The 72,089-nt window shown below is 36.8% G+C and overlaps 1 protein-coding gene across 5 annotated transcripts; it reads left to right on the top strand.

Moving 5' to 3' along the window:
* Positions 1–39,882: 39,882 nt before the first annotated feature.
* LOC149265043 (chromatin-remodeling ATPase INO80-like) lies at positions 39,883–54,955 on the top strand. 5 transcript variants are annotated; one of them, XM_089429110.1, is made up of 26 exons: positions 39,884–40,266; positions 40,763–40,791; positions 43,484–43,523; positions 43,625–43,738; positions 43,840–43,953; positions 44,054–44,129; positions 44,433–45,028; positions 45,245–45,421; positions 45,783–45,893; positions 47,281–47,693; positions 47,809–47,917; positions 48,011–48,091; positions 48,240–48,412; positions 48,539–48,664; positions 48,853–49,014; positions 49,128–49,185; positions 49,538–49,729; positions 50,196–50,342; positions 50,473–51,039; positions 51,230–51,487; positions 51,731–51,838; positions 52,178–52,272; positions 52,885–53,041; positions 53,434–53,634; positions 54,361–54,480; positions 54,680–54,955. In XM_089429110.1, exons 1-25 carry the CDS (start codon positions 40,264–40,266, stop codon positions 54,475–54,477), a joined length of 4,224 nt encoding a protein of 1,407 aa, XP_089285236.1. In that variant the 5' UTR covers positions 39,884–40,263; the 3' UTR covers positions 54,478–54,480; positions 54,680–54,955. The 5 variants fall into 5 exon arrangements, 4 of the variants coding, with proteins under 4 accessions (XP_089285244.1, XP_089285236.1, XP_089285233.1 ...); XM_089429107.1 differs by having other exon boundaries at positions 49,499–49,729; positions 54,680–54,954; XR_016260039.1 differs by lacking the exon at positions 54,680–54,955 and having other exon boundaries at positions 39,883–40,266; positions 49,499–49,729; positions 53,531–53,634.
* Positions 54,956–72,089: the final 17,134 nt, after the last annotated feature.

Raw genomic sequence — 72,089 nt, 5'->3', positions numbered from 1 at the left:
TCTCAGTCTATTGAAGGCCATTCCTTTGAGGAAATCGTGATACACTGAAGCTACAAATTTGAAATTATTGAGATACTCAGGGCCCTGATACCATGTAGAAATTTTATAGAATTACAATTTCTCGGGAAAATTAATCTAAAATCAAGAGACACTATTCTACTCTACTGATACGTTGAATGTAATTCACAATTTAGAACAACATGCATGGATATGCAATAAGAAAAACCACAATACATAGTGATTTCTAGGGGAACCCAATTGGGAAAACCCCCTCAAGCATGTTTGCATTAATCAATGAATTGCTTGACCTGTAAACGAATAACTGTTCTCCTGCTCAATGAACAAGATTTGGCCAACACTTAGCCAAATATTTTCTCACCAAGCCCCTATTTCCTTGCACAAATCCTAAGGAAATTAGCCCCTATTCTTTAGGAATTTCCTCTAAATTGATTTCACAATTTCCAAGGATTGGTCACTAATTGCATGCAACACCTTCACACTCAAGACTAGTCTACAACTAATGTTACATTGCCTTGGAATCTCCACCACAACTAAGAAATTAGAATTCCCTACATGCATGAGCTATTTTTGGTTGATTGATCAGTTAACTAGATGATATCTAAGTTAAACTATTGTCCCACTACACAATAGACCTCCAACTAGTTCTATTAACTGTTATAACTAGTTCAACTTAGTACAACTGGAAATAACTGAACTGGATTACTAAAATTTAGCAATCACACATGCATAACTGAACTCCAACCCCTCTAACTCAAGTTTACTAAGCTAACTGAGTGACAAGAGCCATGTCACTTCAGTTATCTGCCTCCAAGTTGCCTATTGATGTGGAAATTTTGAATTTTCTCAATTTGACCAAGGCTAAGTCAAATTGAGCCTTTCTTGCTACACTTCTCAACACTGATAGGCCATCGACATCAAGAGTACAAAAATATTATCCCTTTAATTAGGGAACTAATTTAACACAAGCTTTGTCACCAAATGTCATCGTCTCTTGAAAAAGGATTATGTCAAGATTTAGATGTTGAAGGAGGCATTTAAGGGTGAGTTTTTTAGGGGTGCCCCCAAGGCCCCAGATTTTCATAGAGAATATGATCATTTAGAAACCCTCTGGGGGGTTTTTATTATCCCCAAGGACCCCTAAAATTATGTTTTTTTTACCTAGCTTGATGTCGTCTTTAGCTATCTACTAAGATTTTAATAAAAGGGTTTTTTTTCCTTGCATGCCCTATCGTAGGGGGATGTTTTACTATACCTCCTTTAGAGGCATCCTCCAGGAAATATCTTAATCGTGATCTAAGTTTGTAATTCTTACTAAAAGTCTCTCTTTAAGGCCGACTTGAGCCTTTTCTAGCCTCGATAGTATTAATGAGAGAGCACGAAGTATCATAAGAGTTCAAAAGAGAATCCAAATAGAGAACAATAGGGCCTGAATACTTTTAGGGGGGAGGATAAAAAGAAGACACTTCAAGGATAGGCTATAAAGGAGTCGATTCTAAAATAAGAACAGGGGAGGAGTTGAAACAATAGGAGAAATAACAAGTTATGGAGTTGGCATCGAAATGGAAGTTTGTTCAATCCTAGAATGTTGAACCTTAATGCAATGGATGCAAGCAAAAACTGTATCCATGGGGTTGTAATGCACATTTTTTTACTGGGGGTTAAGCTAGGTATTCTAATGAAATTGGAGGAGAGGTATTTTTTGTGCTTTCCATCTGCTGGGACAAAGTTCTTCAAAAAATACTTTCTTTGATGACTTCATTACACAAGAATTCCAGTCACATTGGTCTATGAGGTGGCCAACCTTTCTACCTGCATAACACCAAAAAGGAATCCTCTAGTAGTCTGTTAACTGAAGCCACTTCTTCCCTTGAAAAATCAATTCCACCTCTTCGACCATGCCCTCACAAAAATCTACTTTGATTTGGAGCTAAGAAAATCAACGATCTTATTTGGTCAAGCAGTCACCATCCAAACCAGTAAATTGATTGAGTTTGTTACTAATGGCTTTAAGTAACTCATATGAATAGATAATCAAAGGAAGACTAGTTAGAATTGCCAACAATTTTTGCTATGCCATTGATTCTTTGGTAGGATTGAAATCAATGTGCCACTACTACACTACTAAACTAGACTTCCCACAATGCTAATTTCTGTTGAGAATCTCTTGGACTTCAATTTCAACTCAAAAAATTGCACAAAACCATCCCCTGCCAAGGACATGGAAATATGGGATATAGTCGGACTCCCAATTTGCTTTTATCTAATCCAAAATAGATGGTGGACTCACAAAATTTCTATTGAATTTGTCACCAATGGTTCACTCGAGCAAGATTGGCACCTCTTTCAATCCTACATCCAAAAAATCATCATTGAGGATTTATGGGACTTGAGCGGCCACCCATGAGTAGATTTGGACTATGAGGCAGAAGGATTAGGTGGAGGATTCAAACCTGGATCATCACTAATTGTTGGCACTGACAACACAATATTATGAATAGAATGATATAGAGACATTACTGTAACAACCTCCGGCGTAAATGTGCATAAAAAAAACATAATAGGAACAGAAATACAATAAACATATCAGCCATCAAAATCCATATACACATCAGTACATTTGCACATGAAAATCAAGGGAATGGTTTTTTTATTAATAAATGCAATGAACCAACCGGAGATGGGACTACCATGTTCCACCCAACCGCAGATTGGCTAAGCCAAGTCTCTCTTCAGCCAATCACCCTCGTGCCACATTCCAAGCATGAATGTGGGATCTCATAGAACACATCAATAAAAACTCATTCAGGGCTTCCAGAGGCCACCCACCTCAACCCATCAAACAGTGATTCCACCTCACGGTCGGACATCACCAAAAACCATCATCAGATTGGTCCCTATCCAAGCCTTCCAAGGCTTCCAGAGCGTTCGTCCAACCAAGGCTTCCAAAACTAGTAACTCAACCCACAACTTATACAGGGCTTCCAGAGCGTTTGTCCAGCCAAGGCTTCCAGGACTAGTAACTCAACCTTCCAAGGGCTTCCAGAGTGTTTGTCCAACCAAGGCTTTTAGGACTAGTAACTCAACCCAAGTTGTTACAGGGCTTCGAGAGTGTTTGTTCAACCAGGGCTTCCAGGACTAGTAACTCAACCCAAGCTATGGAAAAATGAGAACCAACCAAAAAAAAGCAATGAAAGTAAACCCACAATCACCATGGCTATCGAGGAAATGGCAAGGCTAGGCAAATCCACTATCAATCCATCCAATCCTCCATGCCAATGATAGATCACAACCAAGAAACCACATGCATGTGCCATGCATGCCAAAACTAGTGAATAAATAATACATGCAACTTGATACCTGCAAGAAAATCTAATGTAGTTGTTGATGTCGATGCCTTCTTGATCCAAGAATCCAAGTATGCCACACCCTCCAAGAGTGCTCCAAGAAAACTCTCAGTCTCCAAGAGTATGAGAGAGAGAGAGAGAGAGAACAATGAGAGAGATCCAAAGCTAAACTAACCAAGTCTTGCCCATTGATCCTTGTAAGCCTTTTTATTAATGAGGCCTCTATTTTCTTGATTTTCCATTATTTTCCTTCATTTTCCTCCTCACATGCAACATGTGACCTTTCACTTTCCTTTTCTCCTAATTTCCATTATTTTCATAAATAAATGTGCAAAAACACATTTTTGCCTCTTTAATGCCTTAGCCATTTCCTTTGCCAATTTCCTTAACCATAAACAACCAAATGAACACCCCCTAGGATGTCCTGCCCACCATTCAACTTGGAATACGTGTCCCAGTCATCCGTGGTTATTTCTTTTGACATTTATTACATGGAATTTTCACTAGGGCTATTACAGAACCCTCCCCCTTGGGGGAACACCGTCCTCGGTGTTCAATGACACCTATAGCCACATGACTGCTAAAAACAAAACATACTACCCATGGAGATTTATAACACAACTCAGTGCAGTATCTACAATGAAAGATCTTCTCAAAATCAAAACATCATGACAACTGTCACACGGAATCAGTCAAGGGTGCGGACACAGCTGACCTTCCTAGAAGTCTAAGACATTCTAATGACAAACAAAACAAACTGGAGCTATCCTTCTCTAAACATACATTATGATATGAGAAATCAAGTGTTTCGTTCTTACCTCTGTCCAAACGTTGTTGTAGAAGTCCAAGCTTTGTTGATCCGGATGAGCTCCTCCCGTTCTCCAAAACCTGCAATCACCAATAGTCAAACAATTAAATAGCACCTGATTATAACATAAAACAAAGCATATTCAACATATAGACCAAGGAGTACATGAAATAACCCATTAACAACAAGCTATTGAGAAGAATGGACCAATTTGCATTAAAGGTAATCAAAAGGAACCATTACAACCTGAGCCTTGGTGTTGTGCAAGCTCCTTCCAGGGTCCACAAGAGTCTTCCTCTACTTTGACAAAGCTCACCCACTTCCAAATAGAACAAGTAAAGATGACAATCTCTCCTCACAAGCTTCTAAATGGAAGTCCTAATTCCTGCAGCATTTACCCTTAGAAATCTATGGCTTTCAACCTTCTTCCTTCTGGCTCAATGCCTCTTTTTATAGTGCTCAAGAGGAAGTTAATCAGGTCCACCATCAATGGGATAGTCCCCTCTTTGGGTGGGATCACTCCCTTATTGATGGGATAAGTTCCTCTTTGATAGGAGTGCATGAACCATCTGGAGGCGCTCAATACTCATCCAAGAATCTTCTAGAATGCTCTAGAAATGACCACAAGTAAGTTTTTGAAGATAAAACTTGCGCATTTTAACCTTTTCAGAGGGACGCACCTGCCCCTTTAGATACAGAGCGTCCTTGGACGCAGACCTTATGAACAAAAGGTGCGTACCCGCAGGCAAGGCTTGAGAGAACCTGCGTACCCAGAGATAAACATGTTTTATAAAGACTTTCTCTCTTTCTTGGAGTTTGATATGAATAGTAGAGGCATAAGACTTGCTCAAAAGGGTAGTATGACTGTTGATTGAGCCATACCGACTGTAAATAGCCATGGTGACATTTTTTAGTGTAACAACAACACGACAACATACCGCATAGTGGAGCTTTATAACACAACTCATTACGGTATTTACAATGATCACTCTGCTTAAGAAAACTCATATGACATCATAACATCATGATAGCATAATAACATTACACCCATACCACATAGTGGAGCTTTATAACATAGCTCATTATAGTATTTACATCCATACACGGGTGTACATATAACAACATCATCAAAATATATATACCAAAACATATGCCAAATCATATACCAAACATATATCAATCATACACTAATCATCATATAGCATATATCAAAACATCATATATCATGTATCAACCAACATAAAGCACATATCAAATCATCATAAAGCATATATCAACCATCATAAAGCATATATCAATCACCATAAAGCATATACTAAACCAACATAAATCAAATACTAAACCATCATAAAGAAACTACCAAACCACCATAAGCAACCACCAAACCACCATATCAAGCTGCTAATTCTTGTAGTTGATTTCAACTACCCAACCAGGCATGTTCATGATTCATGTACCATGCACATAGCTTCCATCAGTTTTAAAATAAATTAAAATAAATTCACATCATACCTCATTGGTAGCTCGTCAATATGGTACATTTGCAATCATGTTCACTTCCTGTCACAACAAGTCAAACTAGCATATTTAACCAAGTCAACATGTGTAAAAATATCACATCAGGTTAGCTCAAACATAACCATCAAAATCATAAATGACATGTAACCATCATAAATAAAAATCATAGATCACATGTAATCATCATAGACCACAATCATAAATCACATGCATACTAAAACCAAAATACAATACCGATACTTATCCTTTCATCAATCCTTAGCTTCTACCTTTGTCTTTATTCCTTATGCACTTCGGATCAGTTGCTACACCCGAAAAACACCCAGTGCCTTCTCCTCAACCATGTGCATAGACACATACTGTGCAACACACAAATACAACCACACAATGCAATACATGCATCTACACCTGACATACAACACACACACCTACACCCAGTATATACAATACAATGCATCCATCTATACCGATGTGCAATACCACCCAATACATGTACCTACACAAAGTACAACACAATGAGTACACACGTTGCAATGGCACGACTACATGATGCATATACATAATACCGCATGCCCATAACACAACATCGACGACATGCACACAATACCACACGTACACCAATACCATATGTACAACATGTACACAGTACCACCTATACACTGCACCACCTACACAACATGTTCACATCATCACATGTACACGACGCCACCCGCACAACGTGTACACAATGCCACATGTACACTACACCATTGTACAATGTGTACACTACCACACACACGATGTGTACATGACACCATATGTACATAGCATCACATGCACGACATGTACACAACACCAGATGCTCATAGCACCCTATGTACACCATGTACACGACATCTGTTATGAAACCGGCTCAAGAAAAAGATAGAAAAGATAGATCAACGCCTTAAAATTCAGCCTCTTCGAGGGGGCAACCTCATTTACATTACATAAATGAACAATTCTTCGATGATTCAAATGACAAAACCTCCTTTCTATATATAGGAGTCTAAGGAGTCACAATATAACCCATTCAACCTAACAATAATAGTATAAAGCCACAAAAATAACAATAGAGGGACTTTATGGGGCACAGTAATAACAATATGGGGACAATAGGGGCACAACAATATTAATAAGGGGTATAACTACAATAGTAATGGGGTAATCACTAGTATTATAGGGGCCCAACATGGCCCTCTCCTTAAAAAAAGTGTTGTCCTCAACGCTTGAGTAGTTATAGATGCTTCTATATAAAATTCTCATCCTCCCATGTGGAATCTTCAGCAAATAAGTTCTTCCACTTGGTAAGATACTCCGAAATTGATCGATTTCGTAGTTGTCGAGTTCTAGTTTCTATGGACTGCTTCCGGTTCCAATATAATTTTTTCTTCCTTGTCAAGTTCTGGCAATATTGTTTGAACTGGGAGCTTGTTGCCTATAACCTTCTTTAAACATGAAACATGGAAAATTGGGTGCAATCGAAAAGTTGCACGAAGATCCAATTTGTACTCCATAGTACCAATCTTTTGCAACACCTTGTACGGACCATAATACTTTGGTGATAATTTATTATCCTTCTTAGCTTGCTTGAGGGACATTTGTTTATATGGTTGTAGCCATAGGAATACCCAATCACCTACATCAAAACTTCTTTCACTATGATGTTGATCTACCTGTTGTTTCATTCTATTTTGTGCCAACACGAGGTTATCCTTTAAGAGTTGGAGGAGTTTTTGTTGATGTTCGATGTGATGTTCCACTGCTTGAACCTTAGAATTTTCTCTTAAATATGATGTGATTGTGTTAGGCCCCTATACTACTAGTGTAACCCCCTATTGTTGTTAGTATAACCCACTTATTATATTGATGTACCCATGTAGTGCCCATATTGTTACTATTGTGCCACATAGAAGCCCACTATTGTTATTATTGTGCCCTTACATTATTATTGTTATGTCGGTTCTGATTATGTTATAACCCCTTAGACTCCTATATATAGAAAGGAGGTCTTTTCATTTGTATCATCGAAGAATTGTTCATTCATGTAATGTAAAGGAGGTTGCCCCCTCGAGAGCTGAATTCTAAGGCGTTGATTATCTTTTCTATCTTTTCTTGAGCTGGTTTCATAACATTTGGTATCAGAGCTTTGGATTCTAGGGTTTCGCTGCTCCAAACAGGTCATCATGGCATTTTCGCTATAACGTTTTTTCTGTGATGTTTCAGAAGTTGCAAAAAAAACCCATTTGAGAAGAAATCGCACTGAACCTTGGGTCCGAATTTCAGATCATTTCGCGCGACATTTGCGGAGATATGCTCTGAGGAAGTTGGTCTTTTTGCAAACTCCTGAATTACATTCAAAACAGGTGACTTGGGGAAAATCGTCATAACTTTCTCTCTGGGGATCGGATTGAAGTTTCATAAGAAGGTACAGAAAGAGGACGGATTGTAGTTTCTTTTGGGTGTTTTTCAGATCCAAAGGTCGAAACAGTGACTTGTGGCACGTCGTACAAGTTCGCTCTACTGAACTAGTCTATAATCAAGTCACTGTGGGAGATTTTGCATAACTCTTCCTTGGAGAATCCAATTTGGGTCAGAATTGTGGCATTGGAAAGAGGACACAGAGGCCTACGGAAGGTCACAAATTCAGAACTAGCTGATTGAAAAGTACAGAGTTACAGTCGTTTCAAGGTCGAGCTCCTAAAATCAAGAAAAAGCAAGATGAGGAAGTTTGATGGTAAGGATCCGGTAAATTGGATACTTCAAATGGAGCAATATTTTGATCTACATGGTGTACAACTGTTAAAAAGGTATGTATTGCATCTCATATTTAGAACCAAATCAATTTTTATGGTATCAAGGGTTTTGTTCTCGTAAAAAACTTGTTACGTGGTCAATTTTCACAGAGGAAATGATAGCACATTATGAGGATACAAAGAGCAACACCTTCTTTAGAGCAACCCACAACAATTGAAAGAGTAAAAGGGCTCTGTGACATAATGGAAAGAAAAATTATGGAAACCAGGAAGCATACCCCTCACAACTATAAAGATGGAAGTGTTGTTTCTCCCGCCTTCCAAAACCTACAAGGGTTACACCACAACAATTGGAAGAAAAAGAGAAAAAGGGCTTTGTTACAATTGTGATAGCAAATACACTAAAGGTCATAGGTGTGCTGAGAAGAAATTATTTTACATAGGATATGAAGAGGAGGAAGAAAAAGGATCAAGAAACATCAAAAGAAGAGGATATACGCCAGGACACCACCGCAGAGAAAGAAGAAATGAATCAGACCATATCTTGTAAAGCATTGGAAAGAATTACCACTCCTCAAACTCTCAAGATAGAGGACATATCAAGAAGAAAAAGGTGCAAGTAGTGAAAGATCACATCGAGAAAGAAGAAATGAATCCAACCATATCTTGTAATTCAATGGACGAAAATTACCACTCCTCAAACTATTAAGATAGAAGGACACATCAAGAAGAAAAATGTTCAAGAAGTGAAAGATCACATTGAGCATCAAGAAATGAATCCGACCATATCTTGTAAAGGACGGGAAGAAATTACCACTCCTCAAAAGATAGAAGGACATATCAAGAAGAAAAGGTTCAAGCAGAGAAAGATCACATCGAGCATCAACAGCAAGTTCTCTAACTTTTAAAGGATAACGCCACTTCGGTGCAAAATCAAACGAAACAACAGTAGATCAACATCGTAGTTGAAAAATGTTTTGAAGTAGGTGATTGGCTATTTTTATGTTACATCTCAAGCAAGCTATTTATGAGAAGGAAATGTTGGCAATACTACATGCACTTAAAAAATGGCGACCTTACCGAATGAGAATACTCTTCAAGGATGAGGATGTGGAAGCATTGTTTTTTGCTATTTATATTATCCAACCAAATTGGATAAACGAAGCAAGGGATGAATGGAAGAAGGACGAAGAAGTATGGCCACTTATTCAAAAGTTACAAAAGATCCCAATTCAAGCAATATTGTCAGAAATTGAAGAGGAAGGAAAAATCATATTGGAACCTGGAGCAGTCACAGAAACAAGAACCCAACAGCTACGAAATCGATCAATTTCAAAGTATTTCATCAAGTGGAAGAACTTACCCGCTAAATATTCCACATGGGAGGACAAGAATTTTATACAGAAGCATCAAGAACTACTCAAGCGTTGAGGACAACACTTTTTGAAGGAGAGGGGCATGTTAGGCCCCTATACTACTAGTGTAACCCCCTATTGTTGTTAGTATAACCCACTTATTATATTGATGTACCCATGTAGTGCCCATATTGTTACTATTGTGCCACATAGAAGCCCACTATTGTTATTATTGTGCCCTTACATTATTATTGTTATGTCGGTTCTCATTATGTTATAACCCCTTATACTCCTATATATAGAAGGGAGGTCTTTTCATTTGTATCATCCAAGAATTGTTCATTCATGTAATGTAAAGGAGGTTGCCCCCTCGAAGAGGCTGAATTCTAAGGCGTTGATCTATCTTTTCTATCTTTTCTTGAGCTGGTTTCATAACAGATTGATGGTGGCTGATACCCATAAAGTGCCATAAATGGGGTCATTTTTGTTGTTGTATGGAAGGAAGTGTTATACCACCATTCAGCCAGAGGCAACCATTTGATCCATTGTGTCTATTTATCAAATACAAAGCAACGAAGATATCCTTCCAAACATTTGTTTACTATCTCAGTTTGCCCATTAGATTGAGGATGATAAGATGAGCTATGAGCTAACTAAGTACCAAGACAAGAAAATAATTCTGTCCAAAAATTTCCAATGAAAATGGGATCTTTGTCGCTTACAATAATATTTGGGTTTCCATGTAGCTTTTGAATTGTTTCCATAAATGCAGTAGAAACTGTACTGGCTTTAAATGGATGTGATAATGCACAAATGTGTGCATACTTTGTAAGTCTGTCAACTACCACCATGATGACACTCTTTTCCTCAGACTTGGGTAAACCTGTGATAAAATCCATTGAAGCCTCCTCCCAACGTTGGCTTGGAATGGATAAAGGTTGTAATAGACTCTGTATCTTAATTGTTTCAACTTTATTTTGTTGGCAAACCAAACATTCCGCCACAAACTTTTGAATATCTGATTTAAGGCCATCCAAAAAAAATTCCTTCTTAACCCTGTGGTAAGTTTTTAAAAATCCTGAGTGCCCTCCTAAGGGAGAAGTGTGCAATTCCATAAGAATCTTTTGTTTTAGCTGGGAATTCTTACAGAGGTATCAGCGATCTTTGTACCATAACGAATCATTTTGCCAGCTAAATGTATCAGACATACTGGAATCTTGTTGTAACTTTCGAATAAGTGCCCTCACTTCTTCATCATTCTTCCATTCCTCCCTTGCTTCTTTTATCCAATCTAGTTGGATAATGGAAATGGCGCACAACAATGCTTCCACATCCTCATCCTTTCTTGAGAGTGCATCTGCCATCACATTTTGCTTCCCTTTTTTGTAGATGATTTCAAAGTCATAACCCAACATATTTGTGACCCACTTTTGTTGCTCTTCAGAGGATAATCTTTGTTCTAAAAAGTATTTAAGGCTATCATGATCCATTTTTACCTTGAAGTGTCTTCCCATTAGGTAGGGTCGCCATTTCTTAAGTGCATGGAGTATTGCCAACATTTCCTTCTCATAAATAGCTTTGTGTAAAAACTTTCCCTTGATTGGACAACTTTCAAAAGCAATGGATCTTTCATCTTGCATTAAAACAACACCAATTCCATTTCCTGAAGCATCACATTCCACAATAAATGTTTTTGTGAAGTCCGGTGTAGCTAATACCGGTGCTTGGCACATTGCCTCTTTAAGATGTTCGAAGGCCCTTGTTGCTTCTGGATTCCATGAAAATGCATCTTTCTTCAATAATGTTGTTAGAGGTGTTGCTATTCTCCCATAATTCTTAGCAAACTTGCGATAATACCCTGTCAACCCGAGAAATCCTCGCAGATGCTTTATGGATGTGGGGATTTTCCATTCCTTAATGGCTTTAATTTTGCTAGGGTCTACCATAACTCCTTCATGAGATACAATATGACCCAGATATTCCACCTCTTGTACTCCAAAGAAACATTTGGATCTTTTTGCATATAATTGTTTCTCCTCCAATAGTTGTAGCACCCTGTCAACATGTTCAACATGATCCTTCCAAGACTTGTTGTAGATTAGTATATCATCAAAAAATACTAACACAAATTTTCTAAAGAATGGTTTGAAAATTGAATTCATCAAACCTTGAAATGTTGAAGGTGCATTGGTAAGGCCAAAAGGCATGACCAAAAATTCATAATGACCCTCATTAGTTCTAAATGTTGTTTTCAGAATGGCTTCAGTCTTCATTCTGATTTGATGATATCCTGAACAAAGATCCAACTTGGTGAAGTAAATTGATCCATGCAATTCATCCAGTAATTTATCAATGACAGGAATGGGAAACTTATCTTTAATAGTGAGCTTGTTGAGCTCCCTATAATCTGAACACATGCGCCATGATCCATCCTTCTTGTGCACCAATACTACTGGAGCAGAGAAAGAACTTTGACTCGGTTGAATTATACCAACCTCTAGCATTTCTGCAACGATACGTTCAATTTCACTCTTTTGGGCATAGGGATATCTGTATGGCCTGATGTTTGGAGGAACACTTCCTGGAATCAGATGAATAGCATGATCATGATCACGAATAGGTGAGAGACCTTTGGGAGTCTCAAATACCTTAGAATGATTGTCCAAGACTTTTTGGAGATCTGGAGAAATAGATGATTCCAATGTGGAAACATCTAGTGAACATAATTGTGCAATTACACCTCTTTGTTCCTTTTTTAGAAGCTTTGTCATACTGTTGGGTCCCTATAATACTAGTGATTACCCCATTACTATTGTAGTTATACCCCTTATTTATATTGTTGTGCCCCTATTGCCCCATATTGTTATTTCTGTGCCCATAGAATCCCTCTATTGTTATTTTTGTGGCTTTATATTATTATTGTTAGGTCAGCTGGATTATATTGTGACTTCTTAGACTGCTATATATAGAAAGGAGGTTTTTTCATTTGAATCATCCAAGGATTGTTCATTTATGTAATGTAAAGGAGGTTTCTCCCTCGAAGAGGCTGAATTCTAAGGCGTTGAACTATCTTTTCTATCTTTTCTTGAGCTGGTTTCATAACATTTGGTATCAGAGCTTTGGATTCTAGGGTTTCGCTGCTCCAAACAAGTCATCGTGGATTTTTCGCTATAACTTTTTTTTTCTGTGACGTTTCAGAAATCACAAAAAAAACCCATTTGAGAAGAAATCGCGTTGAACCTTGGGTCCAAATTTCAGAGCTTTTCGCATGATATTTGCGGAGATATGAGATGAGGAAGTTGGTCTTTTTGCAGACTCCTGAATTACATTCAAAACAGGTGACCTGGGGAAAATCGTCATAACTTTCTCTCTGGGGATCAGATTGAAATTTCGTAAGAAGGTACAAAAAGAGGACGGATTGTAGTTTCTTGTATGCATTTTCCATATCCAAAGATCGAAACAGTGACTCGTGGCAAGTCGTACAAGTTCGCTCTACTGAACTAGTCTATAATCAAGTACTCTTCCTTGGAGAATCCAATTTGGGTCAAACTTGTGGCATTGGAAAGAGGACACAGAGAGCTACTACAGGTCACAAACTCAGAACTAGATGATCGAAAAGTACAAGATACATCAGAGGCAATATTGAGCTCCTACAAAGTGAAAAAAGGTGTGTAGATTTTCTTAAATTTTTGCTTAAGCTTGGTTTGAAAATTTATTTTGAAGGAATTCAAAGGGCATAATAGAGCATTATTATCGGTAACTGATGCCCCGAGGAAAGAAAATGCAAACACCTAGTAAGGAACCTGAAATATCTAGCATGACTCATGAAGAAGAAGAAGAAATGCTATATGATATATCAAAATTACAAGAACAAGTGCAACGAGTGTCACTTGCACAAAAAGCAACAGAATCTAAAATGCATGGTTTAAGGAAAGATGTAGAAGCTGAGATGGATGGTTTAAAGAAAGGTGTAGAAGCTAAGATGGATGGCATGGAAGCTAAGGTGAATGGCATGGACGCTAAAATTGATGGCATGGATGATAAGATGGAAGAATTGAAGATAAATATGAATAAGTTGCTACAAGAAATGGTCACTAAGGGTGAAAGGGTACAAAAGGAAACTCATGATGAGAACAAAAGAAATGTTAATCATGATTCCATAGACTCTAATGTTGGATCAAAGACTCACCATGTTCCAAAAATCGATATGCGGAAGTTTGATGGCAAGGATCCCGCCACATGGATGTTACAGATGGAGCAATTCTTCGATCTCAATAATGTGCAAAACGCACAAAAGGTACGTATGGCAACTATATATTTGGAACCAAATCAGTTTGTATGGTATCAATGGCTTTGTTCTCGTAAACAATTTATCACTTGGGCAATTTTTACGGAAGAATTGATAGCACATTATGAGGATACAAAAAGCAACACTTTTTTTAGCCAATTGATAAGTCTCAAACAAAAGGGTTCAATAATGGAGCACATTAAGGAGTTCCAAAAATTGAACATAAGGGTAAAAGATATTCCAGAGGAGCATAGGATTGATGTGTTCATAGGATCTTTAAAGGATAATATCCAACATGATGTTCGTCTTTGGGAACCTGATTCATTAGAGAAGGCATTCAGGTTAGCAAGAAAAATGGAAAGCAAAATTATGGCAACTAGGAAGCATACCACTCACAACTATAAAGACGGAAGTGTTGTTGCCCCTAGTCTTCCACAACCTACAAGGTTGACACCACAACAATTGGAAGAAAAAAGAGCAAAAGGGCTTTGTTACAGTTGTGATAGCAAATACAAAAAAGGTCATAAGTGTGCTGAGAAGAAATTATTCTACATATATTGTGAAGAGGAAGAAGAAAAGGAGCAAGAAAGGTCAAAAGAAGAGGATATACTCCAGGAACAAAGCCTAGATGAAGAACAAATAAATCCGACCATATCTTGTAATGCATTGGCGGGAATTACCACTCCTCAAACAATCAAGATAGAAGGACAAATCAAGAAGAAAAAGGTAATAGTATTGATTGATTCAGGAAGCACCCACAATTTTATTCATTGTAGGGTAGCAAAAGAATTGAATTGCTTCTTATATCCAGCACCAGAGTGTCAAGTGATGATTGTAAATGGAGGAACAATAAATTGCTCTGGAAAGTGCCATAATATCAAGCTATCCATGGGAGAATATGTATTGACTAGCCCAATGCTTTCCATTCCAATAGGAGGTGTTGATGTTGAACTAGGAGTCCAATGGCTACAATCCTTGGGTACAATAGCTTTTAATTTTCAAGAACTTTTCATCAAATTTTCTACGGAAGGAAAGGAAGTTGAATTAAGGGGTATTGCAGGGAAACCAGGAAAGATAATCAGCTCTAATGGCATGACTAAGCTTCTAAAAAGGAGAAAATAGGTGTAATTGCACAATTATGTTCGCTAGATGTTTCCACATTGGAATCATCTATTTCTCCAGATCTCCAAAAAGTCTTGGACAATCATTCCAAGGTATTTGAGACTCCCAAAGGTCTCCCACCTATGCGTGATCATGATCATGCTATTCATTTGATTCCAGGAAGTGTTCCTCCAAACATCAGGCCGTACAGATATCCCTATGTCCAAAAAAGTGAAATTGAACGTATGGTTGCAGAAATGCTAGAGGCTGGTATAATTCAACCGAGTCAAAGTTCTTTCTCAGCTCCAGTAGTATTGGTGCACAAGAAGGATGGATCATGGCGCATGTGTCCGGATTATAGGGAGCTCAACAAGCTCACTATTAAAGATAAGTTCCCCATTCCTGTCATTGATGAATTACTGGATGAATTGCATGGATCAATTTACTTCACCAAGTTGGATCTTCGTTCGGGATATCATCAAATCAGAATGAAGATTGAAGACATTCCGAAAACGGCATTTAGAACTCATGAGGGTCATTATGAATTTTTGGTCATGCCTTTTGGCCTTACCAATGCACCCTCAACATTTCAAGGTTTGATGAATTCAATTTTCAAACCATTCCTTATAAAATTTGTGTTAGTATTTTTTGATGATATACTAATCTACAGCAAGTCTTGGAAGGATCACGTTGAACATGTTGACAGGGTGCTACAACTATTGACGGAGAAACAATTATATGCAAAAAGATCCAAATGTTTCTTTCGAGTCCAAGAGGTGGAATATTTGGGTCATATTGTATCTCATGAAGGAGTTAAGGTAGACCCTAGCAAAATTAAAGCCATTAAGGAATGGAAAATCCCCACGTCCAAGCATCTGCGAAGATTTCTTGGGTTGACAGGGTATTATCACAAGTTTGTTAAGAATTATGGGAGAATAGCAACACCTCTAACAATATTATTGAAGAAAGATTCATTTTCATGGACTCCGGAAGCAACAAAGGCCTTTGAACATCTTAAAGAGGCAATGTGCCAAGCACCGGTCTTAGCTACACCGGACTTCACAAAAACCTTTATGGTGGAATGTGATGCTTCAGGAAATGGAATTGGTGTTGTTCTAATGCAAGATGAAAGACCCATTGCTTTTGAAAGTCGTCCAATCAAGGGAAAGTTTTTAAGAAAAGCTATTTATGAGAAGGAAATGTTGGAAATACTTTATGCACTTAAGAAATGGCGACCCTACCTAATGGGAAGGCACTTCAAGGTAAAAACGGATCATGATAGCCTTAAATACTTTTTAGAACAAAGATTATCCTCTGAAGAGCAAAAAAAGTGGGTCACAAAGATGTTGGGTTATGACTTTGAAATCATCTACAAAAAAGGGAAGCAAAATGTGGTGGCAGATGCACTCTCAAGAAAGGATGAGGATGTGGAAGCATTGTTGTGTGCCATTTCTATTATCCAACTAGATTGGATAAACGAAGCAAGGGAGGAAAGGAAGAATGACGAAGAAGTGTGGGCACTTATTCAAAAGCTACAACAAGATTCCAGTACTTCTGATACATTTAGCTAGAAAAATGATTCGTTATGGTACAAAGATTGCTTATACCTCTGTAAGAATTCCCAGCTAAAACAAAAAATTCTTATGAAATTGCACACTTATCCCTTAGGAGGGCACTCAGGATTTTTAAAAACTTACCACAGGGTTAAGAAGGATTTTTTTTGGGATGGCCTTAAATCAGATATTCAAAAGTTTGTGGCGGAAAGTTTGGTTTGCCAACAAAATAAAGTTGAAACAATTAAGACACCGGGCCTATTACAACCTTTATCCATTCCAAGCCAACGTTGGGAGGAGGTTTCAATGGATTTTATCACAATTTTACCCAAGTCTGAGGGAAAGAGTGTCATCATGGCGGTAGTTGACAGACTTACCAAGTATGCACACGTTTGTGCATTATCACATCCAATTAAAGCCAGTGCAGTTTCTACTGCATTTATGGAAATAGTTCAAAAACTACATGGAAACCCAAAGATTATTGTAAGTGACAGAGATCCCATTTTCACTAGAAATTTTTGGATAGAATTATTTTCTTGTCTTGGTACTCAGTTAGCTCATAGCTCATCTTATCATCCTCAATCTGATGGGCAAACTGAGATAGTAAACAAATGTTTGGAAGGATATCTTCGTTGCTTTGTATCTGATAAACAGACAGAACAGGTCAAATGGTTGCCTCTGGCTGAATGGTGGTATAACACTTCCTTCCATACAACAACAAAAATGACCCCATTTATGGCACTTTATGGGTATAAACCACCATCCATCACATCATATTTAAGAGAAAATTCTAAGGTTCAGGCAGTGGAACATCACATTGAACATCAACAACAAGTCCTCCAACTCTTAAAGGATAACCTCGTGTTGGCACAAAATAGAATGAACGACAAGCAAATCAACATCGCAGTGAAAGAAGTTTTGATGTAGGTGATTGGGTATTCCTACGGCTACAACCATATAAGCAAATGTCCCTAAAGCAAGCTAAGAAGGATAATAAATTATCACCAAAGTATTATGGTCCGTACAAGGTGTTGCAAAAGATTGGTACTATGGCATACAAATTAGAGCTTCCTGCAGCTTCTCGATTGCACCTAGTTTTCCATGTTTCATGTTTAAAGAAGGTTATAGGCGACAAGCTCCCAATTCAAACAATATTGCCAGAACTTGACGAGGAAGGAAAAATTATATTGGAACTGGAAGTAGTGACAGAAACAAGAACTCGACAGCTACAAAATCAATCAATTTCAGAGTATCTTATCAAGTGGAAGAACTTATCCGCTGAAGATTCCACATGGGAGGATGAGAATTTTATGCAGAAGTATCCAGAACTACTCAAGCCTTGAGGACAACACTTTTTTGAAGGAGAGGGGCATGTTGGGTCCCTATAATACTAGTGATTACCCCATTACTATTGTAGTTATACCCCTTATTTATATTCTTGTGCCCCTATTACCCCCATATTGTTATTTCTGTGCCCATAGAATCCCTCTATTGTTATTTTTGTGGCTTTATATTTTTATTGTTAGGTCGGATGGATTATATTGTGACTCCTTAGACTCCTATATATAGAAAGGAGGTTTTGTCATTTGAATCATCCAAGGATTGTTCATTTATGTAATGTAAAGGAGGTTGCCCCCTCGAAGAGGCTGAATTCTAAGTTGTTGATCTATCTTTTCTTGAGCTGGTTTTATAACACATACCATTAGAGCTTATTATCTTTCCCAGTTTCCCTGCAATACCCCTTAATTCAACTTCCTTTCCTTCCACAGAAAATTTCATGAAAAGTTCTTGAAAATTAAAAGCTATTGTACCCAAGGATTGTAGCCATTGGACTCCTAGTACAACATCAACACCTCCCATTGGAATGGAAAGCATGGGCTAGTCAATACATATTCTCTCATGGATAGCTTGATATTATGGCACTTTCCAAAGCAATTTATTGTTCTCCATTTGCAACCATCTCTTGACACTCTGGTGCTGGATATAAGAAGCAATTCAATTCTTTTGCTACCTTACAATGAATAAAATTGTGGGTACTTCCTAAATCAATCAACACTATTACCTTTTTCTTCTTTATTTGTCCTTATATCTTGATGGTTTGAGGAGTGGTAATTCCTACCAATGCATTACAAGATATGGTTGGATTCATTTCTTCTTTATCTAGGCTTTATTCCTGGAGTATATCCTCTTCTTTCGACCTTTCTTGCTCCTTTTCTTCTTCCTCTTCACAATCTATGTATAATAATTTCTTATCGGCACACTTATGACCTTTAGTGTATTTTCTATCACAACTATAACAAAGCCCTTTTGCTCTTTTTTCTTCCAATTGTTGTGGTGTCAACTTTATAGGTTGTGGAAGACTAGGGGAGACAACACTTCCATCTTTATAGTTGTGAGTGGTATGCTTCCTGGTTGTCATAATTTTGCTTTCCATTTTTCTTGCTAACCTGAATGCCTTCTCTAATGAATCAGGTTCCCAAAGGTGAACATCATGTTGGATATTATCCTTTAAAGTACCTATGAACACATCAATCATATGCTCCTCTGGAATATTTTTTACCCTTATGTTCAATTTTTGGAACTCCTCAATGTGCTCCATTATTGAACCCTTTTGTTTGAGACTTATCAATTGGCTAAAAAAAGTGTTGCTTTTTATATCCTCATAATGTGCTGTCAATTTTTCCGTAAAAATTGCCCAAGTGATAATTTGTTTACAAGAGAAAAGCCATTGATACCATACAAACTGATTTGGTTCCAAATATAAAGTTGCAATACATACCTTTTGTGTGTTTTGCACATTATTAAGATTGAAAAATTGCTCCATTTGTAATATCCATGTTGCGGGATCCTTGCCATCAAACTTCCTCATATCGATTTTTGGAATATGGTGGGTCTTCGATCCCACATTAGAGTCTATGAAATCATGATTAACATTTCTTTTGTTCGCATCATGAGTTTCCTTTACTACCTTTTCACCATTAGTAAGTATTTCTTGTAGAAAATTTGTCAAATTTGTCTTCAAATCTTCCATGTCTCTCTTCAAATCTATCTTCAAATCGTCCATCTTAGCTTCCACGCCCTTTATCTTAACTTCTATTAGCTTTTGTGAGAGTGACATTTGTTGCACCTGGTCTTGTAATTTTGATATATCATGTAGCATTTCTTCCTCTTCTTCATGAGTCATGCTAGAGCTTTCAGGTTGCTTACTAGGTGTTTGCATTTTCTTTCCTTGAGGCATCAGTTAACGATAATAATTCTCTACTATGCCCTTTGAATTCCTTCAAAATAAATTTTCAAACCAAGCTTAAGCAAAAATTTAAAAAAATCTACACACCTTTTTTCACTTGGTAGGAGCTCGATATTGCCTCTGATGTATCTTTGTACTTTCGAATCATCTAGTTTTGAAATTGCGACCTACAGTAGCCCCCTGTGTCCTCTTTCCAATGCCACCAGTGTGATCCAAATTGGATTCTCCAAGGAAGAGTTATGTGAAATCTCGCACTGTGACCTGATAATAGACTAGTTCAGTAGAACGAACTTGTATGACGTGCCACGAGTCACTGTTTCAACCTTTGGCCCTGAAAAATATATACAAGAAACTACAGTCCGTCCTATTTATGTACCTTCTTACGAAATTTCAATCTAATGCTCAGAGAGAAAGTTATGATGATTTTCCCCAGGTCACCTGTTTGGAATGTAATTCAAGAGTTTGCAAAAATACCAACTTCCTCAGATCATATCTCTGCAAATATAGCGCGAAAAGCTCTTGAAATTTGGACCCGAGATTCAGTGCGATGTCTTCTCAAATGGGTTTTTTTAGCTTCTGAAATGTCAAAGAAAAAAAAGAAAAAAAGTTATAGCGAAAATGCCACGATGACCTATTTGGAGCAGTGAAACCCTAGAATCCAAAGCTCTGATACCAAATGTTATGAAACCAACTCAAGAAAAAAAATAGAAAAGATAGATCAACGCCTTAAAATTCAGCCTCTTCGAGGGGGAAACCTCCTTACATTACATAAATGAACAATTCTTCGATGATTCAAATGACAAAACCTCCTTTCTATATATAGGAGTCTAAGGAGTCACAATATAAACTAGCCGACCTAACAATAATAATATAAAGCCACAAAAATAACAATAGAGGGATTTTATGGGGCACAGTAATAACAATATGGGGACAATAGGGGCACAAAAATATTAATAAGGGGTACAACTACAATAATAATGGGGTAATCACTAGTATTATAGGGACCCAACAGCACCACATGCTCACAACACCACTTGTACAATCATGCCCACAACACCAAGTGTACATAGCACTGCATATCCACCATGTACATAGCATCATTCGTTCAAAGCACTGCATATCCAACATGCACAAAGCACCATATGCACAAACACCGCATATACATCATGAAGACAATACAATATGTATAAAACACCCCATATACGATATTCACACAACCCTATTTGTACCATCCTGTACATAACATTGCATAAATAACATGTACACATGCTATGTATACACAACACCACAAGTGCACACATCATAGATGTAACATGTACAACATATACAACGTATGCACAACAATAGTATCACACATCCAAAACCACATTGTCCTTACCAAGAAACCTTGCTTCTAATGTCTTATTCATGCTTATCCTAGCATGTCGCAAACCACACTGCTTTCACTTTGCTGATGTATCCCTTGGTATAACCTTTCCATAACATAGACATAATATAATCACATAATATCAACTCATAACCACATAATACTGACCTCATATATTTTTCATGACTACTCTTCCCACTTGATTCCTCATGAACCAGGAACCTCTTCATGCCATTCACTTGCATAAGAAATCATTCCTCCACAAGAATGATTCCTGATGGACCTGTCAAACAGTCACATAGATACATGTGCACATACATACGCCATAAAATAAGAATGATCTTGTCAGTCAACGTCATACATAGATACATATGTACATATAAACATTAACATAAAATAATCATGATTCATGATCACCCTGCCAAATATGACATACATACATACATGTATACATATATAAACAATAACATAATCACGATCATAAAATAATTACCAGATAACATAAGGTCTAGGTTAAGAGAAATTCCTTATTTATGCACGGGCATTGAGAGCAACAGTTCCCAACATAGCCAAAGCATATGACACCTCTGATCCATTTACTTTACCTTTTCTGGTTACATTTCTTGTGTCTGCACTGCTACTATCCATTTACCACAATGGACCCAACCAGTCCAACCAACTGTCATAGTCTTACCTTCTGTGTTCTTACTCATGCATAGAGCTTCATCTAGGTATTATATCATCGGTTGGGTACCACACATATCTCCCAGTTTCCATCAACTTTCCTCTTTCCCAAGACTCAAAACATAAAAGGCAAGACAAGAAACAAACAAGAAGAGGACAATAAAAAACCAATAACAACATGACTCTGCAAACAAAGTGGCATAGCTATGCACCAGACACAATCAAACTTTCAAATCAAGCGCAACAATCACAAAAGACCAAAAGCATAAGACTAACAACAAACACCATGAATTGATCCCCATGGTTCCCAGGGAAAGCTCAACCTGAGCATTCTTCAAGATTTCATGGCAACCTCTCTTTCCATGCAACTCCCTGCATCATGCTCACACATGTCAACCACATGTTTGTTGACATGTTCCAAATATCAAGACAATCATATTTATCAATTTGAAATCAACTTTTACAAACAATCATGTCATAATCCATAGTCATTAGACATAATGCTACAACTATCAACTACATTCAAGTACATATCAATTGTCTCAACACATATATTTTAGTACAATCATCTTAAAACAAGATCATTTGAACACATATTCATATTATGCAATTCATCAAACAGTCGTACCATGCAACATAAATAAACTAGATGACATAATCAACAGTCAAGCACTAAATACATGACATAAGCAACTGATACCTTAATGTATCTCAGGGGAGGTGATCTTTGTCTGCACAGTCAATCTAGTTAGCATGATATAGATTTACAACATATCAGCTCAAGCACTCATAAGATCATGATATCCATAACAATATCTAACTAACATGTTCACATCGTAAACTCATACACATGAAAAGTCAATCTAGATTAGTATGACACCATCTCACAAATATCTCAGTTCATACCTGAATATCCCAACCATAACCATCTACACAGGTCAAACCAGGTTAACACAATACATATAACATCAAGATCTTCAAGGCAATGAACATAACCATCTCGCATATGACCAATCCAAATTATAACATCAATATCTCAATGAAATGACCCTAATCATCAAGTTAATAGCATATAACAATAATAAGCTATATATCATACTCATCAACAACATACAACATAATCATAAGGTTATCTAATATAAAACAACAATAACAATGCATATAACTACATGTTACTATCATTGTTGATTATCTAACAGATGTTCATATAACCACACTAATCATCTAACATCTATCATGAATGTATCCATAACATCAAATACATGTTCATAAACCTAATGTATATAACCCTAATGCATATAATAATCCTTAACTTACATACCTACATGCCCACATGCAATACCTATATGATGATTTTCCCTTGCCTCGAGGTCCAATGTTGCAACTTCACTTTTATGATCTGCATCTCTTGCTCTATCTCAACTAGCTCATTAGCATCATAACAACCAATAGCATCATGATGACCTAAATTGCATACAATGACTTCACAAGGCATGTTTGACCTACTATACATGCATAATCATAGCCATGACCATACATGCATAACAACATCCATTACTCCATTGTATACATTGTCACATGCAACCAAAAGTATGCATAAGCAATGCCAAATCAACTACACCTACGCCTAAATGCATGTAATCAAACATAAGCGATCAATTCTTGTAATCAACCTACAAGACTGATACATGTAATCAAAATATTCAAAAATGTAACCTAACATACAAGGATGTAAGTAGGTATCATGAAATCAACATGTAAGTGACATATAACTCATACACAGTGAGTCACATGTTCCGAAAATCAAGACATTGTGTCTATTAATTTGAAATCAGCATTCACCAATACTAACAAACTATAAGCATACCCCCTTACTATCCATGGTTCACACTACGGTAGAAGGAGGAAGCTACTATGATGGCCCGATCTCCATTGTCCAATTATGGAAATGGGATCTCCAAAGATTTACTAAATTTAACCACACTTGAAAAGAAATTGATTTTTATTTCTCATATATTTGCATGAAATTAATTCAAATCATTTCACTTATTACACTTGTAACATAATAACTAAAAACATGCCATTTTTCCATTTCCCTACATGCAACTTCTCAAATTCCTTGCATACAACCTTTCAAATTCCCTACATGCAACTCTTCAAAGTATTTGCATGCAAATAGGCATAGATCAGCTACATCCATATTATCATACTACAATACTATCCCATCCAAAAAAATAACATTTTCTTTAAACAATTACCATTTAGATTTTCTTCAAACAACTACTATACTATTACATTTGCATGTAAGCATTTATTCAAACACTTTACATGCAAACTAATATAGAAAACTATTTACATACAAGTAAGAATATATCAACTACAGAAATATTATTACACATCAATACTATCCCCAGCCACAAACAACATACTCATTGGGGCATTTTATCAAACAATTTGTATGAAATTAATCATTGAACCATTTAAGCATTTCATCAAACACTTTGCATGCAAACTAATATAGTGAATGATTCAATGCATATATCTTAAACTGTAGTAGTACAAGTTATGGAAACTGAACCATATGATCAGTGGAATTATTCCTGACTATGGTTCAAGTTTCAGCTTCTGAGATTTCATAGATGAAAAGTTATAAAAAAATACCAACACAAGCCTATTTGGTGCACAATTCTAGGAGTATCCAGAAATCTCAATTTACACTGATCATATCTCTTAAAATATAGTGAATAAATGTCTGAAAATGTTATCAAAATATAAGCGAGATTTCCTCTCATTGTGGAAAACATTTCATCTCCTGAGAGTGCCCAGAATAAAATTTATAACAAAAATGTCAGCGTGACCTGTTTGAGGCCTGATTTTAGGAGCATTCAGAAGGCTCGACTCCCTCTGCTCATATCTCCTAAAATATTGTGACCCAATATCTAAACTTTCTACCACATAATCATTGGTATTTCCCCTCAATGTGGATGATTTTTCAGCTACTGAAAGCCTACATAAGAAAAGTTATTGCAGAAATGCCAACATGACATGTTTAAAGGTGCATTTAGGAAGGTCATCTTCCTTAGATCATAATTCCTAAAGTATTATCAACCAATATCTAAAATTTTAACCACATTATCAGTGGAATTTACCTTCAATATGGACAAATTTTTTACTTCTAATATGCCAAAGAAGAAAAGTTGTAACAGATATGATAGAAAGGTCTAAAATTTAACCTTTGTTCTTCATTTTACCTATGATAGAGCCCATCCAGTCCAAGTGTTTGAACCATGCTCTAATACCACTCTGTAACAACCTCCAGGGTAAATGTGCATAAAAAAACATAATAGCAACAGAAATACAATAAATATATCAACAATCAAAATCCATATATACATCAGTACATTTACACATGAAAATCAAGGGAATGAATTTTTCATTAATAAATTCAATTAACCAACCGGAGATGGGACAACCACGTTCCACCCAACCATAGATTGGCTGAGCCAAGTCTCTCTTCAGCCAATCACACCCATGCCATATTCCAAGCATGAATGTGGGTACTCATAGAACACATCAATCAAAACTCATCCATGGCTTCCAGAGGCCACCCACCTCAACCCATCAAACATTGATTCCACGTCATGGTTGGACATCACCAAAAACCATCATTAGATTGGTCTCCATCCAAGCCTTCCAAGGCTTCTAGGACTAGTAACTCAACCCGCCAAGGGCTTCCAGAGAATTTGTCCAACCAAGGCTTCCAGGATAGTAACGCAACCCAAGTTGTTACAGGGCTTCCAGGACTAGTATCTTAACCCAAGCTATGGAACAATGAGAACCAACCAAAACAAAGCGATGAAAGTAAACCCACAATCACCATGGCTATCGAGGAAATGGCAAGGCTAGGCAATCCACTGTCGATCCATGCAATCCTCCACGCCAATGATAGATCACAACCAAGAAACCACATGCATGTGCCATGGATTCCAAAACTAGTGAATAAATAATACATGCAACTTGATACCTGCAAGAAAATATGATGTAGTTGTTGATGTTGATGCCTTCTTGTGCTTTCTTTCTCTTCCTTTTCCTTCTTTCTCCACGAATCCAAGTATGGAACACCCTCCAAGAGTGCTCCAAGAAAACTCTAAGTCTCCAAGAGTATGAGAGAGAGAGAGAGAACAATGAGAGAGATCCAAATCTAAACTAACCAAGTCTTGTCCATTGATCCTCAGAAGCATTTTTATTAATGAGGCCTCTATTTTCTTCATTTTCCATTATTTTCCTTCATTTTCCTCCTCACATGCAGCATGTGACCTTTCACCTCATTTTTCTTCTAATTTCCATTATTTTCCTTCATTTTCCTCCTCACTTGCAACATGTGACCTTTCACCTTCCTTTTCTCCTAATTTCCATTAATTTCATAAATAAATGTGCCAAAATACCTTTTTGCCTCTTTAATGCCTTTGCCAATTTCCTTAACCATAAACAACCAAATGAACACCCCCTAGGATGTCCTGCGCACCATTCAGCTTGGAATACGTGTCCCAGTCATCCGTGGTTATTGTTTTTAACATTTATTACATGGAATTTTCACCAGGGTTGTTACAATTACCTACTTCATATAAAGAAGCATTGAAGGCCTCCACTTCATCAATCTCCATAGATTTTTCCAGATGCACAATAATTACCACTAGACTCGATATATCCCACGCTAGACAAGGAATACACCTTTCACTTCCGCAATAGTGCCAAAAGAAAAAAGAGAACAATCTAATTTATGCCATATTTTGATGATCAGGATGAGAGGCCACAACCATGACGTTAGTACAAGGATCAAATTATCCCAAGACTGCATGAGGGATCGAGACTTTGGACTGCAGGAAAATTAACCCTAGGCAACAAGATAATAGACCCCACCTAAGAACTATAATCGATCCTCCATCATTGATCACTATAGTATGTTATAGTAAATTTAGCTTATTATTACAACTATTATTATAGGGTTAATTTTTATTATCTCTTTTTATTAAGGTTATCATTTAAATATTATTACGGTATCCCTCCTCTTTACTGTTTTTCCTTTTTGGTCTTCTTGTCCTTTGTTCTTAAGAATTTGTGAGGACATTGGCCTCTTCCCTTTCATCTTGCATCTCTGGTATTTATTGATTTCTTCCACATCTCTTTCATTTGACTAATTGTCTGAAAGATGAATCCTCTTTTGGATTTGAACATCAACAACAATCAATGAGCATTGTGGATAATTTGAATTCACCTACAACTCCAAACCATAGATCTCTTAAAATAATTAGAAGTGTTTTTTTTAGATGATTCATGAATAACTAATAGAGGATCAATGGAATACGGTCCATCAATATTTAATAAAAAAGATATTTTAGTAGGATAAATGCTAGTGGATGTATAATGAGAGGATCTGGAGGAAGATATTGTCACACATTTGTTCATTATCAATCAATATGCCCACAAAAATGGGGGTGTGTATGGAAACTAAAGGTTTGGGAGTTGGTAGTAAACTTTTCTTTAATTATGTTTTATAGGATTCTAGTAAATATATTTTTATATTTTATTATTCCAATTGTGATACCTCTCTCTTCAAAGGTTTTGAATATGTAAATGACACCAAGGTTACTTTGATTTTTCTTCTTAGTACCATTGCAAGCAACAGAGACGTACTAATCAATGGAGGAAAATATAGTTCAATAAACTTTTCTCATTTCATTAATCTTTCTTTTTCTTTTTATTAAGGATTCATTGCTATATATTTCAATATAATCATGTTATACAATTTGAGGGGCATAACGAGTAGTCAACAAGTATTCAACTCAATGTCGATAATGGCAAAACCAAGTATTGGGTTTACTAAAGTGTCCTTTACAATATTTAATGGCTTCATCATATGCAAACCCTTTTTGAGAAATTGCATAAACCACCAAGAGACCATTAAGATTGGGAAAGATGAAGGTGTCTTGGAATAGGTTTTTTAGATGCATAATGGAGGTCATGCTTGAAGTTTTTGCAAACAATTTTCAAAATTTTAATTATCACAGAGAGATATAGTGTGCACAAAGTGATGAGAGAATGAAAATGTCAAGCTTTTCTTACACATGTATACTAGAAAATTAGACAGGAAGGCAATGGTGTTATAGTGTACATGTGAAGAACAATGCCTATTAATCTCTAGAGGATAAGTAAAATATGGAGGATAGGTAGACAAGGGGCTATAAGACTAACATCCCAATTGTATAGATATGTTTTCTAACAAAAACCCAATAAAAGATCTTAAAGAAAATGTTGCTTTAATTCATTAAGGAGCTCATTAACCATATCCAAATCAAAATATTCAATATTGGTGTTGTGAGTATTCTCCCTACTGAGTTTGTTATAGATCCCCACACATAACTCTAAACCAAACATATTCTGTTTCAGTGGATTTATTTCCACATTTTTAGTGTCACAATTTATCACCCACCTCAACTTTATGGGAGTGAATGGAAACTAGAGATTCCAATTAATTTCTACATTTAACATTGGCATGCCAAAGGGAACATAAGTAGTCAACTTTGTGGAATTGGATGAATATAGGGTTTCTAATAATTTCTACATTTAGTGTTGACATTTCCAAGGTAACACAAGTAATCATTAAATACAACTAATGTGTGAGGAAAACGTGAGGATTGGGATGACAACTGAATAGTCGTTCCCTCATGAGAAAACAAGAGTCAATCCCTTTGCATGAAAGCCATTGTCCAAACTTACTCAAATGCATACATATTAGATAAGTAAATGTAAAATTCATCATGTCATTATTTTCCAATTTTTGTATGGACATTTTCCAATTAATGATCTTTATTTAGTTTTAAGGTTTTTAGGACCTCTAATATAAAAAAGTTATATTTTAATCTCATTTAAGGAAAACTATAATGCTCATCTTATTATTCGATTATGACGATAGCGATAGTGATCATCTTATTTTGAGTCTAGAGAGATTAAAATACAAGACCATCCTAAAGGGAAGGTAATGAGTACCATACAAAATACCAACCTGGAACCTTGTGTTAGAATTAAGGAATCGCTGAGAGGGGGGTGAATCAGTAATTTAAGAAACTCTTTATTTTCTTTTCTTACTATGCTTATAGTTCATTCTTATGTTCTTTCATATGTGAAAGCATTCATTCATAAAACATTAAACCTTATAAACTTTCAGAACACATACTCAAACAATAATCTCATGACCAACATACATTTGACACAGTGTTTTCACGTGGAAACCTAGAGGGAAAAAACCACCAATTTGTTGTTTGTTTTATGATGTAATTTAAGCACCAACTTAATTACATCTGTTTGTTTGTGAGCACCCACTCACTGGAGGCACCAACCCCCTTTTGTTTAGCAAGCACCAACTTGCCAAGAGGCACCAACCTCTTTTGTTTAGCAAGCACCAACTTGCCTAGAGGCACCAACCTCTTTTGTTTAGCAAGCACCAACTTGCCAAGAGGCACCAACCTCTTTTTTTTAGCAAGCACCAACTTTCCTAGAGGCACCAACCTCTTAAGTGTGTAAGCACCAACCTGTCACTGCCACTGTTTTACTATTTCATACAATTTTCATACTAAAAACAAAGGCATACAAATTACAAGTAAAATACCAACTTAATGGTTGTCTACAGATTCAACTTCTGCACTCTTCTTTCTGAACACTTGTGGCAATCTTCCTCTTGTTTCCCACTGCAACACTTGCTTTGTGCTCTGCTTTCTCTGCTCAGGGCTCTCCACTATTTCACCACAACACTACCCTTACAACACTTTCTTCCAATGCACATCTCACTACTCTGCTATCTGCTCAGGGCTCTCCATTGTTTCACCACAACACTACCCTTGCAACACTCTTTGCCAATACACAGTTCATTGCTCTGCACTCTCACAAGTATGCTCACACTCCCCATTAGCTCAATGGAGGTTCACAATTTTGTTCCTGTGCTGCTTTTGGCTTGATGTAGTCACTGTCATTATCAATTCTGCCCATTCATGTACCCCAGGCATGGCACTTAATTCTTTTGTTGATTTACGCAAACTCTAGTTCAGTTGTTGCATTAAACTCATAAGGATGGGCGACGGTCACTTCTCTGTCATACAACTGACTCTCCATGTTGTGTATTAACTCTCGGTCCTCCTTACATATTTCACAGAGCCCCCCATACTTATTTATGGTTCACAAAGATCTACCTGTACATCGTCATGGAGTCTTTGTTTTGCATTTATTTATAATGCGTGCACGGGAGGTCTTTGGCCATCAACCTTATAGTTCTGCATTCAAAATCACAATTGTTGATTCATACATCTTAATGGCACCCTGTACCATCATATTAGAGATTTTCATCGCAGTGTTGTGTAGTGGTGTAACACTATGAAATAACCGATTGCCAACCTCCGATCAAGTCTAGCCCCTTTTGCATTAGAACCCTGCTATATCTCCACCATAGGACTTGGTTCGGTGACCGAGTGCCAACCATATTGGAGTCCCCTATATCCTTGTTTATGATTTGTGGCTAATGTGCCAACAACCACAAACCCACAATTGCTAATCTCCGATTTTAAGCTCCTTCTGCTTAGCCCTTACTGCACACTTCTTACCATAGGACTGAGGGCAGTGACCGGGAGCTTGGCCTTAAGGTGCTAAGTCTTTCAATGCTCTATTGGGGGCCTTTGGTTCCCTTATAAAGTGTCACACCCTTGGTTTCTTGTCTTTCCTCTAAACCATGCACTTATCACATCAGAGCCCCTTATCAATGATTTCCACTTTGTGACAATGTGTTGTCCATCACAAATTGCCAATCGTCAATTGCCAATTGGTACCTTTGTTTAACCCTAGCCCTTGGTTCCCTTAAGCCTTCATGACCACTTGCTATCCCGCATCCTGACGAAATTTCATTGTGGTGCATGAGTCAACCATTGCAATGTTGGGTTGTGTTATATTCTTTCCACGACTAGCCCATGTAGTTAACCGGGGGTTAGAAGGGGGGGTCACAGGGGGTTTGAGGTGTACCCATAACCCCACTTTATGGGGTCCGAGACAACGCCCTGGAAAATTTTGGTTTTGGACCCTATGTTAGGTTGGGCAGATCCACCTATGGTTTTGTGTATGATTTTCGCACATGTTTTTTGGACGCGATGGTTTTCGGTCCATGGTATTGGATGCTTCAACATGTATAAATATGTATTATAACATTGAAAGGAACATAATGAAAAATCAAGCTGGCAATCCCGGTTTTGGAATCCAACGGAAAATCTCTGTGTATATGTGTTTTATGTGTTATGCTCTCGCATTGTTTATTTTCTGTGTTTTAGAATTCATATGCAGGCAATTTCTATACGGGGTTAAAACCTACATTTGGTATCAAAGTAGTTTTGGCTTCAAGGGGATGCCTTTTTTGCTGAGGGGTTTCACTCGGGCCTGTGGTAGACCCTGTTCAGTGGGAGATCTGCGAGATCGATTCTAGTGGTGAAAGAAGATGACGAGCAGTGGAAAGATAGAGATCAAGAAATTTAATGGTCAAAGTTTTGAGTTGTGGAAACTCAAGTGTAAAAATTTCTGTTTTCCCACCCCGGTTTTCAGTTTCACCTTATTTCTCCCATGTAGTTAAATGCCCATTCCCATAACCATACATTTAACAGACTGAAAAAAATAAATATGGCTGAAAACACAAATTTTGGAAATTTTTCAGAATGCTGGAAATTGCAGAAATAAAAATCAGCAATTAAAAACAGCCATTAAAACACTGATATTTTTGGTCAACTTGACCCTGGAAAAACCCCCTACAACTCTTGGAAAACCAGTTTGAGAGCTCTCTTTATTTCTGAAAATTGCCTTTTTACAGTGAGAATTATTCAGCAAAAAATCAGCAAGCAAATTTACAACTTATCTCCTTTCCCGTGCCTCATAGCAATCTGGAAATTACAGCAAACAGGACAGCAATAAATGTTGTACGACCTCCGTTTGTGTGCAGAAAAATCAGCAAACTGCTCCTCGATGTTTGTGCAAAAATCTGCCTTTCACTATGTGCTGAATCAGCTGTACAAATCTGCTCAATTGCTGCCTTGGAATGTGTGCCACGCTGCTGTCTCCTTTTCCTTCCTACTCAGAATCTCTCTTGCTCCTTCTCTCCAATCTGCTCATGAAAGAATGAATGACCTTTTCCTCCTTTAATATAACTCCAAGTGACTTTTGGGTGATCCAAGTGACTTTTGGTGATCTCTAAATCCAATGGCTGAAATAGATTTAGATCAATGGTTGAGATTAAATGCTCATTTAAATCTCACTTTCTATTTTTTATTCAGCCCACTTTAATAAAGACCCACTTAGTCATTTATTTCCAAAGTCACTTTTCCTTTCTAATTTTTCATTGACTTTATAAAAGTCACTTTAAAATTAGACTTAATAACTTTATCACTTAAAGTCACTTTTAAATTAGATTTAACTTTATAAAATTATAAAGTCACTTTAGGAGAAAAATTAAATTCTTTTGGACACTTTTCCCTAGGCCAAAGATCAAAGCCTAAGGGAACCACCTGTCCTCCGGTACCAAATTTCAACATCAAGATGGAGGATCTGTTGGTGGATAAAGATCAGTGGATTGCGATAGATCAGGGTACTAAACCAATGGGAGTGTCCGATGAAGAATGGAAAAAGTTGGATCGGAAGACAAAGAACACAATACGATTGTGTGTCTCAGATTCAGTATTGCTGAATGTATCAGGGGAAGCTACGACGAAGGCTTTGTGGGACAAGTTAGGGACTTTGTACCAATCTAAGTCTCTAGTGAATAAATTTTTCCTATGGAAAAAGCTATATAACTTGAGGATGAAAGATGGAGACTCGGTGACAGAGCATCTGAACGCATTTAATACTGTGGTAAGTCAGTTAGCACTTGTTGATATTAAAATTTCAAATGAAGATAAGTGCATCAACTTGTTGTGTTCTCTACCAGATTCGTGGTATAGTCTGGTTATTGCAATAGGTAGCAATGCAACTGCCTTGTAGTTTGATGAAATAGTCTCATCCTTGTTAACGGAGGAGATGAGACAGAAAAATATGGAGAGCCAGAATGGTGATGCCTTGTCTGTATGAGGACGGTCCCAGAATAGAAACAAAAATAAGTCATCGAGTGGGAGATCTAAGTCTCCAAGAAAACCTGTAAAGGTGGTGTGCTAGAAATGCAGAAAGGAGGGCACTACAAAGGGATTGTAAATCTAGAGCTCCTGATAAAGGAAAGGGATTTGATGATGCTCCTTCTACAGAGGCGAAAACCACCTCAGATGAAGGTGGGGATGTGTACTTGGCTTCTTCAAGTACACATGTAGATCATGAGGCATGGTTGATTGACTCAGGTGCATCCTTTCACTTCACTCCCCATAAAGAGTGGTTCTGCGAGTATGAGAAATATGATGGTGGTGATGTCTTCTTGGGGGATGACAGGAAGGCTAGAATCATTGGTTGCGGAAAAGTAAAGTTGAAGTTGCAAGGTGGAAGGTTTAGAACACTTCTGGGTGTTCTGCATATTCTTGCATTAGCCAGAAATTTGATTTCTGTAAGCAAGCTAGATGATGTAGGTGTAAAAATAGTGTTCGAGAAGGATACCTGCAAAATGGTTCAGGGAGCACTGGTATTGATGCGGGGAGTTCGGATTGGAATTTTGTACAAGCTGCAAGGTAGCACAATTATTGATGGGTGCAACAGCTCTGTGGTTCCTGAAAGTGGAGCAGAAAATCTAGTGGTATTTGGAGAGAAGACCATGCTGTGGCATCAAAGGCTTGGACATATTGGAGAGAAGGGACTTCGAATACTTCATGGTAAAGGTATGGCAGAAGGTATGAGTAATAGCTCTCTGGATTTTGATTTCTGTGAAAATTGTGTATACGGGAAGCAGAATCGGGTGAGTTTCCCCTCTGGTGGTAAGAGGTGAAACATATATTAGCGCTTGTGCATAGTGATGTGTTTGGACCTGTGAAGGTTCCATCACTGGGTAAGTCTGTGTACTATGTATCATTTATAGATGACTTCTCAAGGAATACATGGATATATTTCCTTAAGAAGAAATCTGAAGTCTTTGACAGGTTTAAAGAATTTAAGGCTCTGGTGGAAAACCAAACAGAGAAGAAGATAAAGGTGCTGAGGACAGATAGCAGTGGAGAGTTTTGCAGTAAGGAATTTGAAGAATTCTGTAAGAAGTGTGGTATAGCATGGCAGAAGACTACTCCATATACACCTCAGCAAAATGGAGTTGTAGAAAGAATGAACAAGACGTTGATGGAAAGGGCAAGAAGCATGCTCAGTGGTGCTGGGTTAGGACAAGAATTCTGGGCAGAGGCGGTGGAGACAACATGTTACCTAGTCAATAGATCACCTTCATCAGTGTTGGAGGATAAAACTCCACAAGAGGTATGGACTGGTATGAAACCCTCTCTTTTACATCTGAGGTTATTTGGATGTGATGCATATGTACATGTTCCAAAGGAGAAAAGAACCAAGTTGGATAGTAAATCTGAAAAGTGCATCTTTATTGGGTATAAGGATGGTTTAAAGGGTTATAAGTTTTGGAACCCAGTAACAAGGAAGGTTGTGTATAGCTGAGATGTGGTGTTCAGAGAGGTGAAAGATGTTATTAACATGAAGTCCAATCAAAGGAACTTGAGAAGATAGAGTTTGAGCTAAAGGAGGAAGAATCAGACTCTACATCAGAGGAGGAATTAGAAGATGAAGAGCCACAAACTCCGGGTGTGAGAAGATTAGTCCGAGAAAGAAGGCAGCCAGAAAGGTATAGTCCATCTGCTTTCTGTTCAAATTTTGCTTTATCTATTACTGATGATGATCCCAGAACTGTGAAGGAAGTAGTAGATTCAAAGGATAGAAAACTGTGGAAAGAGGCCATGGTTGATGAAATGGCATCTTTGCACAAAAATGAGGCTTGGGATCTGGTGGAGTTGCCGGCTGGAAGGAAACCCATTGGCAGCAAATGGGTGTTCAAAAGAAGACAAATGCAGAAGGAAAAGTGGAGAAATACAAAGCTCGGTTGGTAGCAAAAGGTTATTCCCAGATGCCGGGAATTGATTTTGGTGATATTTTTCTCCTGTTGCCAAGGTAACTTTTATTAGATTACTTTTATCTGTTGCTGCTGTTTTTGATTTTGGGGTAGAATAGATGGATGTGAAGACAACATTTCTTCATGGGGATCTGGAAGAGGAGATCTACATGAAGCAACCTGAAGGCTTTGCGGTGAAGGGGAAGAAAGAACTGGTATGCAAGTTAAAGAAGTCTCTGTATGGGTTAAAACAGTCACCAAGGATGTGGTATCAAAAATTTGATATATTTGTACGGGGAATTGGCTTCACAAGAAGCAAAGCAGATCACCGTGTGTATTTTAAATTAATTGGTGACCATGTTATTCATCTGGTCTTGTATGTGGATGATATGTTGCTGGTTGGAAATGACAAAGAAATTATCCAGGATTTGAAGACCCAATTGTCCTCCAAATTCGACATGAAAGATCTTGGTGCTGCAAACTATATTTTGAGCATGGAAATTAAAAGAGATCGGGCAAAGAGGAAGCTCTGGTTAAACCAGAGGAAGTATGTCGAGACAATATTGCAGAGGTTTAATATGTAGGATAGTAAACCTGTGAAGGTTCATATTCCTATAGGTGTGAGGTTATCTGTTGAACAGTGTTCCAAGACACAAGAAGAGGAAGAGGACATGTCCCGTGTTCCATATGCAAGTGCAGTCAGTAGCCTGATGTATGCAACGGTCTATACTAGACCAGACATTGCACATGCAGTGGGAGTATTGAGTAGATTTATGTCAAAACCAGGGAAGGAGCATTGGACAACAATGAAACGAGTTTTCAGGTATTTGCGTGGCACTAGTGATTATGGTTTGTGCTACCAAGGAAGACCAGGATTGGATAGAGTGTTGGATATTCATGGCTTTGTTGATGTTGACTGGGTTGGAGATCTGGATAAGAGAAGATCTACAAGTGGGTATGTGTTTAACCTATTTGGAAGTGCAGTCAGTTGGATGAGTAAGAAACAATTTGTAGTGGCACTATCAACTACAGAGGCAGAATACATGGTAGCCACTCATGCAAGCAAGGAAGCAGTTTGGTTGCAGAGATTGTGTTCAAATATGGGGTTAGTACAAGGAGCTATAAGGATAGACTGTGACAGCCAAAGTGCAATTTTCTTGGCAAAGAACCCTACATATCATTCAAAGACAAAGCACATTGATGTTCAGTATCACTTTGTGAGGGATATGATAGAAGAAAAAAAGGTGTTGCTGGTAAAGGTGGACACTTTGAAGAATACTATAGATGCATTGACAAAATCTGTGAGCTCTGAGAAGTTCTCTTGGTGTAGAGAGACAATGGGCATTTCAGGGTTGGAAAAATGACTAAGCTCTCTTGTGGCCCCCTGTGGAAAGAAAACAAGAAGTGGGAGAATGTTGGATTGTGTTATATTTTTTCCATGACTAGCCCACGCAGTTAACTGAGGGTTAGAGGGGGGGTGGGTCACGGGGGGTTTGAGGTGTATCCGTAACCCCACTTTATGGGGTCCGGGGCAACGCCCCTGAAAATTTTGGTTTTGGACCCTATGTTAGGTTGGGCGGACCCACCTATGGTTTTGTGCATGATTTTCGCACATGTTTTTTGGATGCGATGGTTTTCGATCCATGGTATTGGACGCGATGGTTTTCGGTCCATGGTATTGGATGCTTCAGCATGTATAGATATGTATTATAACATTGAAAGGAACATAATGAAAAATCAAGCTGGTAGTCCTGGTTTTGGGATCCAGGGGAAAATATCTATATATATGTGTTTTATGTGTTATGCTCTCGCATTGTTTATTTTCTGTGTTTTAGAATTCGTATGCAGTTAATTTCTGTACGGGGTTAAAACCTACATGCAAACCTTCGATTTCCGCAGTGACATCATCTCATGCCACATGGTATCTTCTGACCAGTGACACGTGTCACTCATATATGGCCAATTAGGCTATCCATAAACACTGAAACAACCTGCCACATGTCCTTCTATACCATGATGTCATGCTAACGCAAGTGATGGTGTGTCCCTTATCAGAACCAATCAAATCCTGCCACTTGTCCTCATCAGAACTCCTCTAATGCTGCGTTCTATCCTTATTGGAGCCAACCATATGCCTCCATGTGTCCTACATAGAGGCGAGAGATAGAGGCCTCACCTACTCTGGTTTTTCACCAAATTCCTTTGTATTTTACTTTTTGGCCTCCTTAAGGATTTAAAAAGGAATGCACAGTCCCGGGTTATCCCCCGATATTACGAGACCTTCGACATGCGGGATCGCCGATATGCAATTCGCCGAGGTCTTCGATATGCGATTCGCCAAGACCTCTGATTGGCAGGGACCTACGATTGGCCGAGACCTCCGATTGTGATTCGTCGGGATCTCCGATCTCTGATATTCCTCACTGCACAAGGCCTGAATCATCCAGAAATTCAGCAGACCATATCTCTCAAACCACAAGTCCATTTATGGACTTCCGCATACCGTAAGAAAGTTCGTCCAGAGAAATTTTCAATGAAAGGAGTCCAATTAGCCACTAAGCCCATCTTCTGCCTCAAAAGATGGCTCCAAAGTTTCTACCTAGCTGGAATCACAACCACCAATGCATGAAGCCCCATCATCAAACTGAACATAGTTTGACATCAATTCAAACACTTACACAACTAACCACCTTCATACCATCAAATGTCCAACACCTTGACCTTGACCTTGTGGGTGCCCCACCCAAAAACCTTGCAAAGTGAATTGTTCTACCTACCTTACTTTCCATATTAAACTTATTTGCCATCAAAAAGTTTAATTGCCTTTGGGTCCTAAGATTAGAATAGCCAAATTCTTTAAAGTGCAATTTATAATACCATTTCCACCTCACTACATCCAATCTAATGTAATTTCATGAAAATTTATCAGTATTTACTATGTCCAAATTATTTATAGACATTTAAATTATACAAATGAATAGCATCAAAAAAGTTAAAATTTTAAAAAGATAATGTAAATAAATAATATAGTAGGGATGTTGTAATGTAATGTTTAACATTTTGACTTGGTCAAAATAAAATAATATTAAAATTAAAATAAAGTAAAATAGTTAATTTAATTGTCGAGAAGGGTTCTCCACCCTAGTATGATATAGATGTTGTAATGTAATGTTTAACATCTTGAATAGGTCAAAACAATATAAAATTAAAATTAAAATTAAAAAATAAAATTGAGATAAAATAAGCAATTTAATTTACCGTTGCAGTTTTTGTGTCTCTTACAACCTATGGTTTTTACCCATGGTATTATTGTCTCGGGTAGCCTATTTAAAGTCATTACAGTTTTTGTGTCTCCAGATTTTTACAACCTATGGTTTTTACCCATGGTATTATTGTCTCGGGTAGCCTATTTAAAGTCATAAAAATATTTGAATCGTTTTGTCTAAGAGCTATATATAAACACAGACAATTCAAAGTCATAAAAATATTTGAATCGTTTTGTCTAAGAGCTATATATAAACACAGACAATTCACACAGATTCATAAAATGATTCTATTACAACGATTATGACCTTCACTTGTCAAGTGACTATTATTGATAAAGGTAATTCCGAATCATATTTTTTGAAATACATTTGGTTTTATTAGTGAGTAATTAATGATCTCTTATCTAATATAAATTTTCAAATCTTAAATTTCTTTTTTTATTGTTATCCTCTATCATGGAAATGCTTATTTGTGTATGAGTTTCCATTGCATTTTTATTTTCTTTTACCTTGGCATGATTGGCAAACATGTAATGGATCTCACTGGAATCACGTCAAGGTAAAAGAAAATCAAAAGTGTAATGGAAAACATCCTGTCCTTTCACTTTAAAAGATCAAATTTCTTTTTACCAAGAGGTTATAGGGATCAAATCTCTTTGTCCTTCGCTAAGAGGAATCAAATCTCTTGGTTTTTCTTGGCGGATCAAATCTCTTGGTTTTTCTTGGCTCTTGGTAAATCAGGGGTTAAAATAGATCTATGCTCAGAGCTTCCGGGTATGGCGCGGAAACCATGCTGGAAACCGGTGACCATGCTGGATTTTTTGGTATCTAGTGAGACTAGAACCGGTGACCATGCTGGATTTTTTGGTATCGGCAAGACTAGAACCGGTGACCTTATCGCACCCGGCCGCACCAGCGGAAACCATGCTGGATTTTTTGGTATCGGCGAGACTAGAACTGGTGACCTTTCTGGAAACCGGTGACCATGCTGGATTTTTTGGTATCTAGTGAGACTAGAACCGGTGACCATGGATTTTTTGGTATCGGCAAGACTAGAACCGGTGACCTTATCGCACCCGCCCACCAACGAAACCATGCTGGATTTTTTGGTATCGGCGAGACTAGAACTGGTGACCTTTGCATACTGAGCGCTTTAACAGGGCGCTCCTTCACCGACTGTTCTATATCTCTTTGATAGATAGATCTATGCTCAACTCTTAGTAAATCCAGAATTAAAATAAATTTACGGTTGGGTCTTGGTAAATCTATACTGTTATAATTAGAAAATTAGAAAATAAGTATACAATAATATTGGGAGGACCCAAAAATAAAAAAATAAAACAGAACTACAAAATTTACAGTGAAATTTAACCCTTCCGTCATTTTATTCTTTTAATTATTAATTTTCAAAAATGCGGAAGATTTTTTCGATCCACACCGTTCTATCATTTGGACCTTGAAGTGACAGCGGGGATAAATTTTAAATCTGGAATCATTCTTGACGGCCATGCATAGAGCTGGAAGTCTCGTGCAGGATTTACCACGTTATCTTTCAATGGTACTCCAGTTCTATCAAACGAATAATAGAGGTTTCAGCTACTCACTGCCTATACAGTAACTGCAAGTATTACATGATCTTGCGAGTGGAAAAAAAATTCTCACGAAAAATGACCCTTCAGCTGCTCACAATCTTCACTTCAAAGCTTCACTATCAATTCTTTACATTTATTCATTCCAGCTGGTCATCTCTGCAATCTCCCGTACAGATTATCGCCATACTGGAAAATCTCGTCCTGGATTTGGATTTTTTTTCTTTTATGTGGACACAGGACCGCTACATTCATGGTACGAAGGCAGATTCACCCACTCGAAGGGTCATTCCTTTTGGGCTCAACCATGAAACCTAATCTTGAGAAAATTGAATCATAACTTCTCAATACTCCATTAATATCTTGGATGTGGATTATGGAGGTTTTGGATAAATTTATAGTAGAAGACATCGTGCATTCTAATCCTCTATGCCCTGCATTTTTTTTAATCTAAAGTTTTAATTGGTTAAGCAAATGTGTTAAGACATCCGTTGTGATTTTTTTTTTTCTTAACTGTGTTATATGACTGGTGCGAATTCCATATTTAAGCTTAATTAATTTATATGTCTGGGTTTTCTGTTAATATATTCGGGATTCTAGGGTTCTTTATGTTGTGAAGGGTTGCGTCCTTCCAGAAAATTCAATTCAAATGTCGGTTTTGGTGCATTTAAATGTGAAACGAATATGACTTTAGCTGCGTTTACGTAATACGGCAAGAATCTAAAGAAGTAGTGCAATAATTTTTCATCCAGGTTCCAGGGCGGCTCTTCTTCAGTGCCAGGTAACATTTACTGTTGTTTTTAACTCTTTTCTTTTCTGGAAAACACTGCTTACAGAAACTTATAGCTCTCTTTTAAGGTAAACTGCATTGTTACCAGGGGCATATCCATGCCATCAAAACGAACCAGAACTTGCACCTGGTACCATCCTCACGTACTGTGTGTTCCAACCTATTTTCATTTCCTATGTGAGTTTCATGGGTCTACTTAATAGGAGGTATCTGTTTGTTTAGTTGGTTGGACTGAGGTCTAGCGGTAGGCTGGTGGGAATCTATGACAACTATCTCAGGTTTGATTCTCAGCACATTGTGCCTCAGAATCTTGAAGCGAGACATCCTGGGAGTTTAGTACCCTCTCCATCCGAAAATTTGGTTTTTATTGTAAAAAATGACACGTATATGTTTATTTAGGTCAGAGCAACTTTTTGATTTTTCTATATCATTTGTGCAGACAGTAGATTGTTAATATTTTTGCTATAATGATGAAATTTGCCAGTTGTAGGATAAAGTTTATGTGGACGTTGCACTACTCTCTGGTGTATTAGGTGGCCATATCATGCTCGGAATGCCTTTTGCTGTCAATAGAAAACATTCCCATTCCATTCCTTTTTTTTGAAATTTCATTTGGTCTGTTGGAAGTGGCAATCCATATAGCCCTTTGAGTTAGTTCGAGTGGTTAAGTGTTGTTAGTTACCCACTGCAGGTTTTAGGGTTGAGTCTGTAGGCAATCGATATAGCCAGTTGAGTTATTACGAATGGTTAAGTGTTGTGATTTAAGCACTAGAGGATTTAGGGTTGAGTCTGCAGTCTCTTTTCCCCTGTTCACTGTGTGGGCCTCACTTGATGTTACCACCAGGTTAGGTTGCTAAAACTGCATCCAGCTCGTTTATCCTGGGTACCACCCTCAGAATAAGAAGAAGTGCCTGGCTTCCTTGTAATTGAAGTCGAAGGAAAAAATAAAAAATTGGGTTGAACTGTTAAAGAGTGCCTGCCATGAAAAGGTGCATGTGACTTGGTGGTAGAGCAGCTTGCTGGCCAAGGGCAGGTTTTGGGTTGGATTCCTAGTCTGTCCAACTTTTCAACATGGTATTAGAGTCAGCTGTCTAGGGCAATTGATGGTGGCTGAGATCTGAGTCAAACTATGGGTTGAATAGGGGTGTTGGATGTAGTGATCCACACCTTTAGATCAAATCTGTAAGGATGCCTGTCATGAAAGGGTCATGTAGCTTAGTGGCGACTCTGGCGAGCATCCTGCCAACTGGGGGCAGGCCCTGAGTGTTCAATTCCTAGTCTCCATTTTTCACATCGTGTAAGGGCTAGGTGTGGAGTTTGATTGGGAGCTTGACTTGAAAGGAGTTGATGGAGATAGCAATCGACATCTTTAAATTAAATAAGTAACGATGCTTGTCTTGAAAGGGGATATAGCACATGTTGGGTTGTGTTATATTCTTTTCACGATTAGCCCATGTGCGGGGTTATAGGGGCTAACGTGCCCTAAGAAATTTTTTTTGGACCCTATATTAAGTGGACAGACCTACCTATGGTTTTGTGCATGGATTTCACACATGGTTTTGGGTGCGATGGTTTTCGGTCCATGGTATTTTGTAGATCCGGTCAAGGGAACTACGCTTATGTTCTAATCCAAGGTTAATGGATTGGGGTTTATGGATGTTTCAGCATGTATATATATGTATTATAACATTGAAAAGAACATAATGAAAAATCAATTTGGTAGTCTTGGTTTTTGGATCCATATGTATTATAACATTGAAAAGAACATAATGAAAAATCAATCTGGTAGTCCTAGTTTTTGGATCCAGGGGAAATTCTCTGTGTATATTTGTTTTATGTGTTATGTTCTCGCCATTGTTTATTTCCTGTTTTTAGAATTCGTATGTAAGTAATTTTTGTATGGGGTTAAAACCTACATCACAGTGGTAGAGCAGGTTGTCTGATTTTTCATCACTGTATCAGATCCCGGTATATGTAGTGCAGCGGTAGAGCTGCTCACCCGTTGGCATAAGTTCTTTGATTCAGTTCCTAGGTCCTTTATTTTTTGAAGATGATTCATTGCTCGTGTTTGAATAAAGGATACCTGTCATGAAAATGGCCATGTAGCTAGGTACAGGTCCTGGTTCAATCTTAGCCTGTCCAATTTTCAAGCTAGTTCACCCTCATGTTTGGATTATTCATTTTACACACTAGACTAAACTGAAGTACATCATCTATATCATAATGGATTTCACTTGTATACTGTGATTGGTCACTTTGCCAAGCTAAGCATTCTATCCCCATTTCATTTCTATGAAAACTACCTTTATCTCTATTTTTAATTTCTCTGCTGTATCAATGGGCACTACTTATTAACATGTAGATTAATACTGCTGGTTGCTTTTTTCCCAGTGTAGATTTTTTGGTTTTAATGAAACGTTTATTACACTGACACCTGTGTTCTCCCTTCATTTAAAACTTTCGACTGTCAATTGTGGACAGTAATACCTATTGTTCCTGGCTTACTGGAAAGTATATGTTATAGCTCTTTTGAAAACTTAAACGTATTAACCAAGTTTGGATTTTACAACCAAAGATACACTGCCTCTGTTTTGTTATTTCGTTGCGCATCTTCACAATACCTCTTATGGTATTTCAATAATTTATTATTAACATGACCCCTTATTGTTGTCATTGTTAACAGAATGGAGCGCAACTTGTTATCAAAACTTTTCAAATCAGATGTAAGTTTGTTTTCTACAATTAAAGTATTATAATTATAATGCTTACCTCCACAGTTTAACAATTGAAGCAACTGCGTTACATATCTGTTTTCTCTATCCAGTCATTTCGGAATTTCCAGTTACCAACAGACGGTGATGATCCTGTCAATTACATTAGTAACAATAAAGTGGAAGGCAGTTGTCACTACTCGTTTTCAAAACTTTTCAAATTAGATGTAAGTTTATTTTCAACAATCCAAATGTTATAATTATAATGCTTGCCTCCACAGTTTAACAATTGAAGCAACTACGTTACATTTCTGTTTCCTCTATCCAGTCAATTCGGAATTTCCAGTTACCAACGGACGAGGATGATCCAGTCAATCATATTAGTAACAGTAAAGCGGAAAGCTGTTGTCCCTACTCGTATTTAAAACTTTTCGACTTAGATGTAAGTTTGTTTGACACCATACACATATTATAATTTTCAGCTTTTGCATGCATATCTAATAATTCAGTCAACTGTGTTTCTATCTGTTCCCTCTGTTCAGTCTATTCGGAATTTCCAGTTACCAACAGACGAGGATGATCCCGTCAATCATACTAATAGCTGTACTGGAAACAGAGGTACGCATGTTGAATCATTGAAAATGCTTGAGGTGCTTTTCGGCTTGCTTTTGATAGAGTATCATTTTTATCAGTAGTATGGTTAGAAATCACTGCACAGGAAAAACTGGTTTGAGCTTAGTATTGCATATCTAGGGTTTCTTAATGTTCTGGTTTAGGCTTGGTGTTGCATATCTGGTGGTACCTAATGTTCTGGTTTGGGCTTAGTATTGCATATACTATACTATGGTTCAGGCTATTGCCTAGTTTGAATCTAGAGTAAGAAATCTGACGGGACCTTTGTCCTGTGGATCTAATGAACAGCTTTTGGAGCAATGATTGAACATGAAAGTGGGAGTAACGCTGAGAGCCCATCAAATTTACCATCACTAGTAACATTAAAGAGAAAGAGAAGCACGGATGAATCAGAGGTTTGTTATGATGCATCTGCATACTATGATGCTGATGGTGATCTTGAGATATCTGAAGAATTTTACAGTATCATGCTTGAAAACCATGCAAGGATGTACTCGCACAAGAGAGTTAGGCTGGGAGAAGTCGCTTCTTCAAGAACTCTGCCCGTAGGTGATGCTTCCCATGAACTGAGGATTATTAGCAATCATGATGTTGCTGTTGATCTCATTCTGGATAATTTTCCTTTATCAACAACTGGACTCCATAGTGCATCGAACCAACCTATTCAGAATCCTACAATTTATGGCCAGTTGACACCATCTCAAGACTTGGAATGCTTTTCCAATGCTCAAACAAATAATTTCCATCCCCAAGGATTTGGTTTTGCTTTAGAAACATCACCAGCACAACAAAACACACTAGCCATGGAACGGTTAGTAGTTTCTGAAGCAGGCACATTACAACATTGCTCTGTAAAGGTTTTGGAAAAAGCAGATGGTTATGAGGTCAGATATATTGATTTCATCGATATTAGTACTGTATATTGCCTATTTTTTTTTTTTTTTTGAAAAGTGACTTGAAATCTCAGAACACATCTCCATTTTATAAGTCACAAATCCTTAGTTATATGGTTCTAGTGTAAATTAAAGTATTTTTTTTGAAGTTTAATATTAGTGAAATGAAATTAACAGAACTTTGTTGTGATTGGTCCATGTTTATAGATTATTGAATACAAGGTACTCGAAAAGATGTCCGTACATGAATCTCCCGAGAAAATTAGAGAGAACTGGACCAAAATTGTGAAAAGGGACTTGCCAAAACACCAAAAAGCCTTCCTGAAATATCATAAAAAGAAATCTTATGATGCTAAGAAGGTTGCAGACTATTGCCAAAAGGAGGTATATGGGCATTTATCAGCATTTTTGTGCACACCTTCAATTAATATTATCTTTGATTTAATTTACTTAGTTTGTTTGCAATCCTACCTTCTATGTGACAAATTAAAATTGTATACTTTACAGCTTGTTGAGTTATACCGTAACAGACTGTTTAGGTTATATGTTGCAGCTTGCTAGATTTGTTTTCAAGATGTGTTCAATAGTTATCCTTAGAATCACTTATGCCTTATCTTGTGCATCAATAATCCTCTGTTTTAGGTTATATGTTGCAGCTTGCTAGATTTGTTTTCAAGATGTGTTCAATAGTTATCCTTAGAATCACTTATGCCTTATCTTGTGCATCAATAATCCTCTGTTCCAGGTGAAATCTAGACGTTTAAGATCCTTGAAATTGGTAAAAGGTAAAGTGCCATGCACCCGGAAATTAGCTAAAGATATGCTGCTATTTTGGAAACTCGTGGACAAGGAACAGGTAAATTAGTTTTCTCAGTAAATAGAACACATCTCTTTTTGTGCTGTTTATTATATGGATAAAAAGGAAATGTAACCAATACACTTGATAGGAGAAGAAATTATGAGCAAGCATATATAATAACACGTGATGGAAATTGAAGCTTAGTGCAAATTGCAGATTGAAGTGCTCTTATTCCAAAATGAGTCCTTCCATGTTGCAAAGTTCCATAGGTTTTTCACACTACCAGAAATGACTGCCTGGAGCTTGTTATAGAAATCTGATGAGACACAATATTAAACATTTAATATGAACGGAAGTTAGCAAGTATAACCTATATATCAAATTCATTATTAATAAATAGGAGAAAATTATGAGCAAGCATATGTAATAACACGTGATGATGTTTGAAGCTTAGTGCAAATTGCAGATTGAAGTGTTCTGATTCCAAAATGAGTTCTTCCATGTTGAAAAGTTCCATAGGATTTTCACACTACAAGAAATGACTGCCTGGAGCTTGTTATAGAAATCTGATGAGACACAATAATAAACATTGAATATGAACGAAAGTTAGCAAGTATAACCTATTTATGAAATTCATTATCGATAAAGTAGCATGTGATATTTCAAATAAGTTGATGCATTTTCCCTCAAGCTCAACTCTGTAAAGTCTTATAGAGAAAAATTTGAAGAGATACTAGTAAACTTAGATAAAAGATAATAATGAGTGAAGTTTTTTCCACTAATAGGAGAGGAAATATATAATAACACGTGATGAAATTTGAAACTTAATGCAAATTGCAGATTGATGTGCTCTTATTCCAAAAAGAGTCCTTCCATATTGGAAAGTTCCATAGGATTTTCACACTGCAAGAAATTGCTGGCTGGAGCTTGTTTTAGAAATCTGATGAGCCAAAATAATAAACATTGAATATGAATAGAAGTTAGCAAGTATAACCTATATATGAAATTTATTATCAATAAAGTGGCATGTGACATTTCAAATAAGCATATGCATTTTTCCCCAAGGTCATCTCTGTGAAGTCTTATAGAGATGAAAATTTGAAGAGATACTAGTAAACTTAGATGACTACTTTAAAAGAAAACAATGAGTGAAGCTTTTTCCACAAAAACCAGTCTGTTCTTTGGAGTTATACAGTCCAGCAGCAGACATACTTTGTCTTTCTCATTTTTGGTCATCTCATATGAATTTATACATTCTCTATTTGTATTTTTATTTCATGTCAGTCCTATTTTTGTCATATCTTAGTCTTATTAGCTTTGGAGTTGCATTTGCACTGCCACATGTCTTGCACTTACACTGGATGCGTCCTTTAGTCCCATTAACCTACTTTTGTGGTCTCCTGAAGATATTAATAAAGTTGTCTTATCTTATCTTACCTTACAGGCTGAGATAAGGAAAAAGGAAGACAGAGAGGCAGCAGAAGCCTTAAAGCATGAAGAAAAACTTAGAGAAGCAAAACAACAACAACAGAGGCTGAACTTTTTACTCTCGCAGACAGAGCTTTATAGTCATTTTATGCGGAACAAGACAAATTCTCAACCTATCGCTGGAGCTTCTATTGATGAGGAAGATGTAGCACGAGAGTCATACAAGGTGACATTAACAAATGATAAGGATATAGAAGAGGCTGCTTTGAAAGAGAAAGCCTTGAGAGTTGCACAAAATGCTGCCTCCGAGCAAAAAAAATTAATAACTGCATTTGATAGTGAATGCCTGAAGTTTCAAAACATGGGTACTAATGGGTTGTCACAGGAGAGTATAGCTGAAGGCTCTGATGACATGGACTTGCTTAATCTGTAAGTTTTAGATTTGGAAGTTATAAGTGATCCTTTTAACCAATTTGTTTGCTTTTTTTCTTGCTATGTTCGTATGCATCTTGGAATCTAAGTGCTTTTGTATTTAAATATGCAGTTCATCAATGGCTCAAACTTCCTCTGTGCAAACACCAACGATGTTCAAAGGAATTTTAAAAGAATACCAGTTGAAGGGCCTTCGGTGGCTTGTGAATTGTTATGAGAATGTCTGCACTATTTCACACTTTCTGCACAGTTTCCTCTTTTTATCATTATAGGGCCCTATTTTCCTGATGGAAGCTTTATTTTCATTTATGTAGGGACTGAATGGCATCCTAGCTGATGAGATGGGTCTGGGCAAGACAATCCAAGCTATTGCATTTTTGGCTCATTTAGCTGAGGTAAAATCTAATCTGTTTTGATGATACTTTATATCTTCGTTCATTTACAGTGACAATCGATGAGTAATCTGTTTGGTGATGTCTCATTATTTTAACATGTGATTATCGTTAGATGGAAATATAAAGGTTCGGTATTGTCATTTCGTAGGTCAAGAATATATGGGGACCATTTTTGGTGGTTGCACCTGCTTCTGTGTTGAATAATTGGGTTGATGAAATTAGCAATTTCTGCCCTGATTTGAATGTTATCCCTTATTGGGGTCGAATTCAAGAACGTATTATACTTCAGAAAAAGATAAACTCTAAGCAACTTTATCAAAGGTTCACAATTTAGTTTGTCTTATTTAACTGATTCGTTACTTCTATTTGCAATTTCTTTCCTTATGGTTTTCAATGAATAATGTATATGGTATATGAGATGAAAGTGCTTCTGTCCTTCTTTTGCAGGAAAGGAAGTTGGCACATACTCATTACAAGTTACCAGCTAGCAGTAACTGATGAGAAGCACCTCAAGCGACTTAAATGGCAGTATATGATTTTAGATGAAGCTCAAGCCATTAAAAGTGCACACAGGTAGTTTAAATCTAGTTTCTTGATTTCACTATCTGGTTTGAGCTGTCATTTGGTATGCGATGCTTGAGCAATATGAACTCTTTTGACGTGTTACTTATATGTGCACTGTCATTTCAAAAGAGTTAATTAGGATTTTGAAGCACTTCAAATTTTCCCTTTTAAGCTTTGAGCTATTTGTATTTTCACAGTTTACGGTGGAAAAATCTCCTCAGTTTCAACTGCCGAAATCGTCTCTTGCTTACTGGAACTCCTATTCAAAATAACATGGGAGAACTTTGGGCACTGCTTCATTTTATCATGCCAACATTATTTGATAGCCATGAGCAATTCGATGAATGGTTCTCAAAAGGGTATAGTCTCATTCACTGATTTTTCTTTTTGATTACGAAGCATTATATTTAGAAGGCTTGGCCCATTTTTTTGGGTAATCTAAGTTGCAATATAATTTTGTACCTATGAACAGCATAGAGAATCACGCAGTGCATGGAGGTGCATTGAACGAACACCAGCTCAATAGACTAGTAAGACTTGCTGCCATCATTCCAAATGTTTTTTAAAAGAAGAATGGAGGAAAGAATGTATTTACCTTCGTAAGGAGTGGTTGGGTTTATATGATGGGAATTGGCTTTCTCTAGTTTTTGGTTAGTGCATTATGAAGGGAAGCTTATTTTGCATAACCTGCGAATTTACTTGATCCCTTCCTTGAGCTTTGCTTCACTGTTAAAGTTTACTCTTTCTTTGTTCTGGTTTTGGCGTTAGCAAATTTGTGCTTGCATTCTCTATTGACGACATATGCTGGTAAACGAACTAATGGTTTTGAATTTGAATCATCAGCATTTGATTTTAAAGCCTTTCATGTTGCGTCGAGAAAAGAAAGATGTGATTACAGAAATGACAAACAAAAAGGAAGTTACTGTGAGCTGCCCTTTAAGCTTTCGTCAACAAGCATTTTATCGGGCCATCAAGAATAAGATCTCCGTGGCTGAATTATTTGATAGCATTCAAGGTCGTCCTAGCAAGAACAATGTTTCTAACCTCATGAACATTGTTATGCAGCTGAGGAAGGTATGGTCATATCCCTCTTTCTAAATGTATTTGAATGAGTCTTCTTAATTCAAGTTCTATTGTGGAATCAATCACATTTTAATATCAATGAACTGTTTTCATGGGAATCGCCTAGTAAGATTTAGAAGCTGAATATATTTGATTAATCAACATTTGACATTATTATGCTGACATTAGTCACTCAAGGGTTTTGGTGAAATCTTGAAAAAATTAATCAGAAACTTCTTTGAAATTGATAATTTTATACCTAACACAAATTACAAAAGCTATCAGTCTAGACTCTAAATATGCAATAAATATCAAAGAATCAATGTGAATTTGGGTTGTGGGGACTATAGTTTTATGCATTTTACGATTTACTAAAGCTAAATGCTTACTCTGATTGATAGCAAAAAGCTTGAACTTTTATTAATGTTATATTTTCCAAATCAAGTTAACAAAAAGTTCTTTTTCTTTGTGGCATTAGGTATGCAATCATCCGGATCTATTTGAAAGAAATGAAGGCCGCACATTCTTACATTTTGCACAAATTCCAAACTCTCTTTTACCGCCTCCTTTTGGTGAACTGGAAGAAATACACTATGCTGGAAGTCGAAGCCCTATCTCATACAAGGCAACTAATAGAAGCCCATTTTCTTTTCCTTGGTGGACTAACTACACTAATGATGATTGTGATATAATATATACAATTATATTAAATGCCTTACCATTTACAATTCTCATATCATTCACATGATTTTCAGGTTCCCAAGTTGATTTATAGAGAGGGTACTTTAAGCCTGCCTACGTCCTGCAGTGGATCAGCTCAAGGGTTTCGGCAGAAATGGTTGGACAACCTGTTGAATGTGTTTTCTACACAGCATGTTCATACATCGGTTTTTCCACCACAAGCAGATCCTCTTGGATCTGTTTTACCTGTTAAAAGTGGTACATTTGGCTTTTCTCGCATGATTGGCTTGTCACCAGGGGAGGTAACTTTTGTCGCTAAAGCTTCATATGTGGAACAGTTGTTGTTTTCTTGCACAGCACAAGATCGGCAAATATTAAATGAAATCATTGAGGATTTTCCAGAAAGTGAGGAAGATAGATTTCAGTATGATCAGATTGGGGAGGGAAAAGTCAGAGCTGTCACTAGAATGTTGATGTTGCCAACTCGTTCAAAATTAAGCTTATTGAACACAAAGCATGCCACAGGGCCTGAAAATGCACCCTATGAGGAATTGGTTGTCTTCCATCATGACCGGTTTCTCAATAATGTTGCGTTGCTAAAAGCTATTTATTCTTTCATTCCACCAGTTCTTGCTCCACCAGTATGTTTTTTAGTTTGAATTTTGTTCAACTGCTAAGCAACATGTTTTACTTAATTTAATTATTTTTTAGCTTAATTCGTTAATTTGTTATTAATACTCTTTGCATACAATCTTGTCTGCATTGGTCAAGATCAACATGCATGGCTTCCTGGTAGGAGAGATTCACTGAAGCTTGATCATTGGTTTGTAGGTTGATGTTGTATGTCCAGATAGGGGTTTTGCATATCAGAGAACAGAAGAACTTCACCATCCATGGCTTAAAAGGATATTAATAGGATTTGCACGCACATCTCAGTTCAATGGTCCGGCCATACCACAGAATCCTCGACATCTAATTCAAGAAATAGATTCAGAATTGTTTAATCAGAAGCCAATCCTGGATCTTACTAATAGGATATTTGGATCATCACCCCCTTTGAAACATGTTGATGTTGCAAAGCTGCTTGCGGTATACTGTTAAATTTTTGATTGGTTAATATTTTGATTGATTTACAGGCTTAGCAAATGCATTCAGACATTGGCTTTAGAAAGCATGAGATAATTTGAATTCTAGACCCAAATTATCACTTTCATAATTTATTTTAGTTTCCTGTCTTTCTTCTTAACCTCGAACTCAAAAAAATGTAGTTCGAAAGGAATTGAAACTTATTATTTGGTGTTATTTTAAATATCCTTTCTGACATGGCTACAGGATTCTGGAAAACTTCAGACACTGGATACTTTGCTGAAGCGTCTTTTTGCTCAAAACCACCGGGTTCTCCTGTTTGCACAAATGACTAAAATGCTTGATATTCTTGAGGTCAGAGTAAAATCAATTATTTGATATGTCCTTTATAGTAGATTTTCAATGTTTTTCTTTATGTGATCTCTTTTTAAATTTCTCTTCTAGACTTTTCAACGTTCTTATACAAGCTGCGCATATAAGATATTTGTATGATTAGTGTGTTGTACCTGAACACGAAGAACTGATGTTCTATGATCAGGATCAAGTTACAAGTGTTTTTAACTACTTGGTCCTGAAGGATGCATTCACATCTGAGCCAAACTTAAAGTTTATGAGTTTAATTTGCTGTTTTGAATTTTCTTTGTTTATTCTTGTTGCTTTCATAATCAGCTGACGAAGCTGAATCTTGTACAGGATTATATGAATTATAGGAAGTATAAGTATCTTCGCATGGATGGATCTTCAACTATAACGGATCGTCATGACATGGTCAGGGACTTTCAAAACAGGTAGAAATACCAGTCTGGTTCACATTCTCTCTTATCTAGAATCCGTATAGTACTCCATCAATTTATGGGATCCGATGAGCTTAAGTGGTTTATTGGTCGTTCTATAGCAGATTAGTACATTTAGTGAGATCATAGTTGGCTTGTATTTACTGAGGCAAGTGAATGAGGCTGCTCGGTCATATGTTTTTTTTTTTAAGTTTGGCATTGGTGACGCTACATCATGGTTATGTTCAAGAATAACACTCGAATAGGGTAACTTAACATCTAAGAGTTCCTTAACAGCTCACCAATCACTGTCTACCGAAGACCCTATGGACAGGCTACTTGGTCATATTAAAAAGTGTGAAAAAATTTAATGCAGGAAATTGTATGCATGAATATGACGAGTACTGACTCAAGAATACTCACCGGCAAATTGTTGCCAATGCTATCGAACATGTATAGTATTGACCACCCAATACTTAGCCAGATCCCATACTTGACATATTTATGGGTACATGTAGTTGTGAGTCATATGAGTATGATAACTCTAAATGAGATGGGTTTTCTAGGGAGCTTCAGGCATTGGAATAAAGTTGAAACTCATTTACATTGTTTTCTTTTTTTATTCAGGCAAGATATATTTATCTTCTTGTTAAGCACAAGAGCTTGCGGTGTGGGAATTAATTTGACAGCAGCTGATACTGTCATATTTTATGAAAGTGATTGGAATCCAACCTTGGATTTACAAGCTATGGACAGAGCGCATCGGCTTGGACAAACTAAGGAGGTCAGTTAAAATTTCTTCATAAAAATTTGAACCGTTGAACTCTTTTAAGTGATGGTCTAAGACCAACCCTTTGGGAAGCTGCTCTTCCTTGGGTGAGACTTGAGAATGCAAGCCTTTGATGATGTTTCAATGAAAATACATGTCTGAAGTTTGTATGCAATTTATTCCTTTTATGTAAAATATAATTATATTATATTTACAGTATAGTATATGTTATAATATACTATATATCGTATTATATTCTATATTCTATTCTATTATATTATGCATTGTATTATGTATACTTTTTTTCTTTTCCCAGCGCTGAAATTCCTTTCATGTGAAGTGCAGTGGATTTATGATTTCCTTCACATCTGCTTGGTTAACTTTTAATTTTTTTTCTTGTTCTTCAGGTCACCGTGTACAGATTAATTTGTAAAGAGACTGTAGAAGAGAAGATTTTACAAAGGGCTAGTAAAAAAATTACAGTTCAACAACTTGTCATGGCAGGGGGGAACGCAGACAGGGAGGCGTTGGCTCCAGACGATGTAGCTTCATTATTGTTAGATGATTCTGAGGTGGAGCAGAAGATAAAGGAGCAACTTTCCGTTCAGGTGGTGTACATTTTAGACTCTCTTGAAATTTAGGTTCATGTACGTGGAAAAGGATTCATATAATCATTTTTTGATAATGTTTATTGGAATAATGATTACTTGGAGGCTGGCATATTATAATCTGTAGTATACAGTGTCAAGTGTGTTTATATTGAATGACTGTAAGAGTTGTTTCCTAGGATCTACTCTCACTTTATCTATAATGCATTTAGATCTAACTAATATCATCATTGTTGAAACTTGAAACCTTAATACCCTATTTTGTGATAAGGTCCAAACTTCATGGGTATAATAATTACCTAGCATGATATAATCTGTGGTATACCGTGTCAATTGTTTTTATGTTGAATGATTTTCTGAGTTGTTCATAAGATGTAGCCTCACTTTTTCAAAATGCATTCAAATTCGACTAATGCCATTATTGTTGAAGCCTTTGTCAACCAATTATGAGAATTCCTTTGTTGTATTTGCTCTAGTATGCTCTTATTTTCTTGTATTTCTCTTAGGTCCTTTCGTCTAGTGCTGCTGCTTTTGGTTTCTTTCCATTTCCCTGGTTGCATATTCCTTTATTGTATTTGCTCTAGTATGCTCTTATTTTCTTGTATTTCTCTTAGGTCCTTTCGTCTAGTGCTGCTGCTTTTGGTTTCTTTCCATTTGCCTGGTTGCATTTTAATACATTCGCTCTTGCCATAGTGATAATTATTGGATCATATTGAATTTCACCAGGGTAAGGAAAGAAAGTCAAAGAGCAAGAGAACTGTTGTTTCGTTTGATGCAGAAGGTAATGCTTCTTTGGAAGACTGTAATCTGCTATCGGGGGGGACTGAAATAGAAGAAAATTGAAAGGTTAGTTTACTTTGGGAAATATAAATGTGATGAAAGTATGGCCATCTAGATGTATTTTGTGTGCTTGCATATATATATATAAAGCATTGCCTATGCTGTAGTTACTCTTATCTTCTTGCATCTCTCTGATAACTTTCATCCAGAGCACCTACATGGTTTCTTTTGATTGCTGTGGTTTCATTTTAATGCATTTCACCAGGGCAAAGGTAGGCAAGTAAAGAACAAGATAACACCTGATCAGTTTGATGCTGAAGGCAATGCTACTTTGGAATACTCTAGGAATTCCCTAGCAAGGGAGACTGAATTGTAAGGAAGTAGAAAGGTTAGTTTACTTTGAAAATAAATTTGACAAAATTATGGCTATCTAAATGAAATGTGGCTAGCATTAGTATATGTAGGTTTTTTTTGACAATGCTAATGCTTCTTTTCTAGACAACTTGTAAGAGATGAACGCTGATTTAAAATATGGCGATAATTTTATTGAGAGGTGCCCTACAGCTTAGTATGGTGGAGATAATTGTGCCGAGGTGCTCTACAACTTAGTATGGGGAGATAATTGTCCCTGAAAGGTGCTCTACAACCCAATTTGGGGGAGATGTAATGAAGGGCTAGATCAATAAAGCCTTACCTGAAAAAAGTATAACGAAAAACTTAATGTTGGCTCAATTAAAGAATTAATAAAAAGTAAAAATTAATAAAAATAATAAGTCTGCTATTCAATTCCTTATATTGCAATTTTATTTTTATTAATGAAATCACAAACATTTTTTTGGAAAAATCATAATCTGAATATCACATTAAAAGAAATTTAGATAAAGAGAATACATATTCATAACCATGATATTTCATAAATTCATGTTTAAATTTATTAATAAATTTACAAACTTAATATTTACAATAAACTATTTTTCTAAATTTTATATATAATCTATGTTATGCATCACATTAAAAAATTAAATTGAAAAAATTATAAAACATGTCAAACAAAATGCCATATGCATATGCATGTAGTTATATTTATTCTTAAGATTTAAATAGAATTAGAAATAATAATATTTCTATATATAGATATGTGACATAGAAATATAAAAATAGTAGCTATAAATTATAAATCAATATTACCATATAAATTAAAAGAATGATGATTCATATGCCTAACCATAATATTTCATAATATTAAATCTAGTTAATAAACATATAAAAACTTAGTACTTACAATAAATTCTTTTTTGAACTCTCTTACACATATATTCTATGTATATCACATTAAAGAATCAAATTTAAAAAATATAAAACATGTTACTGAAAAATCCATGTGCATAGGTATGTAGTTATATGTATTACGAGGGTTTTAATACAACTAAAAATAAAATATTTCTATATCTAGAGATGTGAAATCTATATATGAGGTCTAGAAGAAATGTTTTTAAATTAATGAACAAGTTTCTTCCCAATTCTTATGATTAAGTTATTCGTGTTCTAAATTTTCATCTAAATGGAATGTTAAGGAACTTGATGTTGGAGAGCCTATTTACACAAATGCGCATCACGAATGTTGATTATGTAGTAAATGATACAAAACCGCGTTATACTCAACAACTCACTACAACTCTTTTGATACATGTATATTTATAGCATACAACATATGATGCCCCTTGGGTATTAAATGATAAGCCTACCTTACAACTACAAACCCATAATTAGTACACAAAATCTACATGAATTAGATCATGAGAAGATATGGGATTGGCCTTTTATCACACAAATGCCTAAATCATATTTACTCACTTCGTTGAGCATCAAAATTGTCTCTCTCTCACACACACACACACACACACACACACACACACACACATATATATATATGCTTGCAACTATACAACGACCTTAATTAATAGCATGGATGACTCTAGAATATGACATGACTTATCACATGATTGGAATGCTAAGTGGGAATTGTTATATATACACACACACACACACCTACAACTTTACACCTACCTTAATCAATACCATGTATGACTCTAGTATACAATATGACTAATTACATGATTAGAATGCTAAATGAGAATTATCCCAACATTTCTCCCCCATAATGGCCATTTGGGCAGACTCAAATGCATCTTTGAACCTATAGAATTTATCCTTTGGCAGTGCTTTAGTGAATATGTTTGCTACCTAATCTTTTGTGTTGCAATGCACTAACTTGAGTAATCCCTCTTGTACGAAGTCTTTGATGAAATGATGTTGTATATTAAATGTTTCATCTTGCCATAAAAAATGGGATTCTTAATAATTTGGATGGTACTTTGATAATAACAATACAAAATTGAGTAGCATCCTGTTGTTGTTGCAAATATTTTAAAAGTCCCCTATGTTATGCATCCAGCTCACAGAATAGAAGGATAGATTAACGGCTTGAGAAATAACCTCTTCGAGGGGGAAACCTCTTTTATATCACATCAATAAACAATTCTTGGATGATACAAATGACAAGACCTCCTTTGTATATATAGGAGTCTAAGGGGTCACAAAATAATCAGAGCTTACATAATGATAATAATGTAAGGGTACGATAATAAAAATAATGGATTTCTATGGGGCACAACAATAACAATAAATGGGCCACACTAACAATAACAATAAGAGGGTTACACTAGTATTATAGGGACCTAACATGTCTTTCTCCTTTAAAAAAATATTGTTTTAAATGCTTGGGTAGTTTTGGATGCTTCTATATAAAATTTTCAACCTTTCTCGTGGAATCTTTAGCGGGTAAGTTTTTCCATTTAATGAGATACTTTGAAATTGATTGATTTTGTAGCTATAGAGTTCAGGCTCCAATATGATTTTTCTTTCCTTGTTAAGTTTTGGTAATATTGTTTGAATTGGGAGCTTATCATTGATAACCTTCTTTAAGTATGAAACATGGAAAACTGGGTGTACTCAGGAATATGCATGAAGCTCCAATTTGTATGCTATAGTACCAATCTTTTGCAACACCTTGTAAGGACCATAGTACTTGGGTGATAATTTATTACCCTTTTTAATTTGCTTGAGGGATATTTGTTTGTATTGTTGTAACTGTAAAAATACCTAGTCGCCTACATCAAAACTTCTTTCATTGCGATGCTAATTTGCTTGTTTCATTCGATTCTGTGCCGGAGTGAGGTTATTTTTTAAGAGTTGGAGAACTTCTTGTTGATGCTCGATGCAATCTTCCACTTCTTGAACTTTAGAATTTTCTCTTAAAGATGATGTGATGGACAATGGATGATATCCATAAAGTGCCATAAATGGGGTCATTTTTGTTGCAGTATGGAAAGAAGTGTTATACCACCATTCAGCCAGAGGTAACCACTTGACTCATTGTGTTTGTTTATTAGATATAAAACAATGAAGATATCCTTCCAAACATTTGTTCACTATCTTAGTTTTCTTGTCAAATTGAGGATGATAAGATGAGCTATGAGCTAATTGAGTACTAAGACAATTAATTTCGTCTAAAAATTTCCAGTGAAAATGGGATTGTTGTCACTTACAATAATCTTTGGGTTTCCATGTAGCTTTTGAATTGTTTTCATAAATGCAGTAGCAATTGTACTGATTTTAAAATGATGGGATAATGTACAAAAGTGTGCATATTTGGTAAGTCTATCAACTACCACCATGATGACAATCTTTCATTCAGACTAGGGTAAACCTGAGATAAAATCCATTGAGACCTTTTCCCAACATTGAATTGGAATGGCTAAAGGTTGTCACATATCGGGGGTCTTAATTGTTTCAACTTTATTTTGTTGAAAAACCAAACATTATGACACAAAATTTTGAAAATTAGATTTAAAGCCATCCCAAAAAAATTCTTCTTGACCTTATAGTATGTTTTTAAAAATCCCGAGTGCCCTCTTGAAGGGGAGGGGTGCAATTCCAAAAGAATCTTTTATTTGAGTTGGGAATTCTTACATAGATATAAGCGATCTTTGTACTATAATGAGTCATTTTTCAGGATAAATGTATTCGATGTATTGGGATCTTGTTGCAAATTTTGAATGGGTGTCCACACCTTTTCGTCGTTCTTCCATTCCTCCTTGCTCTAGTTATTTAGTTAGGTTGGATAATTGAAATTACATAGAGCAATGCTTCTATATCCTCATCCCTTCTTGAGAGTGCATCTACAACAACATTTTGCTTTCATTTTTTGTAGATGATTTCAAAGTCATAACTCAACATCTCAATGACCCATTTTTGTTGCTCTTCCGAAGATAATCTTTGTTCCAAAAAGTATTTAAGACTATCATGATCCATTTTACCTTGAAGTGTCTTCCCATTAGGTAAGGGCACCATCGCTTTAGGGCATGTAGTATTGCCAACGTTTCTTTTTCATAAATATGTTTATGTAAATACTTTCCTTTGATTGGATGAATTTCAAAAGAAATGAGTTTTTTGCATTAAAACAACACCAATTCCATTTCTTGAGGCATCACATTCCACCATAAAAGTTTTTGTGAAGTCTGAAATAGCTAAAACCGTAGCTTAGCACATTGCGTTTTTAAGATGTTCAAAGGACTTGTTGCTTCCGAAGTTCAAAAAAATGCATATTTCTTTAGTAATGTTGTTAGAGGTGTTGCTATTTTCCCATAATTCTTAACAAACTTGCGATAATATCTTGTCAAATCCGAGAAATCCTCGAAGATGCTTTAGGGTTGAGGGAATTTTCCATTCGTTGATGGCTTTAATTTTGTTAGGATATACCTTAACACCCTCATGAGATACAATATGACCCAAATATTCCACCTATTGTACCCTAAAGAAACATTTGGAGGTTTTTGCATACAATTGTTTCTCCTCCAACAGTTTGAGCACCCTGTCAACATGTTGAACATGATCCTTCCAAGACTTGTTGTAGATTAGTATATCATAAAAAAATATTAACACAAATTTTCCAAAGGTTTGAAAATGGAATTCATCAAACCTTGAAATCTGGAAGTTGCATTAGTAAGGCTAAAAGGCATGACCAAATATTCATAATGATCTTCATGAGTTTTCAATGTTGTTTTCATAATATCGCTAGCCTTCATTCTAATTTGATGATATCTTGAGCGAAGATCCAACTTGGTGAAGTAATTCCTTGTAATTCATCCAACAATTCATCAATGACAAGAATGAGAAATTTATCTTTAATAGTGAGCTTGTTGAGCTCCTTATAATCCGAACACGTACGCCATGATCCATCCTTCTTGTGTACCAATATTACTGGAGTAGAGAAAGAACTTTGGCTAGGTTGAATTATACATGTCGCTAGCCTTTCTGCAACCATATGTTCAATTTCACTCTTTTGGGCAATAGGGATATCTATAAGGTTTGATGTTTGGAGGAACGCTTAATGGAATCAAGTGAATAGCATGATCATGATCACAAATAGGTGGGAGGCCTTTGGGAGACTCAAATGCTTTGGAATGGTTGTCTAAGATTCTTTGGAGAATTGGAGAAACAAATGATTTCGATGTTTGAACATCTAATGAGCATAATTATGTAATTGTGCTACATGGTTCTTTTTTCAAAAGATTTGTCATGCCATTAGATTTTATTATCTTCCATGGTTTCCTTGTGATACCCCTTAATTCAATTTCTTTTCCTTCCCATGAAAATTTCAATAAAAGTTCTTGAAAATTAAAAGATATCATCCCTAAAGACTGTAATCATTGGACTCTTAATACATCAGTACCACCCATTGGAATGGAAAGCATTGAACTATTTAATATATATTCCCCCATGGTTTGATTGATATATAACACTTGCCTAAGCAATTTATAGTTCCTTAATTTGTAACCATCACTTACAATTTGGTGCTGGATATAAAAAACAATTCAATTCCTTGGTTATCTTATAATGAATAAAATTGTGGGTGCTACTAAAATCGATCAACACTATTACCTTTTTCTTCTTTATAAATCCTTCTATTTTGAGAGTTTAAGAAGTTGTAATTCCTGCCAACACATTACAAGATATGGTCAAATTCATTTCTTTTTTCTCTGTAGTTGGTTCTTGCTATATATCATCTTCTTTTGATGTTTATAGTTCCTTTTCTTCCTCCTTTTCACAATCTATGTAAAATAATTTATTCTCAGCACACTTATGACCCTTAATGTATTTACTATTACAATTGTACCAAAACTATTTTTCTCTTTTTTCTTCTAGTTGTTGTGGTGTCAACCTTGTAGGCTGTAGGGGGTTAGGAGCAACAACACTTCCATATTTATAGTTGTGAGTGGCAGACTTCTTTGTTGCCATAATTTTGCTTGCAACTTTTCTTGCCACCTTGAATGTCTTCTCCAATGAATCAAGTTCCCAAATGCGAACCTCATGTCGAATGTTATCCTTTAAAATTCCTGTAGAACCTCTATTTTACACCTATTTGTCTACCATTTTCCTCCACTTTTCCTTATCTTTCCTTCACTTTTGCCTCATTTTCACCATAAAACCTCTCAGATCATTACATTCAGTGTCAATAAGCATGATCAAGCAAGTTTTGCTAATGGATGACTATTTGTTTAGTTTTTGACTTACTTGCAGGAACCCGCAGCTATCTGATGATCCCGCAGCTATCTGAAGATCCTGCAGCCTTTTTGTTAAACACTATGATCCACGTGTCGGTTTGCTAGATGGGCCACATGGGCACTCAGGTATCAGTGTGCTCGAGGTTCCTGTCCCTTTGTTCCAGCCATCCACGTCACTTTCACCCATGGTCAAAGCTGGTTTAGCCACGGTCAACTCAAGGTGGTTTAAAACGGTGTTTGAGAGCTGTTTGGTCACGGCACCTTAAATGGTGATCTGTCTATGATCTACGGGTGGCAGAGGACGCAATCCAACAGGGGATTTATTATCCATGTCGACAAGAACTACTGAACTCGTCCACGCAGCTGTGATGTGTCTAAGGACCATTAATACGCATACTGTTTTATTGTTTTTCTGTTAAACTAGCTGTACGCGTAGGATAACTTAGAAGCTCCTATAAATTGATGCGTCTGCGTACGCTCAAAGAACTTTTTTTTTTAGTTGTATTTTGCTGCACTCGTGTTGAATTTAGAAGCGTTTGTGAACTCTGTTTTCTAGTGCTATTCTAGCACTCTGTTTTGTAAACTTTTTGCAAATGGAGAAATCAATATAGCACTGTTTTGAAGTTTCCAGATCTTTGAGTTCTCTTGTGGCTGAATGAACAGAGGGCCCCTGCTCATCTCAGCCTTTGTAAAGTATTTCATGTGCATCATTTCATTATTTTCTCATTTGTTTCCTTAAGCATGTATAGTTTTATTTACTTGTTTTCCTTTATTTTCAGCTGATCAGTGTTATTTCTTTGCAGGTTTCTTTTAGCCCGGGATTTATTTTTATATGTGTTGTGTTTGCTTTACAGCTAATGGTATTTGAAGTTGACAATTCAAGTGCTGCTTTGTCCTTTGTCTTATAGTTTGTTTAATCTTATTTCTCAAAGAGCTGTTAACATACATGAATGATCTTCATCATAAACTACTATCTTTTAAGATCAAAATATCACTAACTTGCAGCTTGTTTGGGTGCTTTTTGGACTGTTCTTAAGCTACTTTCTTTCCGTACTTTACACAGTACATGTGCTTTGAAGTATCGAGTTAGAAAGAGTAAATTATTACTACTAGTCTTTAAAGTAGAAGTTTTGATTTTAAAGTGCTTCCTAGACTATTTCCTCACTAATTTCTAATCATGCTTTCCATAGTACATATGGCTGAAGTAGAGAATTAGAAATAGCAAATTATTATCATTAGTCTTTCAAGCATATTTTTCTCACTTTTATAATTCCACTTAAGCTACTTTCTTTCCGTGCTTTACACAGTACATGTGCTTTGAGGCATCGAGTTAGAGAGAGATAATCTTTATTCTTGGGTTTTAAAAGTGATTCTCTTTTCTTTTATTAGCAGCAACTTGAACGGTGTCTAGTGCCATTGGTAGTGGTCATTTGCTTTCAAGTTTATTTCAAGTCATTTCAATTTCATTTATTCATTCCAAGCATTTCCTTTCAAGCAAATAGTTAGAGATCACTCAACACACACTTCCACTCATTTAGAATTCACTCTACACACACACCATCACTCACTTGTTTATAAATTCTCATTCCATCTAGGAACATAATTAAACCACAACAACACCCCCAACGATAAGAAAAATTCTAAGAGGATATTTAAGTACATATAGTACACCTTCACTTCATCAGCTTACGAGCCCCGGGTTGACAATAAATACTAGCAATTTAGATAACACTAAATTGACTAAACATTTTGGCGCCGTTGCCGGGGAAGTGAAATTAAGTAGCCATATTTTAGAAGAAAAAAAATATAAAAAAAAAAAACAACAACTTCAAGAAAAGAAGTTAATAACCTATCTAAGTATGCTCTCCTCTTGCACTTTGAAGTGATCTGGAGGATCAGAAAGGAGAAAGTTATTAATCTAATAGTTTCTTAAGTATGCTCTCTTCTTGCACCTAGAGTGAACTGGAAGATCAGAAAAAGAACTATTTAACTTGACTTGAGGATAAAATAAAAATGACATGCATAGAGCTAGAGATTCTAGGGGAAGGTTTTTAGCTAGAGCTCGAAGTTCAATTTTTACAAGTCCATCTGCTTCAAGAGATAGACAAGAGATACCTCCCTTATCTCCAACCGAAACTCCTAGTCCTGAAATTCAAGAGCCAAGAGTTGACTCTCCTATACCTTCTATTGAGTTTGAACTAGGAAGAGACTCTTCTCTTTCTCCTACCAGACAACCAATTGTAATTGAGGAAATAGACTCACCTGAAGAGGAAGGAGAAATCTCTTCTCATTCACCCTTTGTAGAAGAACCAGAAGATTTTGAAATCCCTAGGAGAATCATCATGGCAGAAGAAGAAGGAGGAGGTAGAGGTAGAGGAGGAGGAGGAAATAACAATAACAATGGAGGAGGTAGAGGTCCCATTGGAGGAAATAGAGATGGGGATAACACATTTGGGTTTCCCATTGTTGATGAGGACTCCCGAGCCACCATGAAAAACATATCACCATCCGTTCTCCCAAATTTTCATGGATTAAGAACTGAGGACCCTGAAACATTCTTGTTTGAATTTGAAGTTGTGTGTCGAACTTATGACTATCTGGATGATACTCAGAAACTCAAACTGTTCCCATCAACGATAAAAGATCAAGCTTTGAAATGGTTCATGGGATTACTTACTCAGTCCATTAGGACCTGGGATGAAATGAAACAAACCTTTTTGGATAGGTATTTGGACTATTGTATGCCTACTAATCATAAGGATGAGGTTTTTAAAATGATGCAAAAAGAAGATGAGAGCTTAGAAGATTTACTTGAGAGATTTCAATATAATTTAAAAAGAGCAAAAATGAGCACCTTGGATGAAGAGACCTTAAAAGCCCTCTTATTAAAAGCCATTAGGGATGAGTGGATAGATATCTTAAACATGATGGGGAAAGGGGATATTTCTCAACTTCCTCTCAGTGATATAGCAGAACTATGTACCCATCTCTCAAGAGGCAAATCAAAAACTCAAAAAGGGCCTAGAGATCCTTCTCTCCTTAGGGCAAATAAATCTGCAACAGGATCAGTGAGTAGGGCTGAAATCGGTAATATGCTAGATGAATTTAAAACTGACATCTTAGGGAGTCTTAGTGAACAAATTGATACCCTTAAGATTCAGAATAAACAAAAGGCAGAAGCCGAGGCTATGACCATTTTTTGCCCGAAGTGTAGAAAGAAGCATGCTTTAAGGGAATGTCCCTTGGAAGCACAAGTTGTGGAAACCTGTGTAATTTGCTCAGAAACTCATGAGACCAAGGAATGTCCTTCAATCCCTGGCCTCAAAGCAGTCTTTCAAGAAGATCCAAGTACGCTTGAATCTCTTTGTTTTGTTGCAAGGAGACCTTGGCAGGGGCAGCAAAATCAAGGGTTTAACAACTCTATGAATTTCCAGCCCCCACCAAATTGGAATCCTTGGCAACAACCTTGGTCACAACCACAAAATCCTTTCCAAGCATGGTTACAAAGCATGCAAATGCAAAATCCTTATGGGAGATTTGCCCAATTCTATCAATATCCTCAATCCTTTCAGAATCAGCAAGCTCCCCAACTTCCAAATCAAGGTCAACAATTGTCATTACCATTCCCTCAACAACAACAACCTCCTCCACAAAATCAAAATTCTCAACTCTTGTTACAATCTCAGCAGAGGCCAAATCAACTTCCCTCTCAACCTCAACCAAACCCCAATAATAGGAATCCTCAAAATGCTTATGTGATGGAAGGTCAACCACTTATGGAAGGTCAACCATTCCCTACCTATATGGTTGTCCCTCTCAATGAGGTCCAACTCAGATCAGGTAGAATCTTAGACCAACCTTCTACAAGTGCACAACAACCAAGCATTTCTGAGGAAGAATCTCTCAAAGCCAATAAAGGTTCTGAAGTATCCCTTCAAAACCCAAGCATTAAAGAAAAAGAAAAAGAATCAACTCCCTTAGTAGAGCAACCTACATCTTCAGCTATTCCTCCTTTTCCTGAAAGATTGCAAATTGATAAAGGAGTGGAGAAGCAGATTTGGTTGCCTGACTATAGCTTTCTAGATGAATTGAAAAATGTCTGTATCAAGATCCCCTTGTTAACAGCCATTAAGGAGATTCCCATTCTAGTAAAGACAATAAAGGAGATGAGTTTGAAAAAAACAATAAAAAGAACCAGAGACACAAAAAGGATACATCTAGTTGGAAAAATTGCAGACATTATGATGGGTAAAAATTACCATGCAAAAATATGTAGATCCCGGTAGCCCTATTGTTAAAACTCATATTAATGGGGTTGAAATCCCAAATACTTTGATTGACTTAGGAGCCGCTATCAACATTATGAGTAGACAGACCATGGATCAGTAAAACTTCCTAATCTTCTCTTTACACCTACTTTGCTGCAACTTGCAGACAGATCAATCATTAAACCTGATGGTGTATTGGAAGACATTCCAGTCTCACTAGACTCTTGGAGTATCCAGTTGATTTTATGATTTTAACTCCCAAGAACAATCTAGGAGGACATCCTCTTATTCTAGGAAGACCTTGGCTGGCCACAGCTGATGCTTTCATAAGTTGTAGGTCGGGAGACATGTATATATCAGATGGTAATTCTACCAAGAAATTCAACTTGTATCCTCCCGCAAAGGCAATAACAGAAATAGGAGAAGATGAGTGGATTGATGATGAGGAAACTCTTCAACCTGTTCTAACCATCTCTGAAATCAGTGAGGACAGTCAAATTCTAAATACATTAGAAAATTTTGAGGCACCTTTAGAATATGACTCTTCACAATTCCAGTTAGATGCAGATATTGAATATCTCTCCTCTAGACAAATGTCTCTCTTCTCAATGGAAGAGTTTGGTAGTTCTACAGTTGAAATCTTTCCAGGAAAAACATTAAATATTAACAAAAACTTGGAAAGACTACAACAAGAAGAATTAACTAAACTGTTGCAAAAACATTCCACTGCCTTTGCATGGGAATATACCGACATGAAAGGAATCGACCCTAAGACTTGTGTTCATCATATTTACATTGAAGAAAACAGCAGACCTATTAGGCAGCCACAAAGACGGATGAATCCAAATCTTAGGGAAATTGTGAAAGAAGAACTTCAGAAATTGCTCAAGGTAAACTTCATTTACCCCATTTCAGATAGCCAATGGGTTTCTCCCTTGGTTATAGTGCCCAAAAAGATGGTAAATGGAGAGTTTGCATTGACTATCGAGAATTGAACAAGGCAACCTTAAAGGATCATTTTCCTCTACCTTTTATTGATCAGGTATTAGACACTTTAGCAGGTAAAAAGTATTTCTCATTCTTGGATGGTTTTAGTGGTTACAATCAGATTCAGGTAGCACCTGAAGATCAAGACAAAACCACCTTTACTTGTCCTTGGGGGACTTTTGCCTATCGAGTACTCCCTTTTGGTTTATGCAATGCACCAGCCACATTTCAAAGGGCTGTACTAGGAATTTTCTCAGATCTGATTCATGATTGTGTAGAGGTATACATGGACGATTTCACAGTCTATGGTAATACATTTGAAGAAGCTTTGGCAAATTTGGAAAAAGTACTGGTAAGATGTAAGGAAACAAATCTTTCTTTAAGTCATGAAAAATGTTTTATGATGTTTACTGAAGGGATTGTTTTAGGACATCATATTTCAGGAGATGGAATCAAAGTTGATAGATCTAAAGTAGAAGTCATCTCTAAGTTACCTGTTCCAAATTGCCAAAGAGATGTTAGAAGTTTTCTTGGGTTTACTGGTTATTACAGAAGATTTATTGAAAACTTCACAAGATAGCATCCCCTCTTTTCAAATTACTTACCAAAGATTGTGAATTTAAGTGGGATCCTGAATGTCAATCTGCCTTTGAAGCTTTAAAGTCTAGAATATCTGAAGCACCCATTTTAAGGGGTCCAAATTGAAACTCCCTTTCCACATTTCTACTGATGCTTCAGATACAGCTTTAGGAGCTGTTTTTGGACAAAAGGATTTGATCCCTTATGCCATTTATTACACGAGTAAGAATTTGACTCCTACTGAGTTAAATTATACTGTTACTGAAAAGGAGTTTCTAGCCGTTGTTCATGCTATAAACAAGTTTAGACACTATATAACCGGCTATGAAACCTTTGTCCACACTGATCACTCTGCCATTAGATACCTCATGAACAAACCAGTCACTAATGGTAGAGTTACAAGATGGCTTTTGCTTTTACAAGAATTCAATATAACTGTGTTAGATCGACCAGGTAAACAGAACACAGTAGCTGACTTCTTGTCCAGAATCCAAAACACTAATGAGGACTCTCCGGTAGAGGACAAATTTCCAGATGAGTATTTGTTTGCAGTAACTACCAAGACTCCTTGGTATGCTGATATTGCTAATTATTTAGTTACTGGAAAATTACCTTTACATTTATTTCCTAATGAGAAAAGGAAAATCATTCAGGATAGTTCACTTTATTCTTGGATTTCTAATGAATTGTTCAGAACAGGGCCAGATTTGATGATCAGAAGATGTGTACGAGAGGATGAGATGCCTGACATCCTTAAAGCATGTCATGACGAACCTTGTGGCGGACATTTTTCTGATAAGAGGACTGCCTATAAAATCCTTTCATCAGGATATTATTGGCCTTCTCTCTTTAAGGATGCAAAGCAATATGTTAAAAGGTGTGACAGTTGTCAGAGAACTGGGAGACCAACTCTTTCAAATGAAATGCCACTACAGCCACAGGTATGCATCGAACCTTTCGAGAAATGGGCTCTAGATTTTGTTGGACCAATTAATCCGCCATCCAAGCAAAATAGATATATACTGGTTTGTACTGATTATGTTACCAAGTGGGTAGAAGCTATAGCATTAACTTCTGCTACTGAAAATTCAGTTGTTCAATTTCTTTTCAAGGATATTTTCACTCGTTTTGGTGTCCCAAGAGAAATTGTAACAGATCAGGGAAGCCAGTTTACATCAAGGATGGTGGAAAAGCTGATGGAGGAATATAAGATTAAGCATAGAACATCTACTCCATACCATCCGCAAGCGAATGGTCAAGTAGAATCTACAAATAAAGTTCTTGAAAGCATCATCACAAAGACTGTTCATCTTCATAGAAGAGATTGGGCAGAAAGGCTTCCTGAAGCCTTATGGGCCTATAGAACTACATGGAGGAACACTACAGGACATTCTCCCTATGAACTTGTTTATGGGAAGGAAGTCCTGTTCCCCATTGAGTTCCAAATCAAGACCTTCAAGACAGCAGTTCAATTGGGGATGAGCTTAACAGAAGCCCAGAAGCACAGAATGGACCAGTTAAATGAACTAGATGAAATGAGACAAGATGCAATTCTAAGAACCGATCTAGTTCAGCACCAAAGAAGCAAATGGCATGATCGACATATCAAAGAAAAGAAGTTTCAAAAGGGTGATTGGGCACTCTTGTTTGATTCAAAATTTAAAGACTTCAAAGGAAAATTTCAAACTCATTGGCTTGGGCCATATGAGATTGATGAAGTCTTTAACAATGGAGCAGTTAGAGTGAAGACTATTGATGAACTTCAAACTCCCTTTATTGTGAATGGCCACCGGTTAAAAGTCTATCACAAGCCACTCTCAAGAGAGGAGTTTGTTAAGTTATTCCAAGGCGATTCTGAAATGAGGCTGGTGGAGAAGAATTCTTCTCCTCCATCAGCCTAATCTCTGTTTCTTTCAATTTCAATTTCAATAAAAAAAAAAAAAAAAAAAAAAAAAAAAAAAAAAGAAAAAAAAAGAGAAAAAAAAAAAAAAAAAAGAAAAAAAAAAAGGAAAAAAATGAATAAATGTATGAACCTGAAAACCAATCTCTGATTGGCAGTCTCATGCAGAAAACATAAGGTGAAAATCAGGGTCACCTGACACCTCATGTTTTCCAAAAAAATCTCTCTCTTTCTTTCATTTCCATTTCATTTATTTCATCTCACCATTTTCTTCCATCTTACCATCTTCACTTCACCTCACTGCTTTTCACTCATTCATTCATTCATTCATTCCATTTCACTTCATTAATAAAGTTTTTTTTTAGGCAACTAAAGTATTTTATGCAGCTAGAAGACTTCATTACAGTTTCTGCAGCCATTTGACAATCCTGCAGCCGATTAGCTTTCCTGCAGCCTTCTGTACCTGCACAAGAAACACAGTTTGTCTGAAAAAAATATTTTACAGTTCAAAATCATCAAAGACAAGGAGAAAAGATCATGTGCTAGCAATAAAGTTAACAAAAGGTTAGTAAATCATCAGAAGCCAAATCAAATGTGATCCGAGGTATGTTCAAAACTCTAAACCTATGGTTGTTTCATTATGCGAACTTTCTGGGTTATGTTTTGTTGGCCACTAAACGTAATGATTACCCATTTTCTTTTTCCCATGCGACTACAAATCTCCGAATCCTCCACGTCTACCAGCTCATAATAACCACGATTTTTGAAATTACATATGGCTGTTTCGGTCATTAAGGTCCTGTACCCTAATGACGTAACCTACCGCATTACGTCTCTCAGCTCTCGTCCCGCAGCCATGTGTCACTCCACATCCGAAATTGGAGAATGTAGCCGTTCCGTTCGTCATTTCAAAACCCTCTATGTTCATAACACCCTATTCCTCGCCATTATCTCCCTTGTTTCGTTTTCACTCACTACGATTACCTCCATAAACCATCCTCTGTTTTCCCTCTGCCGTATAGCCGTAAACCTGTAATACAGTCGTATTACGACTGTTAGTCACTGTTTTTACCGTGTCCACGCTAATTCCACCGCTTAACTCTAAATTCAAGCCGTGAATTCCCGGTGTCTGAGACTGTTTATGCACCGTATACCCTCTGTTCCACAGAGTCTGAACAGAGACCGAGAAGTTACTGTGTGAAGTTACGGAGTTACTGTGTAAGGTCACCATCAAATTTGTGTTTAAACAAAGCTGAAGAGTCGATGGGAAAGCTTCTGAGGGCTGAACCGGAAGGTTCGAAATTCTTGGAGGCATATCCACAGGTTGAGGAGGCACTACAAAAAGCCAATTGGTTACAATGTATCAGAAAGTTTAAGGGCTACCATAAGGAAGTAACCAAAGCCTTTGCAAGATCGTTTACGGATAAGGACAGCCAGGCAAAGGTGGGAGATTTAACAGTTACAGTCAGCGAAGGAAGCATAGCAAGGGCTACCTCTCTTCCACAAACCGGTGAACGTTGGTTCAAAAACCGGGCAGTCCAGGATCAACAATGGAAGCGGATTTTTAAAAACCCAGGTATGGACACAAGTGTTTTCACCAAAGGCATTCCAATTTCCCATGTTAAAGAAGAATGGAAAATTCTATTGTTATTAGTACAAAAGTTTTTCACCTGTGAAGGGAGATTTGGAGTGTTGTATGTCTATCATGGTAAAATTATGCTGCAGTTTCAAGGAGAACATGATATAAACCTTCCTTATTTCCTATTTCAAAGCCTTAGGAAAATGTGTTCCATGGCTCAACGAAATCCACGAAATGTAGAAGCTTACCTCTGTCACCATGGTCTTGTAAAGTTATTGATAGAAGAACAGTTAAAAGAAAAACAAGACACATGGGAAAAATTCCTTGTAAGGAATCATTTTGCAGAGCCTGGAGAGTCTTCTATACCTAGAAAAAGCAGAAGGAAGAGAAGGGAAAGTATCTCTGAGACTGATGTCTTAGAAGGACAAACTGTAGAAGAAATAGAAGTCCATCATCCTGAACCTGAGATTGAACCCACTGAAGACAGTGCTCAAGAGGTCATCTCGGAAACCCTCGCTGAACTTGCCAAGGAAGCTGCCAAAAAGAAAAGAGAGGACAAAAAGAAACAAAAACAAGATAAGGGGAAATCCATAATCGAGAAGAAAGACCAGACCCCAGAGCATTCTAGTGGTGAAGAAAGAGATAACCAGCCTTTAGCACAAAGGGTAGCTAAACTCCATGAGAAAACTGCCCTCTCTGAGAAAGTAAAAGTTCAAAAACCAAAGGAAAAGGCACAAAAAGAAACACATAGTGCTGCCACTGTAAGAAGGAGTAGTAGATTGCAGAATAAAAGGAAAGCCACGAGGACACTCTTCGTTGATCTTAGCACACCTGAGAAGGGTGCTACACAAGCAGACCTTGAGGATAGTCCATCATCACGTGAGGCAGCTACTCCTCCAAGAGAAGACAGTCCATTTCAGCCGGAGTTTGAAACTGAAATTGAACATGAATATAGTCCAAGGAAGTCACCAATTGTTGACCCAATTCAACAAGAGGTGTACAACTATTATGAGACATTAGAGCAAAACACTGCTGGCCCAAGTAATGTCATACCTCATGAGCAGCAAATAGATTTACTTGACAAGAAATCTATGAACTGGAAGTGCTGAACCGTCACATTAAACAGAGAAATGAAGAAATGAAGCAGCAAGCTGATATTGCCAAGGCAATCCAAGATAATACCTATCTTCACATGAGCATGTGGCAGAAGAAACATAGCAGACTCAAGAAGAGATGCAGAAGGCTGAACAGAGCCTTAATTAATTTGAAATTCAGATGCATGTTCAAGAGGCCAAAGGTTAATGTTTCTACACAAAGGAAGAGAAGGAGGTTGGATGTCCTAGCTGAGGCATCCCAGCAGATGGACTGAATTGTGTTTTCATTGCATGAGGACATGCAATACCCTCGGAGTGGGGGTATGTAGAACCTCTATTTTACACCTATTTGTCTACCATTTTCCTCCACTTTTCCTTATCTTTCCTTCACTTTTGCCTCATTTTCACCATAAAACCTCTCAGATCATTACATTCAGTGTCAATAAGCATGATCAAGCAAGTTTTGCTAATGGATGACTATTTGTTTAGTTTTTGACTTACTTGCAGGAATCCCGCAGCTATCTGATGATCCCGCAGCTATCTGAAGATCCTGCAGCCTTTTTGTTAAACACTATGATCCACGTGTCGGTTTGCTAGATGGGCCACATGGGCACTCAGGTATCAGTGTGCTCGAGGTTCCTG

The sequence above is a fragment of the Pinus tabuliformis genome, chromosome 6 (genome assembly GCF_031772625.1).
Source record: "Pinus tabuliformis cultivar Carrire ecotype Pingquan chromosome 6, CPIR1, whole genome shotgun sequence".
Taxonomy (NCBI): Eukaryota; Viridiplantae; Streptophyta; class Pinopsida; order Pinales; family Pinaceae; genus Pinus; species Pinus tabuliformis.
This window is presented reverse-complemented; position numbering and strand designations above follow the sequence as displayed.

Bases quoted from the DNA above. Each gene is read 5' to 3' on its own strand.
- LOC149265043 (XM_089429107.1), top strand. The intron at 49,730-50,195 runs GTATGGTCATAT...TTGTGGCATTAG, and splicing joins TTGTTATGCAGCTGAGGAAG to GTATGCAATCATCCGGATCT. The intron at 51,839-52,177 runs GTCAGAGTAAAA...AATCTTGTACAG, and splicing joins AAATGCTTGATATTCTTGAG to GATTATATGAATTATAGGAA.